Source organism: Ambystoma mexicanum, chromosome 9, assembly GCF_040938575.1.
Source record: "Ambystoma mexicanum isolate Mex_15411 chromosome 9, UKY_AmexF1_1, whole genome shotgun sequence".
Classification (NCBI taxonomy): domain Eukaryota; kingdom Metazoa; phylum Chordata; class Amphibia; order Caudata; family Ambystomatidae; genus Ambystoma; species Ambystoma mexicanum.
This window is the reverse complement of record NC_090931.1, coordinates 1203297014-1203369102: the sequence shown is the minus strand read 5'-3', so window position 1 is coordinate 1203369102 and position 72089 is coordinate 1203297014.

The following is a 72089-nucleotide window of genomic DNA, read 5'->3' as shown; positions in this document are numbered from 1 at the left end:
TATCAGATGCAACAAATTTGAACCACCTAAGCCCACTATACTAGATTCTTATGTAACCAGGAATATTCGTAAACTTTCAGCTGAAAACCTGGACCCAATTCTAAAAAACACCATTACAAATGATTGGACCATCATGGATAACCCATGCGCAATTGCAGATACTTACCATCACTGCCTAGCACCTAGTGTCACCAAAACCAGATGATCTGATAAAAAATCCTCCTTCTGGTTTAATGAGGAACTAGTCTCACTCAGTCAAATCAAACGTTCACTGGAACATCGTTATAACAAATCACTTACTCCTGAGGCAGCTGATGCCTTCAATTCGGCTAAAAAAAATCCAAAAAGCAATCATCGCTCAGAAAGCTGATGCAATCAATTATAGGATTAGCAATGCAGCCTCTGACTCTAGAGAGTTATTCTCTATCCTCAAAGAGCTGGAAATCCATATCCCTATTATCAACCCTGTTCAACCCAATAAAAAATGGTGCACTACCTTCCAAGATGCATTTGCCGATAAAATTAAACTACTACAAAAGAAAATGACTACTAAAAAACTAATGTTAGCTGGTAAATATACCACGACAAACTCAACCACTATTCCAATAGTATGCAACACTCCTACCTTCCATTTCTCACCAGTCTCACAAGAAGTATTGTTGAACACTATAACTAAACTGAAAGCGTCCAATTGCAACAAGGATAACTTCCCAGCGCACCTAGTCAATGCCAATCTTACTATGAGCAAACATATCTCGGCACTCTCTTAATCCATATGCTACACAGCCAAACTCGTTGCCCTAAGCTGTCAAATCCTCACTCCAGCAAACTGAATAACGCAAGCCAGAGCCATGATATTAACCAAGCTCGACTATTGTAACATGCTCCTACTAGGAACTTCCAACACCAATACAACGAAACTACTTCAAAATAAAGCACTGAGAGTGGCACTAGGGATAAAGAAATCAGACCACATCTTCATCATCAGGAAAGAAAACCACTTGTTGCCAATGAAAGCCAGAATCATTTTCAAAACACTTTGTGTTGTATATAAATGCATCACATCTAAAGCCCCTAGCTACCTCAATAATGCTATCAAGAAAGAAATCATCTACCAGAGCAGTCAGATCTAATAATAAAGCATTATTAGAAATTCCACACCACAAAAGTAGCAGAGCAGGAGGGAGTAGCTTCAGAGTCCTAGCCCCTACTCTCTACCACTCAGAATCAAAAACGAAGAAATCATGGCTAGCTTAACAAAATAGTTGAAAACCTGGTTGTTCAACCAATACTGATATATCAATACATCCCACCTGCTTCCAACCAACTTAGGCACACAATACATCCACAAACCTTGCAGGTTCCCCCATGAAGCTAAAATGTATTTCGTATTCTACAATTTGTTCTATTCTTTGAGCCACTGGGACAACTGTAATTTCATTGTTGTATCATTGTAACATTGTATCATTGTAATATTGTTTAATCAAATTATAAGCTGTCTGTAACCTCGCTGTGATGCCTAAGGGTCTGGGTATGTAACAAATGAAAATAAATAAATATTAATAGGTTCCTAAACCTAAGACAGATGGTTCTCAAGTATACAGGCAATTGCATACATGTTTATACTGAATAGGGACAATCAGTGCAATGTAATCTGATATCCTTTTGGTTGGAACATTGAATCATAAAAGGATGTCAGACTATACTGCACTGAGGAGCCCTAATATGTTATTGTTATTGTTATTGTTATTTTGCATTTATATAGCGCCTTATATACCATTGGTATGGTCTGAAGGCGCTGGTAGGTTGAACGCCCTTGGGAACCGAGGTTCGAGTCAGTAGAGAGGGTGAAGAGAGACAAAAGGTGCGTGTGCGCACAAAGTATGTGTGCAGCTGGTGCGTGGTTAATGTGGTAGCTGCTTCTTAGTGGTAGGTGTGGTGGTTGAGAGGTCAGGAGAATGTGTACGCTCCGGCAGAATTAATCCAGCTCGAGAGTGGCTGCGTTAGGCCTGAGGAGAAACGCATGGCTGGGGGTGTTAAACCAGCGGTGGTTACTTAGAGTGATGGGGAGTGAGCGGGAGATGTTGATATGAGAACAGTTATACCGAATGGTGTCATAGTATCCCTGTGTTCTATTTGAGTGATGGTGTAAAGAGGAGAGTAGGAGTGAGGTGTGGTATGATATATGTTCCTTCGAATGTTACCGCATATCAATGCATATTACGTACGTTCCCCACACTCAGCCATTCCCCACATTCACCCATTCCCCACATTCACCTATTCCCCACATTCAGCCATTCCACATACTCGGCCATTCCCCACACATTTGGCCATTCCCCACACATTCGGCCATTCAGCCAATTCCCCACACTCAGCCGTTCCCCACACTCAGCCGTTCCCCGCACACAGCCGTTCCCCACACACAGCCGTTCCCACACACAGCCGTTCCCGCACACAGCCGTTCCCCACACTCAGCCGTTCCCCACACTCAGCCGTTCCCCACACTCAGCCGTTCCCCCCACTCAGCCGTTCCCCCCACTCAGCCATTCCCCCCACTCAGCCATTCCCCACACTCAGCCATTCCCCACACTCAGCCATTCCCCACACTCAGCCATTCCTCACACTCAGCCATTTCCCACACTCAGCCATTTCCCACACTCAGCCATTCCCCACACTCAGCCATTCCCCACACTCAGCCATTCCCCCACACTCAGCCATTCCCCCATACTCAGCCATTCCCCCACACTCAGCCATTCCCACACTCAGCCGTTCCCCACACTCAGCCGTTCCCCACACTCAGCCGTTCCCCACACTCAGCCGTTCCCCACACTCAGCCGTTCCTCATACTCAGCCATTTCCCACACTCAGCCATTTCCCACACTCGGCCATTTCCCACACTCAGCCATTTCCCACACTCAGCCATTCTCCATACTCAGCCATTCTATGGGTGAAACATGTTTGCTGCTGTCTGCATCCTTGAGAATCTTAGGAAGAATGTCTTGAAAAATTAAATGAGCACCGAGCCCAGTGTGTATTATATAGCTATCAATTCAAGTATTCAACCCTTTCATCACAGACTTATTGTACAAATCAAAATCTATGATCTATTTTATGTTACCAAAATGCCTTTTGATTTCAGACACTGCAGGCTGGAACCCTCACATGTACCATTTGTCATCTTTCCCCTTTCTCATATGGATATTTTGAAAGAATTCTATAGGAGTGTACCAGACTATTCATCTTGGAATGATTACCTATCAAACAATAAGGTATATTATTATTCTAGTCTTTGATCATGTTTGTTGGTCAGTAAGACAACTGTATCATTCTTGTTATGACTAAAATATATTGGAAGTGATAATTATAAATTATTATTGCTCAATTGTAAAAAAAATAACCAGTTTGCAATGTTAGTACAATTAAATAATTTCCTTTATTTAAGAGCTGGCTCGAAAAAAGAGGCATAACTCCCCCTTAAGATCTCTTGTAGGGTATTATGTGCTTGAATGTAATGCTCTTCATTAAATGTTGCTAACTCAGAGCAGTTCTACACTGAAATATCAAGTCATGAATGTTACATCTGATTATTGAAAAAGAACATGCAATTTACCATGCATGTTTGCATGTAAACTACCATGCTGCATGGAGAACCTGATAAAGTGTGCAGCTTGTATTTTAATATTATGCAAGACATTTCTTTTTTAAAAACGTGTATTATAATTCATCTGTTGATCGGCTGGCACTTTGTTAGAATACCATTTTAGGTAAACATGACACAAACATGGCATTTTTCCTTTTAAATGTAATCTAGAAATAATTAACCTAGTTTTAACTCTGAAAGGGCTGTTTGTGCAAGTGTAAGTTGTCTTGAAAATAGGAATGGAAAATCCCTATTATCCATTTCATCGAAAGGATAATGGCACAGCTATGTTTACTGAGGACAAAAGCTTGTTTTCAAAATATGCAAAAATGTATTCTAAAATCAGAGTTGTTATTGTCTACAGATTGATGAATGCATTCTTAGTCAGTAACTGTGACTTTAAATAAGCCTAAACAGAAACGGACCTTTGACCCGACAGAGCAGTTAGGAGCCATGATGAATATGCATCTCTTCTATTAAGCAGCCTTTTAAAATAGTCTTTAATTTGTAAGCCGATACCTCTGTTGATACAATGGGCAAGACAAAATGTAACAGAGCTAGTTAGTGAATACATATCACAAAAGCCTATTTAAAAATGTACTGCAGAAAACAGTGTATTTAGTGAATAAGTGTGAAAACTTTGTTTTAATTATAGGTGCAGACTCATCTGTCCAATATGAAATATACAGGTAGATATGAATTGATAAGAACAGCAACAATCACATGAAAATAAAAAGTATATATTACAAAATATGATTAATACATGTATTTACATATTTTAATAACTCTGTTCTGCATGCAGTTACTAAATGATTTCAGAATATTCTTACAAATCTGAAAGTATTATTGATATTAACATCACATGTTCAGACAGAGAATTTTAACAGAAATTTAAATTCTAGTCAATTGTAGTCAAATTTGTTTTTTGACCCTCCTAAGGACAGGGCTACCTCATAGATAACCCATTCTCTTATGACACAAATAATTAAATATGCCAATAGAAGCAAGGAGGAGGGCCTTTGGGGGTGTGAGTAAGTGAAGGAAACCTATAACAGGATCTGTCCAATCCAAAATTGCAGGGTCAAAAGATCCTGCAAGGGTAGAGTTTGCTAGCTATTTAAGTTCAACCACATAGTACGGATAGTGAGGTTTGAAAAAGCAGAAAAGAAAGAGAGCGTGCAGGAGAAAAGCAGATTTAAAATTGCAACTGAATTTAGCTACATAAAAACTTCTTAATGGGTCCTTTTCCAGATGGGACTGAATGCAAATCCATTTCTTAAAACAGATCCAGATTTGTTTAGTCAGATTTTGGGAGCAGATTGGCCTACTGAAAGTTCTTCTCATGGAGAGGGCAGGAGCCCTTCTCTGATACTGCAGCCTCGCCGCAACACCAGCTACTTCCGGTGACCTGATAGCAGCTGATCACTGTTTTCGCACTTTGCACGCAACATCATGCTTACTAGGTAAGCCAGTCCTTCTGCCAGGGGGCAATTGCCTGCACAAGCCACATTCATGGATTACTGCCCCTACTGCCTGTCTCCCACCGAAACAAGGACATCATCCAAAGCGCCGCCTGTACCTAAAATGGCGGACGTGTAGATCCAAGGCAATCTATGTTGCCTAGCAACCCAAGGTGCATTTCCCGAGCACCAATAGGACGGCAGGCGGAAGACGCCGGCTGCAGCCCTTCCAGAGAAGTCCAGCAGGAAAAGGCCCTGATTTGTGCCTGTTGTGCGCATGGTGGCACGTTTAACCTCCCGAGACTCTAAGGGCACAAGGTACATCGAAACCCACCGGTGCCATCTCTTACATCACCTGGGCACCCACTATGTCCACTAAACTACTTCTTATATCTGCACAATCACTTACTTGTTAATGCATCAAACTATCCAGAACAATGCACGCTATGTATAATATTCACTAACCAACCATATATTTGCTTATATTTCCTGGCATACTATCATGCAGCCTCGCATCACTGACCCTCTTTGATTCTCTGTCGATAGCAAATTCTCCTCAAACCCTGCCTCTACATCTGCAACACATCTGCGGCGTGGTAGCTTCTGCTCACCTTACCTCTTGTCCAAGCCATTACCTATGCCTACACTGTCCACATTGCTAACTGTACCCTTGCTTACTAATTGAAAATCGCTTACTGCCCATCCATGCGCCTGGATATGGCGCTGTTGCCTTGCCTAAGCCTTATTATTGCCTGTGACAATTGTTAACTGTAGCCCTGCTTACTGATTGCAAATTGATGCTGCCATCCATACGCCTGTATATGGCGCTGTGGCCTTGCCTAGGCCTCATTACTGCCTGTGACAATTGTTAACTGTAGCCTTGCTAACTGATTGAGAATTGTATGCTGCCCATCTATACGCCATTATATGGTGCTACCTAGCACCTTGCTAGTCCTCACTTCTTTTACCAAAGCACACCATGCTGCCTAAAGTTACCAACAAGGACCTCAGCTCCCCCATTACGACCACTGTGCTTGCTTCTTTCTCACTCTCTACACATATCTTCCTATCACAACTGATACCAAACCTACCTGTGAGCCACCACCACCTCATCACACCATTCCAGCACTCCCTCCACACGCCACTATGTCCACCTTTACTATCACACAACAGCCTTAATACCCGCATACAGCAACCTCATGTTTATTGCCCTGCCCCAGCACAGCTGGAAGATTCAGACTCAGAACCCAAACTCAGCCATCAGCCTCTTGAATTCAGCTGTTTTCATACACTTACAGCAACCATAAATCTACAACTAGGCTACCGGTCCATCCAAAGGTACACCCCACACATCCAACGCCCTATCGTACCTAAATGTAAACCCTTGTACCTGAGTAGGCCACACCCTCCACTAAAGACCCAGCCACTATGCCCATTACCACAGAGACCAAAACTACACTTACACCACTTAAATCTGCCCTCCTTAATGTTTGCTCCCTCCCAGCCCATGCCTTAGAAATACATGATCCCCTAGCCAATCTTAACCTCGACCTACTAGCCACCACAGAAATGTGTTTACATGAATCATCCGACCCCACCATCACCCTTTCTCTCCCACCAGGCTATACCATCCTCAGACAAGACAGACCAACTCGCTTAGGAGGCAGAGTAGCCCTAATTTCTAAAGATACCCTCCCTCTCAGACTTATCAGTCCCCCACCGGCTAGCAACTCAGACATCCTGTCTGCCAAGCTCACTTTGTCCCCTAACAACACTATTAACATCCACGTTCTATACCGCCCCCCAGGTCTCCCCTCATACTTTCAGGGACACCTTATCCATCTACTCAGTGACAACCTAAAAAGCTCTCCCAAGATCTTACTACTTGGAGTCTTAAACCTAGGGTTCAATGACTCCAAAGACAAAGCTGCTGCTTGCCTCGCCAAGGAACTCAATGGGCCTCATTACGAGTTTGGAGGTAGCCATGCCATTTTTATTGGCATGGCTACCCCCAAACTCGGTCCGGGTCCTGAAAAATGGGAATTACCAGGCCAATCCGGCCTTTGCGGCCCGGTAATTCCCATTCGCAGCACCCGGACCCGATACTTCCTCATTCCCATTTGAGCCCCCATAGGGCTCAATGGGGCAGATGATAGCAGTGGTACCATTAATAACGGTACCACTGCTACCATCCTGGTCTGCTTGCGGATGCCGCTCTGGACATCTGGTGTGACCAGGCATCCAGAGCGGACCCGCAAGCAAACTCGTAATGTTGCGGCGAGGTAACAACGGCGCCGGTAGCACTACCGGCGCCATTGTTGCCTTAATGCAACTCTTGTAATGAGGCCCAATGACCTAGGTTTCACACAAAAAGTCTCGAGCCCAGGACTGGGTTGCAGACCCCCTTCTCCAATGATCCTAACACTTTAGCAGACACATACAAAGATATTCTCACTAAAGCCATCAACTCAATAGTGCCACCTCATATTAAAAAAGTCCCTACACACCAACTCCTGGTTCACGGAAGAACTGCAATCCCTTCGCTCCCACAAAAGGGAGGCACAAAACAATTGGCAAACTAACCCCAGTGACACTGCTAAAAATGGCTTTAATCTAATCTCCCGCCAATACAAAGCAGCCTTCACCAAAGCCAAAGCTAACTCCTTTAATGGCCGCATTTCAAATGCCAACTCACAATCTAAGGAAATCTTCTCCATTTTCAATGAGCTCATCTCTCCTCCTAACACCGCAGATGAGATCATCAAAGAGGAAGCCTGGTGTGCCTGTGTTCAATCTGCCATGCTAAACAAAATTGATCTCCTTAAAAAAAAATCCAGGTTCACTGCAAAACCCTACCTCTTCACTCAGGGCCCAAACAAACAGCATCCACTCCTTCTCCAATTAACTCCACCAAACCCCTCTTATCTTTCAGTGACATCACTGAAATAGAAGTTATCAACCTCCTCAAAAACCTAAAACCTTGCATGTGCAAAGGGGACATATGTCCACATAAGCTCATCAAGGAATGTGCCAACCTTCTCGCACCAATTCTAACAGCCTTCATTAATGCCTCCTTCAGAACAGGCATCATCCTGCAAGCCTAAAAGAGGTCTCGGTATGCCCCCTTCTAAAAAAAAAAAACACTCTAGACACTTTACAACCCAACAACTACCGACCCATAACCACTGTGCCTTTCCTCCTTAAGAATTTTGATAAAGCCGCCCATAGCCAGATCCAACACTTCCTTGAAGCGCACTCCCTCCTCGGATCCAGGCAATCTGGCTTCTGCAAAGGACACGGTACGGAAACAGCTCTGGTGGATCTAAAAAACCAGATCACCCAAATCATGGATAAAGTCAAGCCAGCCCTATTGTCATCCTAGACCTCTCAGCTGCTTTCGATCTAGATGACCACACGACTCTCACGTCACACCTTACCCATTCGGCTAACTTCTCCAATGGAGCAGCTGCCTGGATCGCCTCCTTCTTAGAGGGCAGGGAAATGTAGGTATTCTCTAACATAGCCAACACAGCCCCCACCACCATCCACTGCGGAGTCGCACAGGGCTCCTGCACAGCTGCCACATTGTACAACTTGTTCACAAAGCCCATTTTCGACAAGCTCAACACATTTGGTATTGCGTATACTAATTACGCTGACGATACTCAGGTACTCTTACCACTCACTGGATTGTATAACAAAGCACTTCACCTAATGTACTCCACCATCCAGGCCTGGATGGCGACCAATGGCCTCTGCCTTGATGGGGAGAAGACCGAAATCTTAATTTTAGGTCAAAAAGCTACACTAGCTAAACTCGACAAGCACTACTCCAACTTCAACATTGACAATACTAGTATCCCTATCTCTACATCTGTGAAGACCCTAGAGGTCTACATAGACTCCACACTATCCATGAATAGGCTGGTCACCTCCGCCTCAGCGCACACCACTAAGCTTATAAACGCCATAAAACCATACCTATCCAAACCCAACTGTCTGTCAATAGCTAGAACAACCATTGGTGCTAAAATAGACTATTGCAATGCCCTTGTAGCAGGTACATCGGACCAAAACGTACACCAACTCAAGATTACACAGAACAACGCGATATGAGCAGCATTAAGTATACCCAAAAGGGAACATATCTCCCAGGCCAGACAGGCAGCTCACTGGCTCCAGGTTAAAGAGCGCATCACTTTCAAAATCCTCACCCACAAATGCTGCACCCCCACGGCACCATCCTACCTATCAGAGACTATATCTAAATCCACTTCTACATGACCTACTAGGACTCACTACACAAACCAACTTCACACTCCACGCATCAACAGGTCCAAAGCTGGCGGGCTAGGCTTCCCCCACATTGGAACCAAATTATACATCAGAGCAGAAAACTCGCTCCTTGCTTTCCGAAGAAAACTCAAAATCTCCCTCTTCATTTAATCCCGAATGGTTTGCTCTTTCTCATGCCTGTACTGTAAACTGCACCTGTTTTAAAGCATCTGTAAGTAAGAAAACTGTCTGTAACAAGTGCCACGATACCTGCGGGCTGCTGCGCGCTCTACACATTCGAATAAATAAATAAATAATACATACAAACTTATCTGGACATGATGTTTGAGCAGGTTGGTGTCCCTACCTGTCCTTGGATTTTGGAAGACATACCAAACGTGAATACAACTACCCCACATCATCCAGACAAATGTCCCAAGAATTAATTGAATAAAAGGTAGTCAGTACAAGTAATTCGGGGAGCCCTGTTTACATTCTATGTAGCTGAAGGGGGAATATATTACAAAGCAAATGTGATATAGATGAAATTGAAACCATGGACAGTGTCTCCATCATAAGGCATTTCTCCAGCAATTTGGAATATCTGCTGGCCTTAAACATTCCAGATTGAAATACAGAGTGGCACGTCTTAGTGATTGGTGTCTGCCATATTGAATACATTAATTGAAACGTATTCCTTGAAAAACACATTTCAAAATGTATTCTCAAAGCTCCAATTTTCACTCTTGTAAAAGCTTTAGTCTGGCTAAATACAAGTATTTTTTTTATTTATTTATTTTAATACACATGCAACTGGGACGTTGTGAAAGTAAACATGATTCAAAGAAGGTTAGGCTTCACTAACACACATCCCAAAAGCAACAGAATTCCTGAATACTTTAAAATGGTTAATGGCTCATTGATTAACACAAAACACTTTTAAATGTATTATTGGACAAGCTTGGAGACAAATGTTTTTCACTGATAGTATCCAGCATTTTAGATTTGACTCAGTCCAAGAATAGGTGAGGTATATTATTTTTTTTTTCTTTTAGATTCATACCATGCACCACTGCAATTGTTCTCATGGATCTTAAAATGAAAATGAAAGCAGGGATTTACTTTTGGGTAGAGAATAAAAAGACACGAGGTTGTGCTGACCTGTTGGTGCATGTAGAACAAGGAGCAACTGGCATCTGTGCATGTGTGCTTTCTAGGTTGGTATTGATTTGTCCAGCAGAGGATTTTTCATTTCCAGATGGGAGGCCCCAAGTGTTTCACTTGCCAGGGTATTTGGTTCGTTGGTGAGGTTTGTAAGTTGATAGTTTGATTTAAGAGATGCAGAGTTTTGAAATGTTTAGAGTGAGGGAGAGGGTTTTCTCTAGTTGTTTGTCTTGGTGTGTTTTGTCAGCGTGAGGTGAGTTATCGTACCTAAAATAAGAGGTTTTTGGTGGAATTCTTAGGGATAACACAATGTGAAACACAATAGCGCATAATATGCATGGTGCAGGTTGAGTAACTTAGGGGGATTGTCCTGCTGTCTTTACCTGACCATGTACAGTGCAGAACATGAGATATAAAGCGGAAAGCTCTACTGTCTAAAGCTTGAGCATCCCACTGTGTGTGATTTAGGGAGAACGCTCTTCTGTCAATAGGCTGACAATGTATGGTTCAGGACAAGGGATTTGTGGGAATAGTTGCCTAAAGCTTGGGCATGTACTGAATGATATGTGCTATTTAGGGGGATAGCTCCACTGTCTATAGATTCTCCATGAATGGTGCAAGACTTTTGATTTAATGGTGTAACCCTGCTCTATAAAGCTTGAGCATGTGTGCTGTAGTATGTGTGCTTTAGGAGGCTAGATGTGTGGCACAAATCCTGACCAGGTAAAGTACAGTGATTGCAATTTAAGGGATATCATCTGATGACTACATAATTATCATATACAGCAAATTTTGTGAATCAATGTAATTCAAATGGTTGTATATAACACCCTTCTCCCACTATTGGTGCCCTCAATTGAGGTGGCTCTGAAAGAAAAAGGGGCAGAATCAAATTCCGGACAATGGGAAGGCAGATATGAAGATTGTGTAGGTGTGTGCAGGTCAGAAGTACCCAGTTCCTGTATGCCAGTCTACTTTCTACGGGTTTGGGTGAGAAACAATGGGGAAGATCAAGAGCTGTTATACTACAATTCTTGAGTCTGGTTAAGCACTAAATCTTTGTTGTGGTTCGGTTAATGTTGTTGTGCTAATTTCTCGGCCTTTGATGGGAATTTGTGTAGTCTAACGTGGTAGGAAATATTAGACGGGAGTTGGTTAGACAGGGAATGGGGGAGTAGGCCTCACAACACAAAACAATCTTAGAGCAACACGTTTCTTCTATTCCAACACTTGTTTCAATGGTTTCAGAGAGCACTAATGACATTTTCTTATTTCAAATTCTTTAACTGATTCACCTATTTTTGAGGCGGGGTGAGTTTCAGGCAAATTCTCGATAGATGGTTTGAATCAACATTAAAGTAAATCAACGTCAATTTATGTGTGTGAAAAAGGAGGAGAGACAAAGAGGAAGAGAGAAAGAGAGAAAAAAAAAAAATGCTCCAGCCAGGGTATGTTGGGTTTAAACAGCTTAGGAAAAAATCCTTTCACCGGAAAAGTATACGTAGAGTAATCGATATGAGTCAAGTCACACATGCCACAATTCCATATTGTAACTATCACTGTAAGTTCACTTCCTATTCAGAGCCACATCAGCAAGGTATTGAAATATGCAAATGTGCCAAAATGCAAGCCTTTTGCTTCATAAAATGACCTTTGTGTTATGTTATGATATGATATGATATGGTATTTGTAACGCGCCTATACACAAGTGTTTCAAGGCGCGACGAGGGGGGGACAAGGGGAGACAGACAACGATCCTACTAGGCCAGGTGTCATTCAGATCGCGCAAGTGCAAGGGTAGGGGGACTGGGCAAAGTGCAAGGGGAAGGGGAGAGGGGAAAGTGCAGTACATGGTTAGTAGAAAACAAATAAATAATAGGGCCAGCTGGTGGCAAGTGCAGGGTAGGTGCCGGGAGAAGGGGCTGTAGGATACAGAGACAGTCCCGTAGTGCAGGTAGGTAGTGCAGGGAAGTGTGGCTGGGCCAAGGACCGAGATCGGTGAGTGGCCCAGTTGCAGATTCAGTGCATTTTCAGTGATTGTAGCAGGGGAGAGAGGGAGAGAAAGCAGAGGCAAAGAGGGAGGTTTTGAGGTGCTTCCGGAACCGGAGATGGTTCTCCTCAAGTTTCAAGGAGGCAGGAAGGCTGTTCCAGAGGGAGGCCCCTGATGCCGAGAGAGATCTTCCCCCAGCTCGTTGCTTGGAGAAGTGGCTGAACCTGAGGTAATTGGAGGTGGATGAGCGAAGAGCTCGAGAAGGAAGATATTTAGGAAGAGGGAGTTGAAGGTATTTTGGCCCATGGCCCCAGAAGGCCTTGTGGACAATGCAGAGGGTCTTGAACTTAATCCTCGCAGCCACTGGGAGCCAGTGTAGTGATTTCAGACCCGGAGAGATACGGTCCCTGGGCTTGAGCCCAAGGACAAGTCTCGCAGTCCTGTTCTGGATGAGTTGCAAAGGGCGGAGAGTAGAGGAAGGAAGATTTAGATAGAGGCTGTTACAGTAGTCCAGCTTCGAGAGAACCAGGGCTCTGGAGACAGCGAGCTTCTGAGGGAAGGAGAGGAAAGGAAGGATACCTCTGAGGAGGTGTAGCTGGTAGTGTGACTTCTTAGAGACGTCAGATATGTGAGGAGAGAAAGAGAGTGTGGAGTCGAAGATGACCCCGAGGTTTTTTGCCTTGCAGGTTGGAGCAGGAAGTGGGCCAAGGGAGGCCAGCCAGAGAGCTGCAGGGAAGGAGGGAACGGGTGTGCCGATAAGTAGAATCTCAGTCTTACTGGCATTAAGGCAGAGGTCGTTGGCGGCACACCATTCCTGGATAGCAGAAAGACAGTCAGAGATGAGGGACGGGAAGAGGAGGCAGAGGGTAGCCTGAAAATGAGCTTGGTATCATCCGCGTAGCACTGAAAGTTGGGACAGAGAGCAGCGATGTGGTGAGCAAGAAGTGCCAGATACTGGTTGAACAGCCAGGGGGAGAGGTTAGATCGCTGGGGAACACCACAGGTAGACAAAAAGATGTCAGAGAAGAAGGAACCCAGTTGGACCTGGTAGGGTCGATTGGAGAGGAAGGAGGTCAGCCACGCCAGAGCCTGACCAGTGATACCCAGGTTATCACGGAGACGGTTGAGCACGATGGTGTGGTTGACAGTGTCAAAGGCAGAAGGGAAGTCGAGCAAAATGAGAACACAAGGGGTGTTAGAGTCAAGGTTTGAGAGCAGGTCCTCACGGATGTTCAGGCGAGCAGTTTCCGTGCTTCTGGCAGCTCTGAAGCCAGACTGATGGTCATGAAGACTACCAACAGATTCAGCATGGAGATTAAACTGGGAGATGGCCAGTTTCTCCAGGATCTTGCCCAGGAAGGGAGTGATAGAGATTGGGTGATAGTTAGCTGGGCAGGAGGGGTCGGAGGAGGGTTTCTTAAGAAGGGGGTGCACAAGGAGTGCTTGAGGGGTGATGGGAAGACTCCAGAGGCGAAGGAGTGATTGCAGAAGTCAGCCAGGGCAGGCGCCAGGGAGTCGATGCGGTCCTTGATAGTTCTGGAGGAACAGGGGTGGACCTGTTTTGACGAGACTTTCATAGATCGGACTTGTGTCGAAACCTCATCAGGGCGGTCCTACTTGATATACATTGCTTAATCAGCCCAAGACAGATATGACTCAAGACTGCAGGCAACTGCATACCTGACTTCACCCTTATTGGGGATTAATAGTGTAGCGTTTGTTTGTTTGTTTGTTTGTTTGTTTGTTTGTTTGTTTGTTTGTTTGTTTGTTTGTTTTATTATTTATATTGTGCACCAGACCCAGAGGTATTCGGGCGCGAAAGCATAAAGAAGGTTGTTAAGCTTAAGTTACATAGTGGACAGGAATAAGTACAGCTAAGGTTACAATGCTGTATGGTGAAACAACAGGCAAGGCAAATAGGTATATACAGTAAGTAACAGGAATAAGTGTGAGGCACATAAATATGATAAAAGCAGTGAGGTCTCATATATACAATAGATACTAGGAAGGATGCAGATGAGGTAGGGTCAGTGAGTGAGACTAGGGGGGTCATTACGCCCCAGGTGTTAACCATGGCGCTATTAGCGCCATGGTTGATGCCTGTATTTTACCGATTGCGCCATGGTGGATGGCGGAATTACTGCCCCATTCCAAGGTTGGCGGGGCGGTAATTCCCCATTCACCATTGGCCCTTCCCCATTCCCATTTTTGCCCCCATAGGGCTCAATGGGAATGGGGAAGGCGGTAATTACGGTACCGCAAATTGCAGTACCATAATTACCTCAAAAGTCCCTTTGCGGGTTCCTTCCTTAACGGCTGGTAAAACCAACTGTTAAGGTGGGAACCCGCAAAGGGACCTCGTAATTAGGCGGTAAGGGGTTAATGGCGCCGCCACCTTTTACGGCGCCGTTAACCCCTTACCGCCTGGGTCATAATGAGGCCCTAGATCTGAATTGTAGGTAGGGTAGATTTTCTCTTAAGGCAAGGGAGAGGGAATTCCAATATTGTGCTGCCTAACAGGGAAGCTACTCCCGTCGGATTTAGTGAGCTTAAATCTAGGTACTAATAGTAGGTTAAAGTTAGCTTTTCTTAGGGGGCGGGAAGCTGTTTGTCTAGTGAATCTGGCTGTGAGGTATTGTGGGGCTGCGTGGTTAAGGCATTTATGTGTCAAAGATGCAGTTTTAAGGAGGATTTTATCTTTTGTGGAAAGCCAATTGAAAGATCTCCTAAGGTCAGGTATATGGGCATTTTTAGGGAGACTTAAGGCATTGTTTTGAAGAGTCTGAATTTTGGATGTAGTGTATTTGTTGCTGCCTATATATACGGCCTTACAATAAATCAATTTGGATAAGATTAGGGCTCTCGCTAAAGTGATGCAGTTATTGGGTGAGAGGAAGGGCTTGGCTGCCCTGATTAGCTTGCAAGTGTAGGATGTGGCTGAGGATATAGCATTTACTTGTTTACCAAAGGTGAATGTGGAGTCTATGTAGAAGCCAAGAGTTTTAACTACCTTGTCCACAGTAATGTTATTGTTGTAAATTTTGAGGGAGGTGTAGTTTTTTAATGTTGGATGGTGTACCTAGAATGAGGAGTTCTGTTTTGTCATCATTCAGGCATAGACAGTGAGAGGCCATCCATGCCTGGATGATGAGGTAAACTCTGTTCACAAAGGCCAAATCCTTGTCATAATCTCCCGTCAACGGGATGAGGATCTGTGTATCATCAGCATAATTTGTGTAGGTGATACCTAGACCATCAAGATCATCGAAAAGGGGCTTTGTTAAGATGTTCTACAGAGTGGGGGATATGCTGGAGCCTTAGGGTACACAGCATAATATGGGCGTGGGGTCCACAGCTGCTACAGGAGAGAAGACTCACATTGTCCTGTTATCAAGGAACGACTGGATCCAAGCGACTGCCTCCTGAGAGGTCGAGGAGTAGTAGGAGTGTCGTCTTACCTTTGTCTCTCAGTGTGTCTATATGTGCCTTGAGGTCTAAGAGTGCAGTCTCAGTACCATGCTGAGGTCTGAAGCCAGACTGACAAACTCCTAAGAGGTGTTTTTGTTCCAGATGGTGCTGAATTTGTAGGTATGCCACTTTATCCAAGATTTTAAGTAGGAATGGCACTGTGGTTATGGGGTGGTAATTAGTGGGGATGAAGGGGCCGAGGGTTTGTTTTTTAAGGAGAGGGAGCACCCAGAAATGTTTCAGGTTGCTAGGTATGGTGCCTGAGGTGAATTAAACATTTATAAGTTTTGTGATGAAGGAGGAAAGTTCGCGGGTAGTGTCTTTTATGATTTGGGCTGGACATGGGTCGCCATGACAGTTGGACGGTTTGAGGGTGAGGATAACTTTCTCGACTTCTTTGGTAGATACTTTGTGAAAGTTGAAACTGGGGGTTAGTGATGTTCGTGGCAGTCTTAGAGTTAGTAACATTGATACCAGACTTAGAGGCAGTAAGTGTATCTTTCTTATTGTTAATCTTCACCTGGATCATTATCATCTTGTTGGCCAAGGCATTTTGTATACTTGTGCCCCAATTGTTAACCTTAAGACAGGAGTCAGGAGCTTGAATGGGAGATTCTATCTCCTTAAGGATGGCGAACAATTCTTTGATATTTGATTTGGCTTGGGAGATTCGGGAGTTGTAGGGGGTTTGTTTATCTAAGATAATTTTTTTTTTGTAAAGGGTTGCTAGTTTATTCATGTTATTTTTGTTGAGGTCTGAAGGGTCTGATCTCCAGATTTTTTCACTTAGACATTTCTCTTGTCTGATAGCCTTCAAATGAGGCGTAAAGCAAGGGTTTAAGTGTTGGCAGGGTTTGCTCTTCAGTGGTGCAATGACGTCTAGAGATGCAAGCATCACTTCATTGTACATTTCTACCATGGTGGCTGGGTCAGTGTGGTCTGAGATAGAGTTTAGTGTAGGAAGGATGAGGGGGATAAGATTTTCAGGAGTAATATTCCTTTTGTTTCTGGTAGGAGCGGCAGGAGCTATACTGCTAGTATTCGTGGGGTGTGTGGCTTCTAGGGTGAAGGATATTAAGTAGTGGTCGGACCAAGGCTGAGGCATTATGGAATTGATAGTGGTTGGGCAGTTGTGTTCAGCAATTCAATCAAGGGTCCTTCTTTTAATTTGCGTAGGTTCTGTAATCTTTTGGGTGACTCCTAGTTCCTCGAGAGAGTTATTAATCTGTAAAGCATTAGGGTCTAGTGGGTCACTAAATCCGAGGTTGAAGTCTCCTAGTATAAGGCATTGTGAAGAGTTTTTTAAGTTGTCACATAGTAAGTCCATGATGTCTTCCTCAAAGGAACCTAGAGGGCCTGGTGGTCGGTATATCAGATGAATGGTGATAGTTTGATTGGTGGCGATGGTGAATTTGGCCGTGATAGATTCACAGGAATTTGTATTATAGGGTGTGGAAAGTCTTAGCGTTAGGTTGTTCTTAACAATTATAGCAAGACCTCCACCTCTGGAGGTGGTTCGATCCAGTCTTATAAGAGTATGGTTGTCTGGAGTGGCTAGCATAATTGCAGGGCCTGCTGCAGGATTCAGTAATGGCCAGGAGGTCTATGTTTTCATTTTGGATTATGTCTGGTATATCTGTGGCATGGGCTACCATATAGCGGGCATTTATTAATGTGCCTTTTATTTTTTATTTTTTTTATTTATTTTTTTACTTGTGTTTAATTGTATTACAATTTTTACAAGGTCTTTCCGTCACTTCCAAACAAGTTCCCTTTAATTATTTGTTTGTTTATGTCATCCGATAGTCTTCTATTATATACTTTTCTTCTTAAAAGTTGGCAGTTTTTCTATTTGTTTCCAGTTATTTTTTTTTCTACCAACTTCAGGCTTTCCAGGAATGTTGCTGTTGCTACAGTCAAAGTTGTGGAATCTCCACACATTAGATTATTCCACCAAATTTCTTCGCTTGCAGTCAAGTGCTTTAATCTGCGTGGACGGAGGTAAGTTTGTCTGAGTTTGTCCGTTCCTGTACAGTGAAGAAGTAGGTGTCATAATGTTTCAATCTATGCACTGTTACAATAACGACAGCTATTGTTCTTCGTCTGCTTTCTGAGGAAAAGGATCTCGTTCATCTTCAATATGTTTAGACGTGCACTCAGAAAGATTGTTTGCAGTCTTTTATCTGGGAACTTTTTTAGGTAGTTTCTTACTTCGTCTATCTTTTGTGTATTAGTTGTGTGATGGGTCGAAGCTGTGTGTTCTTCCGCTTTTTCTAGCGTCTCGATCCAGTCTTGTACTTTTAGTTTTTTCTTTAGTTTTCCTGGGATATGTTCTATGTCCCATTCGGAGCATCCAATTTTTTCTGCTTGTTCCAGTAGGCTGTTGTACCAAGTTGTTATCATGAGGTTTTTTCCCCCTCTTCATTTCTTTAAAAATGATGTCCAAGATTTTTGGTCCAGGGTGTCTTAAGGTTTTTCCTAAGAGCAGTAGACTGTTTCTTTCTACCACTGATTTTAATGATTGCAAACTCAGTTCCCGTCGTATGGTTGCCATGGGAGTAGAGTTCGGCAGTCGGAACACCCTGCGCCAAAATATGCCTTCCAATTTTGTCCACAACGTCTTCGGGTGGTATGGCATAGCCTCTGCTCCATAGGTCAAGGCTGGGGTGGCTTTTGCTTTAAAGAATTTTATTTTCGGTAGAATTGAAAATTTACCAAATTTTCTTTCCAAAGACAGTGCTTGGGCTGCTAATGTTTTTGCCTTAGAGAAAAGGTGCCCTTGCATCGTTATTTCGATTCTGCTGCAAGATAGTTTCACCCCCAAGTATGTAAAACTCTTTACTGTGTCCAGTTTTTCTGAGTTTGCGAACCACTGTGATCTTTTACTAGGTCTTGATGATTTTTCCAAGATCATGATTTTGGTCTTTGAAGTATTCAGTTCCAGATCATTTTTCTTTAGGTAGGTTGTGAGACTATCTATTTGTCTCTGAAGTCCAATGGCCGTTTGGTCCAGCAGTAGGATGTCGTCACTTTCATCTCTCCTATCTGGGGAGGAAATGAACGGGTGTCGTTTTCTGTGTTCACTATATCTGCATGTATTCCTTGTACAGCGCCTGGGCCAGGGGACAACCTTGTGCCTTTTATGCCAGTTTGGGTGGGTAGAGCAGATAGCGGCTGAGCTTTATGTTGGCAGTTCGAGGGGGAGGTGGGATCTCTAAAAAGTTGACAGTTAAGCTGAAGTGGGTGTTGGCCGTTGTTGTCTTTGTAGGGTGGGATATTGGTAGTAGGCTGGGTGTCCCTTGGGCGATTAGTGGTGAGGTGGGCATTAGTTAGGGGATCACAGATTCATGGGAGTCTGGTGCAAAGTTTAAAGTTTCTCTTTTGGAGACTACAAGGTTTGGTGGCCATGCCGGCAAGCTCAAGAGGTACACTTACATGTGATATTTGGTTCTGAGACTGGGACATGTTGAGGTCTTGTAAGGTGATCAAGTAGAGGATAGTTCTGAGTAGAACAGTGTAGAGTGATGGCAAATACATAGTATGTTCATATAAGTGGCTAGAGTGCTTAGAAGGTAAAGCTAGGCAAAGCTAATCATGACAATCAGAGCAAGCTATGAAGGCAGATACCAAGTATTATATTTTCGCACAGTCTGAGAGTGTCTTTGCTGCTTGAGGCGGGAATGGGTTGGAGGTGGCTAGTTATTAAAGCAAGTTCTCACGCAATCTAGATGCAACTTTGCTGCTATAGGCAAAAATGGGTTGGCTGTGGCTAGTTGCTAAAACAGATTCACAAGCAGTCTCAATGCGACTTTGCTAATGTAGACAGGAATAGATTGGCAGTGGCAAGTTACTAAAGCAAGTTCTCACACAATCTAGATGCAACTTTGCTACTATAGGCAAAAATAGGTTGGCAATGGCTAGTTGCTAAAGCAGATTCACAAGCAGTCTAAATGCGACTTTGCTAATGTAGGCAGGAATAGATTGGCAGTGGCTAGTTACTAAAGCAAGTTCTCACAGAATCTAGATGCGACTTCGCTGCTGTAGGCAAAAAATTGATTGACAGTGGCTAGTTGCTAAAACATATTTCCATGCAAACTAAATGCGACTTTGCTACTGAGGGCAAGAATAGCGTGATATGATAGTCTTGTGATTGGAGCATTGGGACATATTTAGCAAACACCAGAAATGATATGGTGGGTTTACAATGGCTTGAAAATAATCAAAACAGTGAAAGTAAAATAAACCATTTGAATCAAGTCACACATGCCACAATATGTCACTTTGTATTTGGGCTACTTTAAATACCCACCATTTTTTTCCTGATGGGGCTATGAACTTGAGGTACCATGATAAGAATGTTACCTATGTGCAACTGAGTAAAGCACAGTATTAAAATGTAGAATAAGGACCTACATTATTTTCTGATAGAGTGTCATTCCAAGATGGACAGTCTGGTACACTCTTATTGCACTCTTTCAAAACACCTCTATGAGAAAGGGGAAGGAGACAAGTAACATAGGTGACATTTCCAGTCTGATTTGCATAGTTTCAAAGACTATTTAGGAACATATGCATGACCTGCGATCTTCACTGATATCTGTCATAGACGGCACAATAATCACTGCACATCTTTGAGGCAGTTCAACGGTTGTATTGAAATATCAATAGGGCTCTCCCCCTCTCTCTCTCTCTCTCTCTCTCTCTCTCTCTCTTTCTTTCTCTCTCTCTCTCTCTCTGTCTTTCTCTCATCTGAATGTACCTCCTCCCTTACGCTAGGTGTCTTTAGCCCGAGGTTAGTATAAAGCAGTTGTTTCACCCTCAGTTTGCTAACCCATTAAATTAACTGATATGGCAAATCTCAAGAAACATCTTCAGGGACTTCCTCGATTTCCCTACTCTAGCCAGTTGCTATTGATGTAAAGGCATACAGGCATGTTTGTCCTAAACATACTCTGCTTGACCGAGTTTTTTCCTCTCACGCTCACTTTCTATTCTCATTTTGCTTCTCTGCAACACCCCTTTTTCAAATCTATTTACCTCTATTCTGTTCGACCCCTGTCCCTTCAGATGCCTCTCATATTTTCTATGCCTAGCCTCCAACCTTTGGTTACTCCTCCCACAATCGTATTACCTGTCCCTCCTCCACGCTACTACTCCCAACCCCTCACTACTCCTCCCTTGTCCACACTACTCTTCATTCAACACTACTACTCCCTCTTAAACGCCACTCTTACTCCTCAGGCCACACTTTTAGTTCTACCTCCAAACCTCTCTAGCCACCGCTAACTCAGACCACTGTTTCACTAACACACTCAATTCAAATTCTCCCCTACTCTCCTTCTCTTAACCAAACTTGTCACCTTTTCCTGTGCACTCACAAGACTGCATCACTTTTATTCACTCACCCACTTTCAATCACCTCTACACTCCACTGCTCCTCCCTCCATCTTGTTGGTCTCCTGGTCTTCCACCTCCTGATCCCCCTTCCCCTCTCTAAATTGGTTCTCTCTCTCTGGCCAATCTGGGCTTGTCTTCTCCGTTGTGATGTGGTGAAGGAAGCAAAAGTTACAAGTAGGTGGTGTTGGAGAATCTTTTTTATGGCACAACTAAAGTACGTCCCATAGTTCTGAGGGTTTTGGTTCCCCAACCTACTCCCTGGTGGCATAGGGTGCTCATTGGTGGCTGTGCATGTTCACCACTGTAACCTGACAACACCACACAGATTCTCTCTCTGTGCCACGTAAGGTTGGGTTTGCTGCATTCCTCTCTCTCCCTGCTTGTCATGCTCTGCTGGCAGCAGAGCGCTGCAAACTGGCGGGATGTTAGCTGGTTGACAGGTGTTGGAATTTCCTCACCAGGCATGCAGTGCAAGACAATGGCTCTCACTATGATGATTCTTGTGGTTTTCTCAATCTGATGATTGGTCACTAGGAAAAACATAAAATCAATGTCAAACAGCTTGTCGAGGAGGTATGGCATGCAACAAAGGTGGACTCCTCAGATCCAGACTGGCATTTTGAGAGGGACAGGAATTGGGGCCTTCTCAACTGCCACGATCCAACTCAGGGTTAGGACTGGCTCTGGATGTCTCCCTGGTAGGCCTCCAACTGCTGGCTGAGAGGGGTTCCTGTCTCCTCTCGACAAGGCCTAAGTATTGTCCTTGTCACAAATGTCTGTGATTAAAGGGCAGTATGCTTCAATCACTTAGTTCATAATGCACTTTGGGCTAAGTGTTCATTTTATTTTTTACAACATTCATCCCAACATTAAAATGTTTCCATCATTGAACTATATATATACTGATTTGGAAGGCCTCAGTATTTGTATGTGAGGATATCGTGTTTGAAAAATCAGTCATTCCTTTAAGGTTCTAAGGAAATTCCAAAGTGAATCTTCCCATTCCGTGTGCATAATTGAACAGGGCCTCAGAGCAAGAGTGGCTCTGAACATGCCCTTTTCCCAATACACAGACATCCTAAAATAATATTTTTATAGTATTGAAATTAATTATATGTTGTAATGTTCAAAATCATGCTTTCTAATTTTGTGTTTCTATTTAGATTTAAAACAGGACTTCAAAGGACATATCTGTGAATATACTTGTTTCTGGTAAGCAGATCAGAGAACAGATAAATATGCTGAATACTGTATTGTGATTTCCTATCTTATATTGGACACTGGGTTACAATTGTTAACCAGATTCACACAGTAGACCCTAGTTATATCCCTTTCGTAATCTGAGTGCAAACATCTGACCTTTCTGTTCCTCAATGGAGTGTTCTTCAGTTGACGTTTCTTAGAGTCTTAGGCTACTTTGACGAATCTGACAATGTCATCACTGGTTCCATGGGGGGAACCTTCCCCCATGTGACCAGCGGATGGCAGCTGCTACCTGATCCTGGGTGCGGCTATATGAGAAAGGACCACATGGGGGAGGTGACAGTCAGGGGGATGACACAACCTCATTAGGTAAAATCACATTCCAACCGTTCCCTACTAGGTATGTTCCCTCTATGTCGCATGACCTAATGGCATATTTTGGTAACCCCCTTCAAGAACCTACAAGACTTTCTGATGACATTCTACAATATCCCAAAAATAGAATGACACGTACTATCATTCCCATGTATCTGAATCCTTTGGAAATACTGGGATGAGGAGGAGGAATAGAGCTTTGAAGATCACTAGAGCACAGAAGTCCACACTGCACTGTAGTTGTTGGATGGTGAAACACAATTCCAGGACATTTAAATTCCCCACAGCTGATGCAGGAGAGAGAGAGATACCTGACACAAGCAGACAGCTAGAAGAAGCTCGGGGAGAAGTTGGTGGCAGGCGAAATCCGGTGAAGGGGAAGGAGCAGGTGAACCGCTGTATGACGCTAAGAGATTACCAACACCCCGAGGGAAAGGAATGGAAGAGCTGATGCTCTGTTGTGGCAGGTGTGAGAACAAGAGGCTGCCTTCCAGGCATGGTGACTAGACAGATAGTGAAGAAGAAACCAGTCATTCTCCTGATCGGTGTGAGGAAGTGTGAAGCTGCCAAACACAGCTGGTGAGCCCAATTGGGGAAGGTGGAATGCTCGGGTGCTTTGGGAGGATTGGCATGCACCAGGGAAAGAGCTATAAGGCCGCTTGGGAGCGCAAAAATGCCCTGGAAGAGAGAGACTGTCGCAGAGAAGGGTCTCCGTCCTGTTGGATGTTGGATGCAAGGAAACATTTGCGGCCTGAGAAACTGTGCAAGTCTGGGTCCCATAAGTGTGAAAGGAATCCTAAGGAATACCCATGCCTTTGGGGTTATGAACTGAGTTATATGAGGAAGCCTTGATAGGAGAGTATACAGGCAAAGACAAGTGTGTAAAGAGAATCCAAAGGAAGACCCATGCCATTGGGATTGTGAATTGAATGAACTGTCTAAGAAAATCCTAGCAGGAGAGTATACCAGGCAAAACCAAGTCTCTGAAGCAAATTGCAAATTCCAAGAGAGTGAGTTTTCCTCTTGGCCTATATAGAACGTGGTTATTCTAGTTGAACTTTTTTTGTGGTGTAGAGAAACCTGAGGCAGGGAGCCATCGACGAGAAATGTGAACACTATCCATTTGGAACATTTTCTGTTAGAATTATCCTTTTATTTTGGAACTTAGAACATTTGTGCACTTTCAAGGGAAAACCAATACCCTTATCTCCTTAGAGTTACTTTTAGAATTTGAGGGCTAGGATACGATTTAAGATAAAGAACATTTTGCTTTCGACATCTTGATGCAGGACAGACCCTTGGTTTATTTGGTTGAGGCAGGGAAATACCTCCTAGAGCAAAGACAGTGAGGCATTTTCCAACCCCCTTTTTTTTAATACACATTTATAGCAATCAGTAAGTCCTCTTGTCTCATTTCTGGTTCATCACGCTACATTTTCTAGTGAGAAATATCTTAGCTACAGTGTGTTTACTAGGGAAAAGTTGAAGTATAAGCACTGGCTTCCACAAGAAAACTATTAAAAAATAAAAAGTTATGAAAGTTTCTTTACAAACAAGGTAGAATCTGTTTCCATATACTTATTTTTTTTAAAAATATTTTTATTGGTTTCATAACAAGAAATAAACAACGAGTACAGAAAAGCATCATTGGCGATTGGTTAAGCATATCAAGAAAACAACCCAAAACCCCACCCCACCCTCCCCCCCCCAAGACCATGGTTAGTTCACTGTTCCTCTCTAGTACGTGCCCGTATCCGGGCAACTCTCTCCACTCCGCTCCATATCATCTGCCTCAGGGTAGAGCAAGGGCACCGTCAGGGCCACCCAGCGGTGTAGATCCTTGCTGAAATCCAGTCTTTGCACATGGATAGACATTTCCCATGCCGCGGTTTCAGTTATGATCCACTTTGTGAGGTCACCCCACCATAGGGGCATATGCGGACCTCTGGGGCTTTTCCACCCCATGGCAATACGTCTTTTGGCTGTAATGTATATAAGGTCAGTGAGCTTGGATAGGGGTTTGTTCTTCATGTTTTGCCTGCATTTGCCAAGGATGCAGGGCGTAGGCTCGTCCACCTCAACTACGATGTCTGCGCCAGCCACTCTGTCCTTCACTTGTGACCAGAACTCCCTGATTACTGGGCAGCCCCAGAACATGTGAGTCATTCCCGCTCTGGGTTCACTGCATTTGGGGCATGACTGGGTTCCAGCTCCCGTGAATCTCGATATGGTTTCCGGTGTGAGGTACGCCCTATTGGTGATATACAGTTGAATGAGCTGTAAGCAGGCGTTCCTGGAGACCTTCTTATGATAGTGGGTTATGTCACCCCAATCTTTGTCTTCAAAAACGAGGCCCAGTTCAGTTTCCCACCTACTCCTACATTTGAGGTCTCCCCTGGTCGTACCCCATAACAGGGCTTCATAGATTCATGAGATTTCGTGGCCCCCCTCAGCAGAGTTCAATATTGTTTCGATGCATTAGTTCTCCTCAGTCAGGTCAGCTGCGACCGGCCATCTTCTGCACAAGGCCTGTACAACCACCCTGTGCAACAGGAACTGTCTTGCCGGGAGGCCCGTGATCTCACAGAGTTCCGAAAAAGTTAATATTTCGTGTTCTTGAATCAAGTCCCCCAGTGTGGCCACCCCGAGGGGCTCCCATTGTGTACGTGTTTCGACATGCCCGCAAGAGTGATTGACCATGAGTGCAGCGATAGGGATCTGTGGGGAGAACGGGTCATCCGACCCAACCAGTTTGCAGGCCCTTTTCCAAAGCCGGATATCGAGCTTGGATAGGTAAGGGCAGTGGCTCGTAACACCCTCCGCGGCCCACAGTATGTCTCTGAGTTACAACCGGCGGAGGGCCGGCTGAAGGAGGCGAGTGTCTGTCGTGCTTTCGTCCGCCATCCACTGCGTGACATGTCTCAGCTGGCTGGCGAGGAAGTACAGCTCAAAGTTGGGGATCTTAAGTCCGCCCCCCTCGTACGGTCTTTGGAGAGTCTCCAATGCCACCATGTGCCTGCCTCCCTGCCAAAGGAAGCCCCTGCAGAGTTTGTTGAGATCTTTGAAAAAAGAGGGGGGGATGTTGAAGGGGACGTTAGTGAAGTTATGTAATAGGCGGGGAAGGGCGACCATTTTGAGGAGTCCCGCCCTCCCAGCCATCGAAAGCGGGAGCCGGCCCCAGAACTCCATAGATTTCGTGAGAGAGTCTTTGGCCCTTACGGTATTAAGGATGTGTTCGGTGGCTGGGTTGCGGTGTATAGTTATCCCCAAGTATTTGAAGAAAGTAGCCTGCCATTCGAGATCCAGAGGGGGGAGGGACCTGCATTCATCGGTGAAGAGTGCTGCGATGGGATAAAGGCAAGACTTGCTCCTATTGATCTGGATACCGGTGAGCTTGTGGAAACAGTCCAGGGTTTTCAAGATGTAGGGAAGGATGTGCTCAGGGTCCCGTAGTTACAATAGGGTGTCGTCAGCGTACATAGAGATGAGGTGGGTCACCCCGTCTATCTTAATGCCACCCTCTCCATATTCCTGTCTCAGGTAGGCCGCCACTGGTGCAGCGGCAAGGATGTATAAAATGGGGCACAGAGGGCACCCCTGGTGGTTGCCTCTGTGTAGGGACCATTTAGCGGAATACGTTTTGTTGGTATGTACCCTCGCAGTGGGGCTGGCGTAAACCAGCTGGGTCCACTTAAGGAATACAGGGCCTATCCCCATTCTGGCCATGGTGGCATACAGCCAGTCCCACCTCACCGAATCAAAAGCTTTGGTGGCGTCAAGTGATGCCACTGCAAGTTTCTGCGGCCTTCCCTCAGTACTATAGATAACATGATGCAGCCTGCGCAGGTTCTCAGTGATGGAGCGCCCTGGGACGTATCCCGTTTGGTCCTGATGGATCAACAGAGGGATAACTCTGCGCAGTCTATTCGCCAGCAGGGCGGTGAGGATCTTACAGTCAACATTAAGCATAGAGAGGGGCCAGTAAGAACCACAATCTGCCCCGTCCCTCCCCGGTTTAAGCAAGGGTATAATCACAGCCTCGTTCATGGAGTCCGGGAGGATGCCACGCTCAAAAGCCTTTTTAAAGACCTGGGCCAATATTGGGGCAAGAGTTTCCTCATAGGTCTTGTAGAATTCCCCCGGGAGCCCATTCGAACCCGGGGTTTTCCCAGCTGGTAGCGATCTGATTACCACCCTGACCTCGTCGGGGGTGACGGGCTCATCAAGGGTCTCAGCCAATTTCAAGTCTAGTTTAGGTAGGTCAATGGCATCAAGGGCTTCCTCGTTCCTGGTATCAGAGGGGGGGCAGAGTTTCGGAGTACAGGTTACGATAGAAGTCAGTAAAGACCGAATTGATTTCTTGCTGGGTATGTACGGCCGTGCCATTGGGGGTGAGTATGTGGCAGATGGGTGGCCTGGGGGTCTCCCTTTTATAGAGCCAAGCTAAGAGTTTCCTGGGCTTGTCTCCCAGGGCATGGATTCTTTATGTGTGCTTGGCATAACTCAGTTTACCAAGGGATTCCCAATGAGTTAGGCAGGTTTGTCTGAGTTCGGCCATTTTATTTAAGTGGTCAGGGGATGGGTCAGCCCTACCTGTGAGCGTAATCAGGTCCCTTTCTGCGCGCTCAAGTGAGGATGTAAGAGATCTCTGGGCTCCCCCAACTGCTGTAATCATCTCGCCCCTCATGACCACTTTATATGCTTCCCAAGTTGTGCTCAAGTGTCTAACGCTATGCAGATTATTTTGCCAATATTCTTCAGTGCAATCTTTTATGCGTTCCTTGAATGCAGATTCAAGTAGGGGCTCAGACCTCAGCTTCCATGTGGGTATGGGGGGTGTGGGCGGAAACACCTCCCAGGTTACCAGAAGGGGAGAGTGATCCGACAGCACCCTAGGCAGGTAGCGTGCATCAACAAATATGGACTGTTGCGTTAGGCTGAGAAAGATGTAATCCAGCCTGGTGTGTACAGCGTGGGGTGGGGAGTAGAAGGAGTACTCCCGTTGCTCAGGGTGCTGGACCCTCCATAGGTCACTGAGTTGCAACTGTTGGATTAGTTTGGAAAGTATTTTTGCTGGGGGGGAGGGTTGGTTGTGTTTGTTATCAGATCTGTCAAGTAGAGGATCAAGAGTGCAGTTGTGGTCACCCCCCCATATCATAATTATGTCCGCATATGGGCTGAGTCGCGCATGAAGGGAATGGAAGAAGGCAGTCGCATCATGGTTGGGTGCGTAAGTACTGACCAAGCAAACCTCTTTGCCCTCTATGGAGCCGCACACCACCACCATCCTACCCTTGTTGTCTGTTTAAGTGCTAGTGAGTTTGAAAGGAACAGTGGGGGCAATCCAAATCAGGACCCCCCTGGCGTAGGAGGAGTAAGTCGAACCTATTAGGGTACCCCGCCAAGTTTTTGCCAGCGCTTCCAGTTTCTTGGGTATTAAGTGAGTTTCCTGCAGCATGGCGATTTCGACCTTGCATCTTTTCAGGTAAGTATGGACCCGTCGTTGTTTAACAAAGCTGTTCAGGCCCCTGACATTCCAGGTAACGACCCTTATTGTGTCAGCCATAGGCGTGGTGTGGTTTATTCTGTGTAGCGGGTGGAGCTCGGGATCTAGGAGGTGCTGCGCTGCATGTGAATTGTTCCCGTGGTCTCGATATGTCCCAGTGCATGTCCCCAACTTGTGCAAAAATGTGTTCAAAAACTCCCGTATTCCCACCCTCCCTACTTAACTGTGAAAAAAACTCCAAACATAGAACTGGCCCAGCGAGGTTACCCTCATTATGACTGTCCCGTTTCTGCTCCGTTGGACCGTGCATCGGTCTCCAGGTGCCCTACGGGCGGGTATATTTACCCAAAAAGAGGGAAAACAATCAGGGGGTGGAGTGAACAAGGACTCCGGGTCTCCGCGGGGAGGATCCATTCAGCTGTGTAACGGTTCAAGCAAATATAGTTCCCCCCCTGAATGACAGGAGGATCGTTATCTCGGTCTCCGTTTCCTTTCCTCAATATCAGGGATCTGTAATCCGTCCATCCAGTCCCTGGCCTGGGCCGGGGTGTCGAATAAGTGCGCCTTGTTGTTATGCAGTTCTGTCAAGTAGAGGATCAAGAGTGCAGTTGTGGTCACCCCCCCATATCATAATTATGTCCGCATATGGGCTGAGTCGCGCATGAAGGGAATTGAAAAAGGCAGTCGCATCATGGTTGGGTGCGTAAGTACTGACCAAGCAAACCTCTTTGCCCTCTATGGAGCCGCACACCACCACCATCCTACCCTCGTTGTCTGTTTTAGTGCTAGTGAGTTTGAAAGGAACAGTGGGGGCAATCCAAATCAGGACTCCCCTGGCGTAGGAGGAGTAAGTCGAACCTATTAGGGTACCCCGCCAAGTTTTTGCCAGGGCTTCCAGTTTCTTGGGTATTAAGTGAGTTTCCTGCAGCATGGCGATTCCGACCTTGCATCTTTTCAGGTAAGTATGGACCCGTCGTTGTTTAACAAAGCTGTTCAGGCCCCTGACATTCCAGGTAACGACCCTTATTGTGTTAGCCATAGGCGTTGTGTGGTTTATTCTGTGTAGCGGGTGGAGCTCGGGATCTAGGAGGTGCTGCGCTGCATGTGAATTGTTCCCGTGGTCTCGATATGTCCCAGTGCATGTCCCCAACTTGTGCAAAAATGTGTTCAAAAACTCCCGTATTCCCACCCTCCATACTTAATTGTGAAAAAAACTCCAAACATAGAACTGGCCCAGCGAGGTTACCCTCGTTATGACTGTCCCGTTTCTGCTCCGTTGGACCGTGCATCGGTCTCCAGGTGCCCTACGGGCGGGTATATTTACCCAAAAAGAGGGAAAACAATCAGGGGGTGGAGTGAACAAGGACTCCGGGTCTCCGCGGGGAGGATCCATTCAGCTGTGTAACGGTTCAAGCAAATATAGTTCCCCCCCTGAATGACAGGAGGATCGTTATCTCGGTCTCCGTTTCCTTTCCTCAATATCAGGGATCTGTAATCCGTCCATCCAGTCCCTGGCCTGGGCCGGGGTGTCGAATAAGTGCGCCTTGTTGTTATGCAGTACTTTAAGTCTGGAAGGATACAGGAGCATATAACGCAGCCCGGCGGCTTTCAATCTGGCCTTGGTGTGTATGAACTGCGCTCTGTTCATTTGAACCTGAAAGGTGTAATCAGGGCATATGGCGATTTTAGCAGAGTCCCGTTGGATGGGGCCGCCAGCTCGGGAAAAGGCCAGAATGACCTCACGGTGCCTGTAGTTGAGAACTTTCGCTATCACCGGCCTGGGTGTGGCCCCCGGCGGTGGTTTCTTGGCCAGGGATCTGTGGGCCCTCTCAATGGTGAAGCCCTGGGAGAGTTTGCCAGCTCCCACCTCTTGTAGCAGGAGGTTCTCTATGAAGTAGTGGGGTCAGAGCCTTCGGAACCCTCTGGCAAACCGAGAAGGCGTATATTGTTCCAGTGAGCCCTTCCTTCTGCCTCCTCGGCTCTGTCCTCCAAGTTTTCGACCCTTTGCTGAAGCTCGTCGACGTCTCGAAAAAGGTGAGTTTTGGATTCAGTGTTTTCCCGGACTTGTGTTGCAAGCGCCTCAGTCCTGCCGGCCAGGGAGCGGGCATCCTGACGCAGGAGGCCCAGGTCTGTGGCAACGGCATCTATTTTGTTTTCCATTGTTGCCTGAAAAAGCTTGACGGCTTCGAGTATCTGGGTGTTGCTAGGCGCTGAAGCCGTGGCCGCTGTGGGGTTAGATTGAGCGTCTGGGGCCACTTTGTTTACGCCCTCAGGATTCGGGGATTCACAGGCTGCGAAGGTGTCCATCGTGGTCTGGCACTGCTGCTTGGGCCTGCTGTTCCTGCCGGACATGTTGTCAACACAGGGCCTTCCCACACCGAAAATGCCGGGGGCGTAATCGAGAGGCCGCTAGGTCTCGTTCCCGTTGCAGGGCCGACAGGGCGATGTTAAGAAGCAGCGGGGTAGCAGGCCGGTTTCGGGAAACAAAAGGTATCTCGGATCAGGCAGGTGTGGTCGGCCCCCTCCGCCGTCGGCTGTGAAGTGATGGGGGCCCGAGGAGTGGGCCTTGCGGTAGCCGAAGCGTCAGTCTGCAGGCAGGGGTCAGGTGTTTTCGCCCACACCTCCACCCGGTGAAGGATCAGCAGACGGGGGGAAGGAAGACAGCGGGGGTCACAACGCCTCGAGGAGGCCAGCCCAAGTTCTTGCGTTGCCACCAGCGGCAAAGTCAGGTGCAGGGGGTAGAATAGGCCCCCCTCACCCCGCCTCGATGTAGGTGTCCGGGGTGGTCCTCCGCCAACCCCGCTTACCTCTGCGGTACCGGTCGGCCACCGCTCACACCGGGGGCCCTCTCGACTGTCCAGGGCACGCCTAAGCCCGGTCGCATACCGCGGGCAGGGCGCGGTCCGGTCAGGACGTCCGGATCGGTCCTCTCGATCGATGTGTGTAGCTGTTCGGTCCCCTCCTCCGGGTCCACTGCAAGTCGGCAGCTCAGGATCCTCTTCTCCCGCCGGCGGGCAGCTTCGCCAGTGATGGTAGTGCGCTCTGGCCTTTCAAGGGACCAGGGCGCGGGAGCCGCCATTTTGAATCCGCTCAGTGACCTTCTTCGCTCGCCGGATAGAGGTGTTAGCTGTCTCTGCTTCACTTGGGAGACGGTGCAAAAGTTGCAGAGGAGGTTCTGCGGTGGATGGTGCAACTTGTAGGGTTCCGGAGCACTTTAAAGTCACTTAAAGACAGCTTATCATGGCACATCAGCGCGGAGCTCTCAGGAGATACGTCCGCTCTACATGGCGGTTAGCCACGCCCCCCCTGTTTCCATATACATTTGCAGAAATCCAGGAAGGACATAGCAATTTCAGTTAGGAAGACTAAAAGGCTTAGGAGATGATGGTATCCCTATCGCTGACACCTATACCAGTGCCTCCTCCAAGGAAACTCTCACCAACATCCTCTTTGTTGTTCCCTCACCAGAACTATGGACCCTACATATGGTCTCTGTGCTCTCTCCTTTCTCTTCTTCTCTCATTAATGGTGTAACCTGGTGGGATGCTCTCTGGCCTCCTTCCATTCCTCTACAGTCATCATTAATGTTTATTCAAATGGTACCGTCCTGATCGAACCTTCACCTCGTTGATAGATGCTTCCCGTGCCTCATCAATTTCCTTTCTACTTTTGCTCCCCCTCTCTGCTTCCTCGTATGCTACCTTGCCCTCTCACTCCCTCTCTGCCCCCCTCAGGCTCCTTCGACACATCTGCAAGGTGTACCTCTGAGCTGTATCCCTCCCCTGAAGACCTTCAAGGATGGCAACATTCTCCATATTGCTACTTTTAACTCTCGCTCAGCTGTCAAGCTGTCAAACACTCCTCCGACATCTGCTGCCTTCTGGAAGAACTTGAACTCGATTTCCTTGGTCTCCCTGAGACATAGTTTATAGCCAGCTCAGTCACAAGCTTTGACATGCTCCTCCCTGACGGTTACAAGATCTTCTCCGTGCCCAGGTCAAACCGCTCCGGAGGGGGTGTAGCCTGATCTTCCCAGAGTGGATTCCTGCCTCTGTCATTTCTATGCAGGCCTACTCCTCTTTTGAATGCCTCGCCTGCAGGCTCTCTCTTTCCCCTAGGCATTACCTTACTGTGGCTACTATCTATCGGCCACCTGGTCAGATCTCCTCCTTCCTCTCTGAGTGGGCGGATCTCTTCTCCTCACTCCTGGCCTCGGCGACTCAACTCCTCCTTATTGGAGACTTCAACATCCACCTGGATGCCTCCTGTCCTCCCTCTGGACTCTTTTGCAACCTCTGCGACTCTCTCTCCCTCACTATTCTCCTCTCTGGCCCGACTCACTCTGCAGGGCACACTCTGGATGTTCTGATCTCCTCAGACCTTCCCCTTTCTGTCCCGCTAACCACTCCTCTCTCCTGGAGTGATCACTTTCTCCTTTCCTCCCATCTCACCCTCTCTATGCCACAGGCCAAGCCACTTCCATCACTGCCACCCACCTTCTCGGTCATCCGACCCATAAAGCGTGTATCTGTTAAGGCTTTTGCTGCCACTTTCCCACCCCTCCCACCCCCTCTGGCTGACTCTCACCCTGACACAGTCCTCTCCTCTAAGCTACATCTGATACTCTTGATATCCTTGCCCCCGTCATGAGGATCCGCCTGAAGCCCAAAGCCAAGTGCAACACCTGGTATGACTCAGACCTCGTCACCCTTAAACGCAAGCACAAACTGGCCTGCGGCCCTGCTCCAAAGGCAATACCGGCTCTCCGTCCTCTGCAAGAAGAGAGCTCATAGCCAAGCCTGCATCTAAGTGGCATCTAACAACTCAGCGAACTCTTTAAAATCTGCAAATAACTAGCCAATCCTGCCGCAGTCTCTACCTCTCCCGTCCCTATCCAGGCCCTCTGCATGGCACTGGCTTCTCACTTCATCTATAAAACTCAGGACATCCTGTCCTTACTCTCCTCCTCCCCCCTCCCTCTCTATACTCCTTGCTCTTCCTCTGGCTCTTATGCAGCCACCCCTCCTCTCGCCTTCTCTGGCTTTCCCCTGTTCTCCATAGACAAGGTTTCTAGAAAAGTCTGATCTATGAATGTCTCATCAAAACAGGTTCACCTTTGTTGCTCCAAAACCATCAAGGACCACATTGACACCCGGGCTCCTACCCTGGCTGACTTCTGCAAGCACTCCTTCGCCACTGGAGTCTTCCCATCCCCCCTGAAGCAATCCCTTGTGCACCTTCTTCTTAAGAAACCCTCTGCCGATCCCTCCTGCCCAGCTAACTATTGTCCAATCTCCATCACTCCCTTCCTGGGCAAGCTCCTGGAGAAACTGGCCATCTCCCAGCTTAATCTCCACACTGAATCTGTTGGTTGTCTTCATGACCATCAGCCTGGCTTCAGAGCTGCCAGAAGCACAGACTGTTAAGGATTTCAATCAGGCAATACACCCTGGTTTCAGCCTAGCATGCAATGCACAAATAAAATACTTATTTATTGTGTCTTTAGGTTAATTAACTTAAGACTGGGTTTTCTTTAAGTTTCACCTTAATCTTTCATATAAAATGAACACAGTTTATAGGTGGATTTTTACATTAGCAATCCTGCACTATGCACTTCATTCATAAAAAGCACATCAGACTGATCTCTTTAAATCCGATTTTCATATGCAGGACATACACATTTGATTCAGCATTATTTCTTCCCTTGAGTGCTGGGATTGTTTGCAGTCTGGCTACATGTATCCTACCTTTCTTAAAGTTTCTGTCTGCACAGCTGATTCTGTTACTTGTTGCAATTTTAGCCGCGTTTTTCCTGTGGAAATGAAAACATATGTTCCTGGGCTGCTTTTTCCTTAGATACATTTTATTCCGCTGTCAGTCAATGAGGCCGGTTCTTCTGAGCCACACTGGATGATCCTGTGCATTGAAGTACCCTTTTAATCTCAATGATTCAATGGAAATAAATGGATCTAGCACCAAAAACAGCACTTTTTAAGTTTGCAAAGCTAACATTTTAAAAGGCATTTTCGGTTTTCAGCAGAATTCTGCTGCTTTGCTCCATGTTGAATGTGGCAGAGCCCACTGGCATGCTCCTGCAGTGAGAACTCTGCTTTCACCCTCCCCCCTTGACTGTGTGTGGCAGGGTGTGCAACCTATTTTTTGGTTGTGGCCCAAAGCAATTTCAAGATTTCGGTGCGCACAGGAGTCAGCACATCCATTTTAGGCTGTTTCTTTCACCATTTGTGAAGTGATGCAGTGGAGCACATTGGAATGGGTCAAAATATCCCACAGTACACTGCTCTCCTGAACATCCATGATGACCTGCTCTCCAACCTTGACTCTGACACCCCCTGTGTCCTCATCTTGCTTGATCTCTTGTCTGCCTTTGACACTGTCAACCATGCCATCTGCTAAATTGTGTCCATGATAACCTAGGTATCACTGGTCAGGCCCTGGAGTGGCTGACCTCCTTCCTATCTGACTTAGCCTCCCAGGTCCAACTTGGGTCCTTCCTCTCTGCTATCTTTTTCTCTACCTGTGCTGTCCCTGAGGGGTCTAACCTCTCTCCCTGGATGTTCAACCAATACCTGGCACTCCTTGCCACCGCATTGCTGATCTCTGCCCCAACTTTCAGTGCTATGCGGATGACACTCAGCTCATTTTCAGGCTACCTTCGTCCACCTCTTCTCTATCCCTCATCTCTGACTATCTGTCTGCTATCCAGGAGTGGTGTGCCGCCAATTACCTATGCCTCAATGCCAGTAACACTGAGATTCTCCTCATTGGCACACCCACTCCCTCCTTTCCTGTAGCTCTTTGGCCGGCCTCTCTTGGCCCTCTTTCTGCTCCCACCTGCAAGGCTAAAAACCTTGGGGTCATCTTCGATTTCACACTCTTCTTCTCTCTTCACATCTCAGACATCTCAAAGAAGTCACACTACCAGCTGCACCTCCTTCCTGCTTCTACTCTACGCCCTCTGCAACTCATCCATAACAGGACTGCAAGACTTGTCCTTGGCCTCAAGCCCAGGGATCGTATCTCTCCAGGACTGAAATCTCTGCACTGGCTCCTAGTGGCTGCGGGGATTAAGTTCAAAACCCTCTGCATTGTCCATAAGGCCTTCTGGGGCCTGGGGCCTCAATACCTTCAACTCTCTCTTCCTGAATATATCTTCCCATTTGAGCTCTTTGCCCATCTGCCTCCAACTCCCTCAGGGTCAGTCACTTCTCCAAGCAACAAGTTGGTTGTAGATCTCTCTCTTCGGCTGGGGCCTCCCTCTGGAACAGTCTCTCTGCCTCCATGAAACTTGAGGAGAACCATCTCCGGTTCTGGAAGCACCTTAAAACCTTCCTCTTTGCTTCTGCCTTCTCTCCCCCTCTCCGCTGCTGAAGATCTGGCTGATGCTGAGACTGCACTGCTTACCATGCCACCCATCTGATCTCGGGCCCAAGCACTGCCAGTTGCACGCCTGCACTTCCTCCCTGGCAACCCTTGCACCTGGGGACTGTTTTCTGTATCCTTACAGTCGCCCCACGAGCACTTATTTCTGCAGACCCACTTTATTTCTGCACTCACCCTGCACTTGTCACCAGCTGGCTGTTCTTTTATTTATCTTATTATTTTCTTTTCCATGTACTGCACTTTCCCCTCCCCCCGCACTTTTCTTTTTCCCCCTTCCCTTGCACTTGCGCGATCTGAATGTCACCTGGCTTAGTAAGATCATTGTCTGTATTCCCTCTGTTCCCCTCCCTTGCCTCGTTGTGCCTTGAAACATTTGCGTATAGCTGCGATATAAATGCCATATCATATCATAACTGTTTATGGGGTTGCCTTAAGTTTGTGAAGTGGAAGTTCCTAATTAGTAACTAATTCATAATATGCACATTCACCTTGGTCTCAACTGTAAGCATATTTATGTGTGCCCCTGCTCACTCCCCACATCTTTGCAATGTCTTCTTTCAGGCACTTCTTCAGCGAGTGATCCATCATTTGTCATTGTTTCTACTTTCCTGTCAAATCAATGCCATGTTGGTAACCCTTCTTTTTTCATTCCCTATTTTCGCACAGGCTAGGTTTGTGTGGGACTGTGTAGTTATTGGACAATATGTAGTTGCAGTTCCAACACTTCCTTTTTTCAACTCCACCCCCATTAGTATGCATACTCTTTTTTATGTGAGGCAGGTGATATGGTGAAAAAGCACTTCTTACCATCCATACTTTTTTTGCAGTGCCCCACCACACATAGTATTGCCCCTACTTTGTACTGTAATTGAGGCAGACTCTTAGTAAGGTGAGTTTGTTTATTCCACCTGCAGACAGCACAGTTGCATCTCCCCAGTCTCCTTGGCTGCTTTCTAACTGCCTCGCTTTCTGAGACAGCAACCTTCCACATTCTAAGACAGACAGTAGGATCACACCATATTCCCCTTCCCACAACACCCATGTCCCACAAAGAACCACAACATCCCCCAGCAGTGTCTCCAAACCCAGTGTCCTAGGGGAAAATAGGGATTGGAACCAAACCTAGGAATCTAAGAGGAAACTATCTACACTTTAAAATCCTACTTGACTTGTATGCCGTAGAACATTGCACCATACACACATGTTGTTTTGCAAAATCTGTTTTAATCTCCAAGCCATCTCAGGTGAGCTCTCTTCCTAGTACTCTCACTCCTCAGACTTTGTTCATGCTCATGTCCACGGTGGTCATGCAGCTCCCCCACATCCCCTTCACTATTAACACCACCACTCCTTCCATTCTTCATTGGTACCAATCTTCCCAGGGACCACACTTGGCCATCCCTCAACAAACACTACACCATTGCACACAGCTGTAATCGCCTTGGGTGCCATATACTCATCTCCCTTTCGTTTGTGGCCCATTCTGGGATTCAAAATCGACACATACTCTCGTAAAGTCCCCTTCCTTTCCTTGAACTTCTTCTCCTATCAACGCCACCGACATGCATCCCTTGAGCGACACAAAAGGTGACACTTTGGTCACAGAATGGGGTGTGGTACAATAATCCATATCATATGTTTCAACTTTTCTCTCCATGGCACTCTGGGTCTGATAGCTAACTGTATCTCTTCATTGATAAATCTATTTGCACATTCCACCAGCCCATTCACTCTTGGCTGATACAACACCAGGGCTTAATGGCAAAACTAGCCATACACTTCCTCCTCATCTCTGAACAGAACTGAACCCGATTGTCCATTAAGATTTCCTTAGGAAAACCGTCCTTGAGAAACACAGACTCCAAATATGTTAGAATTTTGCTTGTTGTTGCTTCCATAACTCCTTTCAACTCTGCGCAATTAGAGTGCTAATCTCCTAATATAAATATGTATTTACATCCCCAACCCAATCCACAAATGGGCCCCATGGTATCAATTGCCACTTTGGTTTAGGGCTGAGATTTCACTTAAACAGAGAACAAATGGGTCTCTCTAACCACATGCTCTTATCACTAACTGCACATTCACCACATTCCATTACTCATCTCTCCATACATGCATCCATACTGGGCCACCAATAACTCTACCTCAACCTTCTGTTGGTACCACTCGCTCCCAGGTACTTGTGTACATTTGCCACCACCACATCTTCAATTACTACCTCTCACTACTTTTCACTGAATCCACATGAAGGTGTGACAGACAAACCACCACCACATTCTTTCCCCCAGATAAGTATACTACTTCGAAATCATAGGACAGTAGTTTGATCAACCACATTGAAATTCTGGATGACACATCCTTCCACTCCAAACTGAAGAACATCTGTACCAGAGGCCTATAATCACAGTTCACTATGAAATGATGCACAGACAAATAAAACTTGAAATACAGAATAGACCAAAATACTGCTAATGCCTCTCTTTCCACAACTGTGTAATTAAGGTCAGCCCCCCCTTAGTCATCTTGAACAAACGACAGCACATGTTCACCCCTTCATTTGCATGTTGAGACAAAGTCGCCCCTAATCCTAGACCACTGGCACCCACTGTCAATGTGGTGCAGAGAATTGACTGAAAGTCCCCCGATGATGGAGCACTGATCATATCTTTTGTGTGTGTCCAAGCTCTTCTACATATGGTTCCAACCACGAAACACCTTTCTTAAAAGCACTCTGAAAGGAGTTGATTTGATAGCAAAATCTCACACTCATTTGAGATAGTACTTTACCAATCCCAGTAATGAACTTAATTGCTCCTTGGTGTTGGAGGCAGGCCCCATCTGGTAGCTTCTACTAGGTAATGCTTGGGATTAATTCATTTGACAGAAACCCCGTGCCCCAGGTATTCTACCTCTTCAACACACATCTTACACTTACTTCATTGAACTGTTAGCCCTGCTGACTTGAGTCTCTCTAGTACATCCCTGAGCGCTTTATCATGCTGTTCCCTCGAAACAGCAAAAACCAACATGTCATCCTGAAACACTGCTGTGCCTGTTAGAACTTCTGTAACTTGTTTCATTACTCTTTTGAATATGGCCACTGTCGAAGCCAGACCGAATGGTATCCTACAAAATGTGAATGTTCCTTCTGGCATAATAAATTAAGTGAGGTGTTGACAATCATCTGCCAATGGCTCCTGGTTGTATGCAGTGGTAATATAAATTTCTGTGAAGAATGTTGCCTTCCCCAAAATAGTTAGTACTTCTCATATGTTAGGTAATGTATGTCGATCCAGCCAAATACCTCTGTTGTGATGCCTTAGATCCATGCATACCCTAAGTTTTCCATTGCTCATTGTTACTGGTACTACTTGTGATAACCATTCTGATCCTTCAATGTTTTGGATAATTTTTCTATTAGGCATGATATTGAGCTCTTCCATTAGGCTCTCTATCATGTGATGTGCTATTGGTATCACTCTGTCCACTACTTGGCTCACATTCCCCTTGATTTCAATACAGTAAGCAAATTCCCTCAGCTCCCCTAATTGTTCTGAAACCACTTCCGGGCACTCATTTGCCCATCTGTCCTCACCGTCTGCCACTGTATCTGGTGCCCTTGACGATGCTTGTATATCAATAGTTTTGTTTGCTCTTCCCAACCTTACAGAGAAGATCCTTTGTTAGCTACATATATCCATGCTGTGCACGTTCTTCCTTTGTACTTGATTACAGCTTTAAACTTTCCCAAAAGCTCTATTTCTATTTCACTGTAATCATGTGGCATAATATGATAATACTGAAGTTCTCTCAGATCTTTTTATAGTGTTTCCTCTTACGTTGCTTCTGATATTATATTCCATGGAGAACAGCTGTCTGCTTTCATCAGGATATTCTTTGGATCCATTTAGAAATGATCTACTTTTCTGCATTATCTCAAATATATGTCTCCTTTGGCATGTTTAATCTTCCTCATTTATTTCTTCCTCTTTAGTAGTAGCTACACTGATAGTGTAATCCTTGCACATGAAAGTGTTATCCTTGCACATGCATGCAAAAATGAATATTCCTCTTTCCCTTCAGGAACACTATGTTCTTAGCTGGGCAACATTGATTGGTAGCTATGTGTGTGTTGCTGTCACATCTGTCACATCTGTAATTCACTTCCTTTCTGACCTCTGAATTCTTCTTGCTGCTCCCCTCTCAGAGCACAGGTATTCATTTTCTTGTGCTTTTGCTTATCATTCTTTATGTAAGTACCTGGCTGTTTGTTCCAAACTTCTTGCTGTCTTGACTGCCACATCAAAGGTCTTGTCCTTGAGCAAAAGCTTCTTATGCACTTTTGTGATGTTTGTGCACCTGACTAGCTGGTTGCGTATGAGAAAGGTAGTGAGTAAACCTATTGCCAAACCTTACTTCTACATACAAACAGTGTGGGAAACAATGTCATGCAAAAAGAAAAGTGTTTAACAAATGATATGTCCGGATATTCAAGCAGTTGGCTTCCCTTCCCCATGTTTTCAGCACAGGACAAGGCGGCACACTCAAACCTAGCACACTCTCTGGATGAGGGTGCTGTTCAAAACATCAAAATCAGGGCATTCTGTGCCAAAGTCTCTTTGCCATTCAAAGTCTCTTAATTCAGAGGGTTTGATGCAACAAACAAACAAACCCCAAAGTTCCTTTCGGGAATTTGACATGCACAATTCTTGGGTGATTTTCGGTTCACCCCGGTTCCCTCTCTGCCGGGCTCAGACCCACTTTAACACAAAACCTTCTCGGGTGATTTACTGTTCACCCCGGTTCCCCCTCTGCTGGGCTCAGACCCACTTTAACACAAAGCTTTCAATTGATCTCCCTGCACCGGGCTAGGACCAACTTCATCTACTTTTTGAAGCTTTCTTTACTTAAAAAATCAAGACATTCGATTGTGCGCATTATTTTGCTCAACATGTTGTAGGACCACTTTGATTCACAATTACTCGCTCTCTTCTTCATTTGATCTCTTTCTCACTTTCACTTTGCCAATTCTCAGCTGCTGGATACCTTACAGAGACTTTCCACTGAGCACGCACGCGGTGTCGGACCACTCGGTCAAAAGTATTGTATCTTGCTTCAAAAGTTCAATCACTCATCAGCAGTTCAACTTTACTTGCATCCTTTATCACACGTGTTTTAACAATGTTCGTTCCAGCACTCGCCATACAATGTTGCCGCCTGCAACCTTGGCTTCAACACAGACTGGTCCTGCATCAATCTCCCAAGTCACAGGTTGTGTTGATTTCAATGATGCTGCTTTGCTCTTTGAAGCCAAGGACAGTGCCACAGTGGCTAGCGTTTCTCCCCTCCTTGATTATTGACAGGAGAGGGCCCCAGGTACCTCTGATATGTAATGTAGGATTCTTCTGCCTGGTTTCCTGGTTTTACACTTTCTATTCTCGAGGTTTCAGAAAAGTAACAGCTCCTGGTGGAAAAGGTCAAGGGAACTTCCCTCCTTGCGATCCCCTTCTGTTTTGCCATCATTCTTCTCTCGTTAAACTGCCATATTGGAATTACTGTTTCCTCGTGTGCATTGCCTCGCTCATAGTGAGCTCTCATGCTTTACCTTTTATCTGTGTGGGGAAGCTTAATGGAAGTCAGGTGTGTGTGATGGTCAGTAATTGCTTGACCTTGTCGGACCATTGTATTGGGACACGTCAGGTATATGGCTTGGTTGTTAGTCTGTTTTCCTTAACAGTGGGCTGTGCGTGAGAAAGTGTTCATGTTGTGAAAGGGGGGGTAGAGTTCCTAAATATCCTGCCTACTAGGATGGGGTAAATGTGTTACAAGGAAATGGATACCGGGTCTCACCATCCGGTGTCCCACTCCAACTACCCGAAGACTCCTCACCCAGGTGATCCTCCCACACTGGTACACCCCCAGGAACTGGGTCCAAAAGCGAAGGCCATGTCCTAGCCGCCTGGATGACCGATCCCCATGAATAAGAGGGCAAGACACCTTTTGGTTTCTCACAGTGACTTAAGGTCCTGAGTGCGGCAATATAGTTCTCCACTGGTTCATGATTATCCTGTAACCTTTGAAAAAGCATATGCCTCTCAAATGTGGAATTCTTCTTAGGCTCAAAGTGATTCTGTAATTATCTTAAGGCTTTGCTAAATTCACCTAGTTCCATGCGAGCTTCCTCCTCCATCTCATGCAGGCCATCATACACAATATGACCTTCTGGACCCAGGTTAAGCAGTAGTGTTTCCTCCTTCCATTTTTAAGTGTATGTGTCACCCCCAATTGCCACTACATTAGACTCTAACATCTTCTTCCACCTTTCCAACTGGATCAGTGGCATTCCAGCCAGGAATTGCGGGGGGGTTGCCATTGCTGTGTATTAACCAAATCTATTTTGGGGGCGTTTGTGGCTATTATTCGTATTTAGTATTTTTTAGTATTTTATTTATTTCTATAGCGCACCAGGCCCAGGGGCAACCGGGCGCTTAACTTAGTTACGATAAGATGAACGCATGACAAGGCAATGTGACAGAGTATTACAGGAGTATTACAGGAAGATTTACAAAATTTACAAAATATACATTCAAGCGAATATCGATAAGGCAGTGATTTACAGGATAGTTAATAAGGGATGCAGAGTAGGTCAAAGTGCAAGTAGGGCAGTAAACTGGTGTTAGCTGTCTTGGGCGGATAGCCAAGCTTTGGTAAGGTGTTTGAATTTCAGGAAGGAAGGTTCTGCTCTAAGGTCATTGGGGAGTGAGTTCCAAAGTTTGGCTGCCAGGATGGGGAAGCTGGTTCCACCTGATCTTTGGAGATTAAAACGCGGGATGACAAGGCAGTTGGCTTGGGCCGCTCTGCGAGGTCTGGTGGAATTGTGGAAAGAGAATCTGTTTGCCAGGTAGCGAGGGGCTTGGTTGTGGAGGCATTTGTGTGTGAGAGCCAGGGACTTCAAGGAGATGCGATGTGGGATAGAGAGCCAGTGCAGGTTGCGCCTGGTGTCAGATATATGCTGGCGCCTAGGAATGTTAAGGGCCGCTCTGATCGCATTGTTTTGGACAATTTGTAGCTTGTTTAAGTTGCGGAGATTAGTACCTAGATAGAGGGCATTACAGTAGTCGACCTTGGATAGTACGAGGGTCCTGGCCAAGGTTACGCAGTTGGCAGTGGTTAGGAACGGGCGACAGGCGGTGATGAGCTTGCAAGTATACGCTGCTGCAGATGAGACTGCGTTGGACTGTCTAGTCAAGGATAGGGTTGAGTCGATGTAAATCCCTAGGGTTTTCGTGTCCTTAGCAATAGGGATGGTGTTCCCATCAATGGTGAAAGACTTGAAAGCAGGGTCAAGTTTAGTGAGTTTTTGTGGTGAACCAAGAATGAGGAGCTCTGTCTTTTCATCATTTAGGCAGAGGCCGTGTTGGGCCATCCACGCTTGGATGACCTGGTAGATGGCGTTGATGGCGCGGGAGTCAGTTGTGTAGTCTCCTGTGATGGGGATTAGTATCTGTGTGTCGTCAGCGTAATTGGTATACGTGACGCCCAAATGGTCCAGAATATCGAAAAGGGGTTTGGTAAACACGTTATATAACGTGGGCGAGACACAAGACCCTTGAGGCACACCACAAGAGACCGGAGCGGGTGGTGCGGCCGCAAGTGGGGAAAACACGCGCATTGATCTATTATCCAGGAAGGATCTGATCCAAGTAGAGGCATTTTCTGAGAAATGTGCGGCTGATTTGAGGTGATGGCAGAGAATTTTGTGATTGACAAGATCAAAAGCAGCAGAGAGGTCCAGGAGAAGTAATAACGCCAGTTTGCCTTTGTCTTTGAGCTCTTCGATCTGCGTTTTTAAATCGATAAGGGCGGTCTCAGTGCCATGGCGAGGCCGGAACCCTGATTGCCTGAGTCCCAGAAGTTTATTTGATTCTAGGTATTCCTGAATTTGTAGGTAGGCCGCGCGGTCAAGGATTTTTAGTAAAAAAGGTACAGTGGTAATTGGTCTGTAGTTAGTGGGTATGCTGGGATCCAGGGTAGGTTTTTTCAGAAGCGGGATGACCCACGCATCCTTAAGATTGTCCGGTACAATCCCAGAGCTAAAGGAGGAGTTGATGAGCGTAGTGATTCCTCTCAGCTACTGTGTTTTTACTTCATTTGCCTCATTTTAACATTCAGAACATAGTCTGTGGTGTACATTTCCAGCACAGCAATGAATCCTATCAGGCACATCGAAGTCTTTAATTAGACAGAGCTTCTCATGGTATGAACACGCTCATGCTCCTTACCCATGTCCTTATCCGCACAGCACAGTGCTCCTCCTGATACCATCATGCTAATGCTCCTTGAACTGAAACATCAAACTCAGTCCAAAAAAGCCACGGGTTGCAACCCATACTTGAGCTTGTACCTGAGGCCGGATACTGATGTCAGAAGCCTTTACATGCAGGCCCCCTTCCTGTTCCACCACCCTCACTGAAACACACTTGTTGTTCACGGACCAACATACTCAATATCCCTCTTTTTGGGCAGGAGGTGCAGGTGGTAGCCGTCCTTCTCACATCTGCCTCCTAATCGTGAATTATGGTAATTGAGGTGAACTATGAGTAAGGTGAATGCTGCTCTCTAAGTTCCTGTCATGACCATGACCCCGGGCCTTGGGAATAGGGGTCCCTGAGCCTCACCACAATGTACCGAAGGGGGTCCAAGGACCCAAGTATGCCCCTCTCTGCCCTCCTGGAGCCAGTCCTGGCGCCTTTGGCCCAAGGCTCATATAACAGAAGGAGCTCCCATTGGGGAATGGATCAACATGGCTGCCCCCATTGGGTTCGGTTCGGAACTGAAACATGCGGTCTAGCATCTTGGGCGTGGTATGCACTCACCGAACCCGAGAACTAACATTTGATGTTATACCTTGAACAATATCTGGCCAACGGTTTCATCCGCCCCTCTAAGTCACCAGCAGCGTCTCCCTTATTCTTCGTGCCGAAGAAGGAAGGTGAATTGAGGACCTGCATAGATTACCACGTATTGAACCAAGTCATCGTCAAGAATCGTTACCCCTTTCCCCTGATCCCGGAATTGCTAGACCAAGGCAAAGATGCCCAAATTTATACCAAATTGGACCTTAGAGGGGCTTACCATCTTGTGCGCATTAAAAAAGGGGACGAATGGATGACAGCGTTTTTTACCAAATATGGCTTATATGAATACCAAGTAATGCCATTCGGCCTTTGTAATGCCCCTGCCGCATTTCAATATTTCATGAACGATGTCTTGAGAGAATTGATTGACGTCTGTGCATTAGTGTATATAGACGATATCCTGGTTTATTCGGCCTTAGAGCAGGAACAGGTTAAGCATGTACGCTCTGTCCTTACCAAGCTAAGTCAACATCATCTCTATGCCAAACTTGACAAATGCTCATTCCACGTTACGGAGGTGGAGTTCTTGGGGTTTATCCCCACTCCAAAAGGAATCCGAATGGATAAGCACAAGGTAAAGGCCATCCTCAATTGGCCAGCCCCAAGTTCATTCAAAGGAGTCCAGAGCATGTTAGGATTTGCAAACTTTTACCGCCGATTCATCCCAGGCTTCTCGCAAATAGAACACCCAATCACTTCATTGTTAAGAAAGTGCAACAAGACATTCCAGTGGACAGAAGAGGCTGAAAAGGCCTTTCAAGAACTTAAAGTGAAATTCACTACCGCTCCAATCCTAAGACATCCTCGCCCAGATCTTCCGTATGTAGTGGAAACGGACGCTTCCAGCATGGCTATGGTTGCAGTGCTATCGCAAAGGGATCCACACACCAGTCAAATTCTCACCTCCTGAGCTCAACTACGCCATCACTGAGAAAGAGCTCTTGGCCATAAAGGTCACCATCAAGGCCTGGTGACATTACCTGCTGGGAGCCAGACACACTATCACTGTGATAACCGACCACCGAAATCTACAATACCGAAGAGTGCGAAGGCTCAGTCCTCTCGACAGCTACGCTGGGCTCTTCTTTTTGCAGAGTACAACTATGTGATCATGTTCCAGCCTGGAGTCAGAAATGGCAAAGCCGATGCCCTTTCACGCATGGGCACTGATTAACTGGTGAACACTACCCCTGATCCTGTGGCCATCAAACCGAGTGACAGACTCTTAGGCATTACAACCACCAGAACTCAAGACGAGTTGCTGCAAGAAATCTGACGAGTAATAACTCAGGAACAACTATGTGAGTGGCTTACGAAAGGAGAACACTATATGGTTAAGGATCGACTACCGTACTACAGTGAGCGGTTATTCGTGCCCAAGAAAGAACGCCAAGAGTAGGTTATCTCAGAGTATCATAACTCTCTCATGGAATGTCACCCAGGAATTGCTAAAACCCTAGCTAAGGTGAAACAGAGTTACTGTTGGCCAACATGGCGCAGAGACGTTATTCAGTTCATCACCTCTTGTGGAGTTTGTGCTCAAAACAAATCATCAAAGCAAAGACCAGCGGGGCTCCTTCAACCATTGGACATCCCGCAGGCTCCATGGCATACCTTGTCTCTTGACTTCATCACCGACCTACCCTCTTGTCATGGTTATAACACTATTCTAGTGATCATTGACCTGTTCTCCAAGATGGCCCACTTCTTACCGTTCAAAGGGCTACCAAATGCATCCAGCCTCGCTAAGACATTACTTGAACACGTGGTACGACTCCATGGGTTTCCGTCAGTATTGATCTCGGATCGGGGTACCCAATTTGTATCCAACTTCTGGAGGAAATGTTGTTCAATGGCTCAAATAGACATTCGACTATCCACTAGCCAACATCCCCAAACGGATGTCCAAACGGAGAGGGGCAACCAGATGCTCAAACAATTCTTACGCTGCATGCTTCACCAAGTGGAAGGAAATTGGAAAGACTTATTGTGGATAGCCGAGTATGCCTATAACAACTCGCTACACAGCAGTACCGGGCAGACACCATTCTTTACTGTTTATGGCAGACATCCAAGCATGTCAGAACTGGAAATGCCAGCCACCCAGACCCTACACTCTACTATTTCGCAGGCTTTCGCAAGGGCCATTGAACATTTGCATCAAGCCAAAGTTCGCCAGAAGAAATACGCGGACCGGCATCGTGAAAAGGCCTCTGACTACCAAGTAGGGGAAAGAGTGTGGCTAGCATCCAAGCATGTGCCTCTAAAAGGAGCCCGGACAGGCCCGTTTAACATTGAGTCCATCATAAACCCAGCGGCAGTAAAACTGACTTTACCAACCAACATGCAGATCCACCCGGTGTCTCATGTATCTCTCTTGAAAGCAGTTCAGCCAGGAACTCGAGTGACCACTCCACCCAGACCGGTGATGATCCATGGAGAACCAGAATTTGATGTCAAGGGCATCCTGGACTCAAAGTATGTTCGAGCAAGACTTTACTATCTGGTGGAATGGAAAGGGTATGGTCCACAAGACAGAAAATGGGAACCCAGCGATTACATTCATGCGCAACGCCTAATACGATATTTCCATCAAGAGCTCCCCACCAAACCGGGACCGGACAGAACAACCACCTTGAGAGCGGCCTTAGGGGGGAGTGCTGTCATGACCATGACCCCTGGCCTTGGGACTCAGGGTCTCTGGGCCTCACCACAATGTCCCTACAGGGCTCCAAGGGCCCAATTATTCCCCTCTCGGCCCTTCTGGTGCCAGTTCTGGCGCCTTAGGCGCCAGGCTCATATAACAGATGGAGCTCCCATTGGGGAATGGATCAACATTGCTGCCCCCATTGGGTTCAGTTCGGAACTGAACCATGAGGTCTAGCATCTTGGGCATGGTCTGCCCCGAATGCACCTGAGATACCTGTAGGCTATTTAAGCCACGGCCGAACTACAGCACGCGCTTCGCGTTGCTCTGCACTCGCAGCGTGACGTTCACCGTGACCTGTCCGCGACCTGTCCGCAGCATTACAGGCCTGCACCTGCAAAGAAGAAGAAGATCCCATTATTCATTCTTACCTGTTCGGCAATCCAGCTCCTCGAGTGTTCCAGTCTCTTCTCCGGAGTCCGTCTTCGCCCGAAAGCAACATCCTGGGAAAAAGAGAGAAGAAGACAACATTAGCAAGAGTTTGCTTCATTTTCCAGCACCTTGCGAAGTGCAGTTGGTACTCGACGGCGGTCCGGACGCCTTCCACTCCACGTTCTTCCGACCGCACTTCATCCAGGACATCGCGGCGACCAGCAAAAAAAGAACAATACTGGTTAGCCTGATTACAAAAACGCACATAGCGCCGTTCTTTGCATATCCACTTACCAACTCGAGCACTGCCCTCACCATCAGCTTGACATCATCACCATCCTTTCTGCATCTACGAATGAAAGAGATGATTGAACAGGGCAATTACAATTACGGACACACAATACTTAAGAACCATAGACCTACTTCAAGAGAGGAGTCGCAGCAGGTCTGGACTCGAAGGCCCACCCGAGTGAAGCAACTAGGCAGCAAGGTGCCCAACCACAACGCACCCCTGCACAGAACAGCAGGACGGAGAGCGCATTTTATCTAAGCACAAGGTGAGGAAGACTCTGAGGGGTCGCTGGGGACATCTGGGAGGTGGGCCCCGAGAAAAGGAGATTGTAGGCTAAAACTGAACTCCTGTCTTCCAGAATAGACCCTTGGCAGAACGGGTACCCGAGGTAGGTGAATCCAAGTCGGAAGCTATCCAGCCAGGTCGGGTGCCGTCCCTGTGGATACAAGGTGAGCGTTACAGTTCCTCACCTTCTGAGACACCATCCTTCCACATTCTAAGCCAGACAGTGACATCACAACACTTTGCTTGGTCTATTGCCACACATGGCGTTGTTTTACATCCAGATGCAGCTCAATTGGAATGGCTGTATTGCATAAACTAGCTATGAGTGGTTTTTGAAAGTCATTATCCTGTCATAAAATGTTGGGAATTACTTTACAGAATTCTGATGAACAGGACAAAAAGTAAATGTTTCTCATTGGACATTCTTTCATAGAGTATTGTAGTGTGACACAATTGCAAAGATAGAGTATAAACAAAAAGTTAAGAAACATATCCAAGTTAAAGGTACTTTGCACCCTAGGAGAAATGTTGTGATGATGGTAGAGAAAGATTTGTGTGTGCAAAATGGTTGTAGGGATACCACAAAAATAAATGCAAAGTTATGTTTTTCATTTGACTTGCCAATGCTACTTCATGATGTTCAGTTGTCATGACGTAGAGCAGCAGATGAAGCCAAATTAGGTGTTTTGCATGTATTCTGGGAACATGTAGACACCCCATATGTGTGAAAACAGCAATGCTCATGTGTAAACAAATAGTATAAACACATATAAGGAATCAGTTTTTAAAACCTTCCCTTTTTGGAGGTTGTAGAGATGGATGCAGCGAAAGAGTTGTACGTTCAAGAACATGAACTTACTGCAGAATTAAATTAAGTTATATTTTTTGATTTGACTTCACAATGGCACTATATACTGTTCAGCCATAGGAGCGCCTTGGATGAATTCTGTGAAATTCTGGTAAATGTGTCGAATTTGCTGTGTTTTGTGACATGTGAGAAACCAAAGGGTATCTCAACCACTAGTCCTCTGTGACCTGTCATCCAGGTGGCCAGGACATGGCCATCGCTTTTGGATCCAGTTCCAGGTGGTGGACTAGTGCAGGAGGATCACCAGTGAGCCACTCCGATCCTCGCTATAGGGCAAAGTAGATGTTTCTCCAACCCCATTGAAAACTTCAACAAAGGTTTTACAAATTGTACCTTTTGTGTCAATGTCATACGTATGATACCATGCCTGCCTCATATATGTGTCAGCAGTGGAATCTGACTCAATTGATAAAAGTTGAGAACCTATGCTAGCAATTGTCATCCCACCTGATTGGGAAAACAGGATTATTGAAATCTTTGATTCTGATCGAGTATCCATCATTAAGGAGATCTTATTCTCCCAACTTCAAATCCTGGATAGTCAACAGGATTTGTTTTTCAAAACACAGGTGCTATTAAATACCCTACTGATAGCCCATTATCAAATGCAACAATGGGGCCAAATAGTCTTAAAAATAAGACCCTCCCACATTTTCATTAGACCTAGCGCAATACATCCACACTTTCCTGAACCTTTTGTTTTCGGGTACCAAATCCCCTTTATCAGAATGAAGCTCAGAAGGGTCAGACAACTTCGAAACCCTCTCTGGAGAGTTTGAGAACCTTTTCCTCGCTGAGTCAGAAAGCACAAGAGAGGGAACCCTTACCCCTCCTGAAAATATGGCCAACATTGAGGCAGTCGTGCCTCAACTGGTCACCCACTAGATTTAGGCTAAAGCAAATTTTCAAGAAAATTTGACAAAGTTCGTTGAATTACAAGCTAGACCCCTATTACCTCAAGGGATGTTACAACCCTACCAGGAAGGAGAAGATCTAGGGCATTTTCTGGGGAATTTCGAGGGGTTAGCTGAGCAGCTGGGATAGGTAGATAATTTAAAGAAATGCTACTTGGGACCTCTATTAAATGGCAAACTACAAACAAAACTAAATCAGTTACTTAATCTCACCTTGGGAGATACCTTTGTATCCATCAAAGAAGGACTCCTCAAAAGAGTAGGATAGACCAATATTTTTTATCTACAACAATTAAGATCAATCAGATTAAACCGGGTTTGAGACCCCCCTGGAAGTAGGGGAACTAATTAGAAACACTGACTCCATTAGGATCGGTAACAAAGCCCTGGAGGAACTAGTAGAAATGATAATCTTGGAACAATTTACCAACACTTTACCTACTTTAATTACAAAAAGCAATATTGCAGTTAAACCGGCCCACCGTTAGCATGGCTATTGAGACTTTTCAAAATCACTCAGATGCAATAAAAATGTCTAGTCCTTACATAAAACCGGAGATAGAAAAGATAAAGTAATCAACCTACTGCTCTCAAAACCTGACATTAGAATGAAGAGGAGGGCTCTCTTAAACCCGGCAGTGGACCCCGAAAGAAAGGTTAGAAATGAAAAAGATGAATTTAAGGATAAAGAAGAGTTAAGGAGAAAAGAGCCCAGAGGAGTTAAACCATCACACCCATCTGCTTCTCATGCAGAGAGACCGGTCATTTGGCACGGCATTGTCCCAAAAATCAAAGGGAGGAGCCTATGGAAACAGGATGGCTACAATGTGAGGTATGTTAATGTTAACGGTATTTGTACTGCACATCTGTCACTACCAGAGTGGACCAAATTTGCTCTGCTGAATCTGAAAAGGAGGGAGTTAAAAAAGGGAGGGCATGGGGGTTAGTAGGGTGTAGTGGGAATAGAAAAGTGAGAGTTGTGATGTCCTGTTGGTAGCTTCAGTTTGGTTTTCAGGTTGGTGCGAATTTCCATGTGCTGTTGTGCCGGGGTATGTGTTGCTAGTCTGTTATTGCAATGTGGTGAAGTATGTGTGGGTTGCTGTGCAGAGAAGTGGTTGTACGAGTTTCTGTATGAAAAGTGTATGCGAAAAGGTGAGGTTTTAGAGTTGGGTTAGCAGGTTTTCCTTACCGCATTGCCTTTTATAGTGGGAGAAAAGGCCTGGATTTCATTGGTATACAATGAGAAAACATACTTAGATGTGAGAATTCCTAGATAGTAGGAGAGTGGCCTAGGTTTCACAGAATGGTGTACAATGAGAAAACACCTAGATTTGAGAATTCCTAGATAGTGGGAGAAATGCCCAGATTTCACAAATGGCAGACAATGAGAAAACACAATGCCTAGATTTCATATTTGGGTTCATAGATGTTCTGTTATGTTAAAGGACATCCACACCACGCACCATCACCACCGGAGTTGTCCCCGGTGCTCTGGCGGAATGGAAAAGCAAGAGGGCACGGTGCGCCAGTAGGGCTGAGCGGGAAGAAAGCACAAGGGAGCCCCAGCTCAGCCCATACCGCTAGATGAGCTCATGTGTACACCACTGTTGGTAGATGTCACATGCTGCCGTGCGAGACTATGTGTGGCATGCTTTGCTGTTGCAGCGCATTAAAGTGTGCGTGCCCTGCTGTGCCATACAGGTATGGTTGTGCTTGGTAAGAGTTTGAGAGGTGTGTGCAGAGGGGGAACATTGTAGAAGGGTTGGTTGGTGGCATCGCTGTCTGGAAGTGGTACATGCTAATCTTCACTGTTCTGTCAGGATGTGACACTAGGTTGGCTTCACAATACAACCTAGAAGAGGTTGTTGACAAGATGGCCAAACTTGTGTAAGTGAGGTGAATGCTGACCATGGCTGATAGGTGAAGGTAGGCTGAAAGCCGGAGGGGGGAAGGAAGGCAATATTATTGTAGTTAAGGAGTTATTCAGGATGGCTAGCTAACATAGCGGCATAATGTGAAATGGGAATAATGCACAGACAATGTGCATTTGGCAACATACTGGTGATAACGTCTCATTAGAACTTTAAATTGGAGGAGAAATAAAAATGCATAATGTAAAGAACTGACAGTACATGAACTGATAAAAGTGCTTGCTGTATGAAAAGGTGCCAAACACTTAAGGAAACAGACTTAAGAGTTAAAAAGGAGAGGAGCACCACAAATTGAGTGTGCCTATGAAGATGTATAGAACGCGGATCAAGGGGCTACACGTGTGTGTAGAACCCGTGAACTAGATTAGAGAATAACCAAGTGCAGACATACAAGTGGTGAGGAAAACTCTGGCACACTTTGTAGGGATTACAAAGTAAGAGTCATTTGCCTGTTTCTATATATCAAGATACTGCAAATCAGTTATTCAAACGTGTGAGGTAACATACATTAATCTGTTCCCATATGTAATTTCAATATGTAAAGTATAATCCTATCGAGAGGGGACTATCCTCATTCCTTCTAGGTATAATTCCGAGAGAATGTATTCAACCTGAAAAAACCACGTTAGCATACATACCAATGATGGAGAAAAAAACGAAAGTGCATTTCATAATAATTCGATATATTCTCAAATTTATAAACCTTGATAAGACAATCAACAATACAGTAGTTTCACACATGTGCCCCGATGTACAGCTGTTCAAATACATAAATCATCATTCAATTACAACAGTTTAAAGTCCTCCTAATCTCAAGGCATGTTAATCAAAGGTTTCATAAGACACAAGAGAACAATATGTCTAGGTATAATGTTTAAACAATTCATCATACAAAGGAAAAAAGTTTCTCCATTGAACATGATGCCTTAAAATGAAGCAATTCAAACAAAACTTCTTATTCATACCCTGTGGGTATACAATGTGCAGTAAATGTATTCCGAAACATTTCCCTTTGTACTAGGCGAGTGTTAGGAGGTTCTCTAGCCCTCCTTCCACTCCTCCAAGACCCTCATTAATGTCTATTTGAACAGCATTATATTGGTCCAGATCCCTCAGCAAAATCTTCTCCTTTTTGATAGGCATCTCCTGAGTCTTATCAACTTCCTCCCCTCTCCTGCTACTCATACTAGTTCATTTCTGGCTCCTCTGCCACCTCTGGCCTCTGCCACCTCTCTGGGACACCCCTCCTCCTCCTCTCTGGCTATTATCCCACCATGTGCTAACACCTCTGCCAACTCTCGGGCCCCTCAACGACTTCCGCTGGGTGTACCTCAAACCTGTACCCCACCCTGGAAGACTTCCAAATGTGGCAAACTGCTCCACGTCACTACTCGCAACTCTTACTCTTGCTCCCCAGAATCAACCGACCCGTAGGTGGAGAAGCTCTGATCTTTCCGGAGTGGGTCCCTGCTTTGGTCATTCCTTAGCAGGCTTCCTCCTCCTTTTAATGCCTGGTCTGCAGTCTCTCCATCTCTCCTAGTTTCTCTCTGACTGTGGCCACCATCTACAGGCCTCCTGGCCAGGTTGCCCTTTTCTTCTCGGAGTGGGATGACCGCTCCTCCTCTCTCCTTGCCTCTACCTTCACCTTCTACTCCTCAGATACCTCAACATCCACCTGTATGCTTCCAATCCTTCCTCTGGGCTGTTTGACAACCGCTGCACCACTCACTCCCTTTCCATTGTACCCTCTGGTCCGTCACAATGCGCCGGACACACCTTGGATGTTCTCATCTCCTCAGACATCCCCCTCTCACCACTGCTCTTTTCGACTGACTACAATTTCATCTCACCTGAAACTCTCTGTCCCTCAGGCACAACCCAGCACTGCCAACTACCTTCTCGGTCATTCGGCCCATGAAGTGTCTGTCAGTGGATGCCTTTGCGTCTACTTTCTCTACTCCTCCTGCTCCTGCGTCTGACTCCCACTCTGACACAGCCCTCTCCAACCTGCATCTTTCTATCTACAATGCTCTGGACATCCTTGCCCCTGTCATGAGAATCCGTCCGAAGCCTACCTCCAAGTGCAACTCTTGGTATGACTCTGACCTCACTGCCCTAAAACACGGATGCAGGGTGGCTTAGGGGAAGTGGAGGGCTACAGCCACATCCTCTGGCAAACTGGTCTTCCACCTGCTCCAAAGGCAATACAGACTCTGTCCTGTGCAAGAAGAGTGTTCACATCCAAGCCCGCATCTCTGGGGCCTCTAACAACATAGCCAAACTCTAAAATCTGCAAGGAGCTGGCCAATCCTTCTGCAGTCTTTAACTCTCATGTTTCCTCCCAGTGCCTCTGTACAGCTCTGGCGTCTCGCTTCTGACTTCACCACTGAAAACCAGGACATCCTATCCTTGCTCTCCTCTTCCTCTCCTGTCATGATCTCTGCTTCCAAAAGGTCAGGGTTTTCCCAACTCCCTTGTCGCAGATCCATAACCCAGGTTCCGAGTGCCAACCAGTCCCAATTGGGACCTTTTGGACCCAGTCCTGGCGCCAGTGGCACCAGGCTCATAAATATGCCCAGTCCCAGCGCTGGAAGCGCCGGGCTCATAATGCTTGGGTGGACTTACCTGCAGCAGACCATGCTGCTTACTTGCCTGCCAGTTGAGCCTCTGATCCTCTTCTGTTTGGAACTACTTTTCCTGTTGGGTGGGGCAGGAGCCACTCCCTAGATTCAGAACACTGGAACTCTTCTGGAAAGCAGGAACTCTTTTCTTACCTAGGCGTGGCTGTGGAAGGAGACACCTAAGCACTACAGGAGGCTATTTAAACCACACCCGATGGATGAATCTTGCTTTGCGTTATTCTGCATCCTCTGCAGCAGAACGCTCATCGTGTCTTCTGCATCTGATCCTGGGCCTAAGGAAAAAGGCTTACCATCCTGAATCCAGTCTTCAGCAACACCTATAAAGACAAGAAAGAACAGGTTAGCATTACGGTCTTCAGTGACAGCTCTTCACTTACCTGGTCCATCGGCTGTCACCAACGCCTCGCGCTGCATTCCGGCATCTGAAAGACAAAGGCTTACCTACTCTTCGTGCGCTCCGGAGGTCTTCACACTGCATTCCGGCATCTGAAAGGCAAAAGCTTACCAACTCTTCGCACGCTCCGGAGGCCTTCGGCGCTGCATCCCGCATCTGAAAGACAAAACAAGGTGCGTTTAAAGACATTGGGGAACTTTAATACTCACGTGCCATTACTCCTTTCCACATCTAACCCAGTGGGTATTCCGGCACCCTGCAGCCGCTCCGAACTTGTACCTGCAAAATAAAAAGACAGTTAGAGCGCATCGTGAAGCAGGCAACAAGCGCTTACTTACGTGCTTCCAGGCGCTTCTATTCATCACACGGGCTCCATCTTCAACTCACTTCAGCCCGTCATCCGCCATCGCCGGAACCCTGCAAAACAAGAGACATCATTACTAAAGACTTTAAAGACATTAGAATTACTCGAAACTTACCGTTCGTGCAGTAAACGACGGACAGCAGTCCTCTGAAGTCAAGAGGCCTGCTCCCCTTATCCAGTGAAGAAACTGGTTACAGCACCCTGCCCCGAGGCAGATGGAGAGCACAGGGTTCACTTACCTAAGGTGAGAGCTTTAACCTTTGGGGTTCTACAGAAGAAGAGAAAGGGAAGAAGAGAGAGACATTCAATAACCCAGTTCCTTAATCCCATATTTTCTATCTGCAGACATCTTACCCTTCGAGTCAGACATACAGTGCACAGAGGTCCAGCCCAAAGAGCCAGCCGTGTGTTACACATCACCTTTGAAGTTACGGTATACGCCCAGTCAAGACCGGCGCCTCTACGGGAATCAGGTGAGCGTTACATCTCCCCTCTACCTCTCTCAGCCCTCTCTGCTCCTCCTTTTTTCCTCTATCTCTCTGACAACACCAGATAATCTTTCTAGACATGTCTGATCTATGACAGTGTCATCCAAACAGGTGCTCCCCTGCTCCTCCAAAACCATCAAGGACCACATTGCCACCCTCGCTCCAATGTTGGCCAATTTCTTCAATCACTCTCACCACTGGATCCTTCCCCTCTCTCCTCAAGCACTCCCTTGTACATCCCCTCCTTAAAAAGCCTTCTGATGACTCTGCCTGTCTGGCAAACTATCGCCCAATCTCTATCACTCCTTTCTTGGGCTAACTCCTGGAAAGCTGGCCATCTCCCAGCTTACTCTCCACAATGCATCTGGTGGTTGGCTCCATGACCATCAGTCTGGCTTCAGAGCAGCCAGTGGCATGGAAACTGCGCTCCTGAACACCCATGAACATCTGTTCTCTAATCTTGATTCTAGCCTTCCTTCTGTCCTCATAAATCTTGACCTGTCCTCTGCTTTTGGCATGGTCAATCACACCATCCTGATGAATCGACTCTGTGAGAACATGGGCATCACGGATCAGGCCTTGGAGTGGTTGACCTAGTTCCTGGACTGACCCTCCCAGGTCCAACTTTGGTCTTTTATCTACACCACCTCTCTCTGCATGTGGTGTTCCCCAGGGCTCTACCCTCTCACCCTGGCTCTTCAATGTCTACTTGGTCCCTTTGGCCTGCCTGATCTCGACCTTCTCCTCTAACTTTCACTGTTATGCTGACAACACTCAGCTCTCTTTCAGGCTCCTCTCAGCCTCCTCTCCACTCTCATTTCTCACTGTCTGTCCGCGATTCAGGATTGGTGTGCCTCCAAAGATCTCTGCCTTAATGCGAGTAAGACAGAGATCCTTTTGTGAGGCAAGAAACCTTGGTGTCATTTTTGATTCCACACTATCCTTCCCTCCTCTCATCACAGACCATGCCAAGAAGGCCCACTACTAATTGCACCTCCTCAGTGGTATTCTTCCTTTTCTTACTTTCCCACAGAATCTAGTTGTCTCCAGAGCCCTGGTTCTCTCTAGGCTGGACTATTGCAACAGCCTCTTTCTCGATCTGCCTTCCTTAACTCTCTGCCCTCTGACACTAATACAGAACAGGACTGCACATTTTATCCTTGGCCTCAATTTGTATTGTATTTTGTATTTTATTTATTTCTATAGTGCACCTGGCCCAGAGGCATCTGGGTGCATTTCTTAAGGTTGCAGTTACATAATATACACAGAATGAGAGCAGTACAATAAGATCAAGGATACTTACTTAGAACAAAATATACATTGAGGATAACAGTATAATGAACTCTGAAGTACTTACAGAGAAAGCTGAGAGATAAGCACGATAAATTACAAAAGGTGCATGACAGGCAATTAGGTATGCATGGTAACAGCGATGGATGTTGCTAAAAGGAATGTACAAGCATGAGGAGCAATGCAGGTGTAGAAACCAGTGTCAGCATGTGTGCATGGAGATAGAAACTTGCAAGTAATTACAGAAGTACAAGTTTGCAAGGTATTTACATCCGGCAGAGGTCCAAGGAAGCATCTGAGTAGAGTATAATAGTCGGCTGAGCGGACTAGGAGCTGTTAGAACTAGGATGGTCTTGCGAGTGGAGCCAAGCTTTGACCATACTCTTAAAGGCGTGGAATGAAGATTCAGCTCTGATGGGGTTAGGCAGTGAATTCCAAAGTTTTGTGGCAAGGACTGGGAAACTGGATCCCTCTGATTTCTGGAGCTTGTATCTGGGTATAGATAGACAATGTGCCCGAGCAGCACTTAGGAGGTTAGATGTGTTGTGGGTGAAGCGAGAAGACAGGTATCTGGGTGCTTGGGTGGCAAGACATTTATGCGTCAGTGTAAGTGTTTTCAGTGAGACTCTTTGGGATACTGAGAGCCAATGTATGCTCCGTCTTGTGTCTGAAATATGCTGATCCCTGCAAATGTTTAGTGCAGCTCTAATGGCATTGTTCTGGGTAACTTGAAGCTTGTTGAGGTTATGTTGACTAGTTCCTAAGTAGAGGGCATTGCAGTAGTCAATTTTAGACATAATCAGAGTTCTTGCCAGTGTGGTGCAGTTGACCGTGGTGAGGAAGGGGTGGCAAGCTGTAATAAGCTTACAAGTGTAAGCGGAAGCTGAGATTACAGCATTAGTTTGTCTGGATAGCGAGAGCATGGAGTCAAGGTAGATACCTTGAATGAACAAAACACAATTTTTAAGGGTGAGAGGTCCCTCTACTCCCAAATCTCAGAATGTATACATGTGACTACATATACATTGTTTCACAATGGTATATTTTAATAATCTTGAGATAGAGTACCAAGGGGTATTCTGAAGGAACAATACAAATGAGTATGATCCACGGGAAAAGAGGATCTTAATGTACAAACATACAACAGCACAAAATTATTATCGGAGCAGTTGTGCAATGAAGACAGAAATCAACAATCATTAACATAAAATAAAAAAATCACAATAACAACAGTGTTTGAACTGTACACTGTTCATGTGAAGTCGTCGACACAACAGTGGGGTATCTATCTATGAAGAAACAAATGGAGTACAGTGAGTGGGAGAGGACCTCAAAGTAAAATGATGATTCACAAAGCTCCATATGGATGCTATAAGATATACAAACAAGCTCTCCCAAGGGGAAAACTTGTATCTTACCAAGGGTTAATCCATAGCCAAGGTAAGACTGGTCCATACTGAATACAGGAACCAAACAGCCATTTTGCTGTGCTGTAGAAAACCAATGAGTGTCTGTGGACCCTGGAAGGACACATAGCACAATGTCAGAGTGCCATCCGGGTTGTAAAGCGTTGAAAAATGTCTCTTTACATAAGGTAAATGAACATTGGGGGTCCTGGGAGTCCCTCTGCCAGACATTAGTCCTGGTTGCGAGAGACTTACCCAGAGTCTTTAGCTCACTATCTTTCACAGAGAAGAAATATCCTAAACATATCAGTCTTTGTCCTGCCCTGGGGCAGTCCAGCACCGAAATGCTAGGCAATTCTCCTCTGAACAAGAGTACCAACAGCATCCCCAGACACGTGTTTCGGTCTGGTTGGACCTCATCAGTAGGGAGGAGCTGTGCCTCTCTAAGAATAGTGAGCAAGGGGTCCACGTCTGGATTCCCCTAGTAACTTAGGGTGAGACCCAAAGTTACTTGCATATGCAAATGAACAAGGGGGGTCCTGGGAGTCCCTCTGCCAGACATTCGTCCTGGTTGCGAGAGACTTACCCAGAGTGTTTAGCTCACTATCTTTCACAGAGAAGAAATATCCTAAACATATCAGTCTTTGTCCTGCCCTGGGGCAGTCCAGCACCGAAATGCTAGGCAATTCTCCTCTGAACAAGAGTACCAAAAGCATCCCCAGACACGTGTTTCGGTCTGGTTGGACCTCATCAGTAGGGAGGAGCTGTGCCTCTCTAAGAATAGTGAGCAAGGGGTCCACATCTGGATTCCCCTAGTAACTTAGGGTGAGACCCAAAGTTACTTGCATATGCAAATGAACAAGGGGGGTCCTGGGAGTCCCTCTGCCAGACATTAGTCCTGGTTGTGAGAGACTTATCCAGAGTCTTTAGCTCACTATCTTTCACAGAGAAGAAATATCCTAAACATATCAGTCTTTGTCCTGCCCTGGGGCAGTCCAGCACCGAAATGCTAGGCAATTCTCCTCTGAACAAGAGTACCAAAAGTATCCCCAGACACGTGTTTCGGTCTGGTTGGACCTCATCAGTAGGGAGGAGCTGTGCCTCTCTAAGCGTAGTAAGCAAGGGGTCCACGTCTGGATTCCCCTAGTAATTTAGGGTGAGACTCAAAGTTACTTGAATATGCAAATGAACAAGGGGGGTCCTGGGAGTCCCTCTGCCAGACATTAGTCCTGGTTGCGAGAGACTTACCCAGAGTCTTTAGCTCACTATCTTTCACAGAGTTTACATAAGGTGCAACGCTTACCTCAAGTGGTAATGAGTGTCATTTGCGTGATGCTGGAGAAATGGAATCAATCAGCATAGGTTGTCCTCCTGGTGTGTCAATGCACGACCTGTGTGCAAAACATATGATGCACAGTTACAACCTTTCTATACTTGTTTGATACATCCAGTAACGAGCCCGTGCCGGCTCAGAACATTAGCGGTGTGGATTAAAACAAGTGAACATGCTAGGGAGCTACCCAAAGCATATGCACCCGATCTAGAACTGGCATGTGCTTTAAAGCGTTGCGGAACGCCAGTAAATCAAAGGATTAATGGCCGCAATGCGGCTCTGTCAATAAACGTGCAAGATACCACCAAATGCTACGTTTGGTACTAAATCCTGTCAAGAATCATTAGCTCAGTTAGTGTTAACAAGGCAAGAAGTGCCGCTGTGTCCCTTCGCACGCTAAGTATACAGTAATGCCGTGCGGGGTAACTAGAGCCATGACTAATGGCCGCGATGCGGCGCGTGCAGAAGGCAAAAAACAACATCTCAGACTGGGTGCCGGCAAATGATTTGTGGCCCCGTGTTCACAGACCCCCCCCTGGTGGAGATACCTGCTCAGAGCGGGGCTAATGGGGTGTTGACAAATACTAATGAACACTCGGTGTTGTATGATTACAGATAGGTGCAGCAACCAAATCATTTGCCGGCACCCAGTCCGAGATGTTGTTTTTTACTTGCAGGTTAATCATTAGTACTCGCAACGAGAATCCTCACCGTTCTCATTGCCGAGGAGACGCTTGCCCGACGCTAGCAACAGCGACTCCTGTTAAAGTAAGTTCAGCCTGTTTTTGAAGCGTGTTAGTGTCACGCTCTACTAATTCAAAGATTTCTCGTGCGCAGGCATTCGTACCCTCTGCATCACTGAGGTGCCTTCTGCACGCGCCGCATCGCGGCCATTAGTCATGGCTCGAGTTACCCCGCACTTCCCCTTCATTCTCCTTTGTACTTCCCTCTCTCCCTTCCCCCTGCACTTCTTTGCTGTCACACATGCACAATCTGAATGACACAAGGTGTAGTAAGATTGTTTGTCGTGTCCCCCCACTGTCTTCCCCCCGTTGTTTTATCGCTCCTAAAAACATGTGTGAACAGGCGCATAATAAATGACATATCATACCAGCATGAGGGTAGCTTTCTGGTATGGCACTGCTGTTCAGGTGAAATCTGAACTTTGTGCTCCTGCAGGGGAGCTGGGCACTTTCCATTGCAATACAACACCCAACCTACACCAGCATGGATCTGCAAGGCTGCCCAATGCTGTTATGGCACAGCAACCACAAATGGTGTACCCCCTTCCCTCCCAAGGTGGTGGAGGGGGGTTGCCAAATATTTTTCCTCAGGCACTGCCAAGGCCGGCACGGTATGCAGGCATGGATGGGCAATTCTGCACGAACCAATGCACAGCAGTATGAATGTGCATGGGAGCACATGCAACTTTATGCAGCACTCGTGTGCTGAGAAAGGGCAAGAGCACGTGGATTCTGTCCTTCGACCATATAGCGCATGTGTGACAAGCAAACCCACATTCACGTATGCACGATGACTAACAGCATGTCATTGTTCATCCAACAGGTTCACAGGCGACAGAGGAGGAGGAGGATGCAGGACAATCTACTTCGGGCAATCACAACAACCACTACCCCTGCACCGCCAAGCAGTAGGAAGGGAATGGGCAGGATTGTGATAGCAGGGCACAGCTGCACTGCACATGCCAGGGCAAGAACAGCACCCGATAGCCACGATCATGACAGCTGCAGGTACGGCACATTCCCCCACAACCCCACAAAAACAGTCGGCCAATGCGGTTGTGATAGAGGAGCAAGATGCTGTTAGGCACACAGAAGTTACAATGCACATGCCCACCCATCTGGCCCACGGTACCCCTCGTCAACATGGTCAATGTGGCCCGGTGCCAGAGGGTGACAAAATATCTTTTACATTGTTGCAGGGTTGCCATTGAACCTTGCCTCTGCCACTCACCCCTGGATTTCTGTTCCCTGATTGGCTGGAGCTGATCTCCCCAGGTCTGGGACCCAGCTCTGTCCTTAGCGCTCAGTGCACCTTCGAGTATGGAGGTAGCCATGCCACTTTTAGCGGCATGGCTACCCCTATATTTAGTACCGGGTCCGGGTTCCAGGAATGAGGAATTATCGGGCCATTCGGACCTTGGAGGGCCCAGTAACTCCCTTTCCTGGAACCCGGTACATCCCCATTCCCATTTGAGCTCCCATAGGGCTCAAGGTGAATGAGGAGGATGCTAACAACAGGCCCGTTAATGACGGGCCCATTGTTAGCATCCTGGTCTGCTAGCGGGTCCCACTAAGGACGTATGGTTTTACCAGACGTCCTTTGAGGGACTCGCGAGCAGACCTCCTAATGAGGCGGTAGAGGGATAATAGGGCCGGCAGCTCTACCGCCGCCATATCCCTCTACCGCCTTCCTCGTAATGAGGCCCTATGTGTAACCAATATAACCATCAGTGCTACCACTTTTGCCTGTGAGAGTGCCTTCAGTGTTGCAACATTGTTAAAGAGTCCATGTTTCCTTTCATGTCTGTGTTGCTGAGAACTGTTTGTCTTCCTACCGCGGGTGAATGACCATTGTCTGGCTTGAATGCATCACATGGTTGAGGACCACGAAATTGAGCTCTCTGGTCTGCAATTTATGAGGATTTATTCTGCGTGTCTTCATATGGCTCCTTGTCTCTTAATTGATTGTTTTGAATTAATTGTTTATTTGTGTAGCGCCTATAAGAGGGAAGGGAACATGGGGAAATACAGTTACATTCTTACAGGTCCTTGAAACAAATTAGAATGTGAAAAATAGAACTATCATAATCGGCCTGGTGACATTTCTGATAGTACAAGTGTAAGAACAGTTAGAGGGAGAAAGGGAAGGGAAGAAGGCGACAAACAAGTAGTAACATTACTATGCCTGACGACAATTGTTGTAGTGCATGAGGGAAGGAGGAGGGGAAGAGTGGCTGTAAGACGGACGGCTATGATTACTATGCCTGACGACAATTGGGGTATAAGACTTTGAGAGGGGAAGGAAAAAGGGAGAGGGGAAGGATAAGGGAATAAGGGGCAACCAAGAAAATCACAGGGGGAAGGGGAGTTTGGAAGGGGAAAAGGGACCAGATAGGGTGAAGGGGGGAGAATGAGGGGTACTTTCACACACAGGGGGGCTAGGGGGCTGTAAAGGGACATCATACATGCTCACGTGGGGTTGGGGGCTGCAAGGGGACACATAAATGCTCACGGGGTGGGGGGCTGTAGGGGGACACCATACAGGCTCACAGGGGACTGGGGGCTGCAGGGGGACAACATACATGCTCACAGGGGCTGGGGGCTACAAGGGGGCAGCATACATGCTCACGGGGGCCTGGTGGGCATGAGGCGTACCGTGGTGGACAGGGGTAGACAGGGCCTTAGGTGTGGGCCTTGTGCGGAGGGCCTGCCAAGCCTGCCGGCCTTCCCATTGGCCGAGATGAACAGGGCAGCAACCAATCCCGGATCCCCAGCAGCACCATGCCTAGCACTCCGGTGTAGGCACTGAAGACAGCCATCTTGGAATGGCGGATTCAAACAAAGGAACACATATGGCAAATGACTTCGCTGAAAAAAGGAGTGTTATTTAAGCTCCCAGATGCAATAAATTACATGCTGGTACAAAGAGGCTATGCAGGCTGAGTCCAAACAACAACTTAGGTCCAATTTCAGTCCCTGCCACTCGCCGCTCATTTAAGCCCTAAAGTGAGGGGCTTACTTTTGTCAATGTCCACACTATGAGTGCAAGGGATGGTCATAGGCTGAAGAATGAGAGAGAGCTGCAACCGCTCCGGCGGCCACATCACCATGGGTAATAATAAGCAGCGCTCAGATACCTGAGGGTTCGTAGCGCTATATAAATGCCAAATTATTATTATTATTATTATTATTATTATTATTATTATTATTATTATTATTATTATTATTATTATTATTATTATTATTATCAGTGAAGGGACAGAAGAAAAGAAAGTGCAGGATGAGGGTGCCAGGAGTGGGCCTTGTGAGGAGGGCCAGCCAAGCCTGCTGGACTTCCCATTGGCCCAGATGAACAGCGCAGCAACCTATTTTAGCTTCAGGCTGTGCTGTTTGTCTCTAACCTTGGCTGCAAGCCCTGGCCTGCTGCTCTGTGCAGCCTAATTCTCCTTTTCTTCCTCTCTCGTCCTGTGGCTTGTGGCCTCATGTAACCTCATTCTGGTTATACTATGATTTCTATATATCTATACCGTGTAATGTTTCTTATAGGTAAGTAGTGTTTGTTTCTTCTAGGTGTCTTATACGATCCTGAAGTTCCATAGGGTTAGTTGCGATAAGCATCTGCAAGCTTGGTCTGCATCTCTTCTTTTGCCTTGCGTTCAGTGTTTCTACACTTGGCTAATCAGAAAAATAATACATGCTTTAGACTGTATGTATATGTTTCTGTCCGCTATCTTAAAATTTTGTAAGCATGTTTTTTGTGTTTGCACGTGTGTATCCATGTAACTTCATGCATGGGTGTGAGTTTGCTTCATAACTAACGTGACTATGTTGTGGTGTCTCTAATGACTTCAGCACAATGGCTTTCTGTTGTTAGTCAAACTGATCAATTGAGGCATTTGGATCCATGATCAGGGTAGAGTCAACTGTATCCATAAAGTTATTGGGCCTCATGCTAACCTTGCCGATCTAGAAACAATGGTGCCGGTAAGTTTACAGGCACCGTTGTTTCCGGACCGGGAAAGTACAAGTCTGGTGGGTGGGTGCCTTCCTGCCGGGCAGGTCTGAGTTGCCACGTGGACCGGCACCCACCCACAGACTTTCACAGAAGCACTGGCAGCGTTATTACTGGTGCCGCTGTTTCTGTGGTCACCATTCCCACAGAGTCCGATGGGACTCTATGGGGAATGGGGAAGTACTATTTACTGCGCCTGACTTTCCGGAACACTAGGGTTGTAATCCCCCGGTGTTACCGGCAAGCCACACACTGGTAACTGTTTATGGGTCCAGCTGCTACCTGCCAGTTTTACCGGCACGTTTACCACCGGACCCATAATGAGGCCCACTGACTGGATAAGCTTCTAATGGCTGTCTAAGAGAATATCTGTTTGCATATGTGGATGTCACTAGCCCTCCCAGGGGCTGTCCAAACAGTGAGTTGCTTTGTGCATTCTTGACTCTTCCCGCTGTCATGTTCATGGGGGTGAGGCAGTCCATTCCAGGGACGCTCGTTTCTTTCCCCCCTCTGGTCGACTTGTCAACCAAACCACCATACTTAGTCACTTTTGCTTTTGGTAGCCATATCTTTGTTACTCCTCCAAGAGTTCTGTAGTAATTTGCATGCTCATCGAAACTCCATGTCATGTAACTGCAGTCTCTTTCCAGGTTGCACCATACCCAATAAGCCCAGTATTTGTTGTTGTCAAAGGGATCGTCGAATGTCATCATCTCAGTGGGGAACAGTGGGCACTCCCTTACCTGTGCCCTTAGGTTATTCCTCTCTTCCACTATCTTGTCCTTTTCTTCTTCAATTTGTACATCTACTAACACGTTCCTCCCTATCATTTTCTCAGTCGTTTTGCGACATTGTGTAATGCAGAGCTTAATCACACAGTCCTACTAATACTAGTATTAGTACTCCTAGTAATTATTTTAGTCCATCCGCCATCCATGTTAGCTTCCATGACCGTACATATGACAGCCAGCTCTGGTCTTTTCCTGTTCCCTTGGCTTCCTCCTCCATTTTGGTGTGCATTTTCAATAATCTTGTTACTGCTTCTGTCAGTGTGCCATTTTCTTCATCATTTGCGGGCACAAATGTGCAACAGGAACTCTCGATTTTGGGGCAAACTCCTCCTTCCATTGCTGGGAAAAGGTCTAGAACATATCTGTTCTGGAGAGCCATCAACCTTTCTGCTCGGAGCTCTTCTTTTATCTTGTTGAGGCCATTTACTGCTGAGTTTATTGTCTGCATCAGTTCCCATCTCATTATTGCAACCATTTCACGTTTGTGTATGTTTGCACAGCTGGCACTACTGACGCGAAAAACATTTCTGTCCTACTGAACAGCCGTTGTTCAGGTGGCACATCGTCCAGTGATGCTTCTGATGCTGATGAGAAATAGTTGTCTCTTTTTACTCTACTCACTTCCACTGACCTTTTCTTTATTTTCATATTGTCCATTTTCAGGCAATAACCTGTCTTGATGTCCTTCTGCGGTATTACTAGTGCTAGCATATTGATGTGTACCAACAAACAAACTCCTCACCAGTTGAGTGGCAGCTTCCCGTACACCTTAGATCTGCATGCCCAATTGTGATCCATTAGTACTGCTGTCCCAGTCTTCATTTCTGGATGTTTTTCTGTGTATCTGCACTCTAGAGGCACTTATTGCATAGGGGATTAGTGAGCAGACATATCAGCTCTCCCCAGTGGGTTCTTTACCTACTTTGGTCATGTGCTTGTACCACATGTAGTTAGATATTTGAACAGTATCAGTGAGATAGAATTCTACCCCCCCTATGTCTGCATCCGCACTGCGTGTGCCTCCGTTTAGTGTACTTACAATGCTTACTGGTCCACCTTACATGGTCATTCCACCTGCTAGAGTTGGGGTTGTGTTAGTAGAGGATACAACAGCATTTCTAGCAAGATAAGATACTCTCCAAAAGACGAGGGCGAAAATACCACATGCAAATAAGATACAAGACACAATAATCATTCTTTTATAATGTTCTCCATCACTTACACTCTTTTTGGATCCTTGTATTGTTGAATATATCAGTTGCCCAACTGAAATGCACAAAACAAGTGTTATTGGGTTAGTATTGTTTTAATTCAGGGCCCGGAAACAGAATAGTCTGCCATAGCAAGAAGGAATAGCTGTTCCCACACAGATTTTATTCTGGCTTCACGTAATACTGAGAGAACAGATTTCCGCTTTCCATGTGTTGAAATACTTGGGACGAATAGACTATTAAGACCTGGAAATACACGTTAGGGTGGCGTCTTCTGGTACTGTTGGACCTCCTAACAAATTGGAAAAATTTGCATTAGAAAGTTTCAGGATGAGGATCACGGGGAATCATGGAACAAATACAATAAAAACAGTTGCACTTTCACAATGAATGTGTGGGGAAAGGAAAATAACAATCAGACACTGTTCCCTCACTCTAGATATGTAGAAAGTCCTTGCCCTATCTCTTCTGCATGTGAGCGAGTAACCATTGAATGTCTGCTGCTGGGTTGTGCTGATTTCAAATTGTTGATTTGCTCTTCTGTTTGTGGGTTGTTGGCCCTGTCAATATTGGTGCTAGGAGAGGCCATCACTTTGTAGGGCTTGATGTCCCAGAGGTGGTTCCAAGTATTTTTCCGACAAGTTTGACGGCTCGCTCAGGGATTAGTTCAACAATGTGCGGTTCTGTGAAATGCGGTGCATCCCACTTTCTATAAAGATTCCATAAGAGGACTTGGTCCCCCGGATACAACAGTGGATGCTTAACTAAGTCCTTGTTGGCTTCGGTGCTGTCACTTTCCTCTCCTGCTTTAGGCCTCTCCCACTGTCTCTGCAGTTGACGAGAAAGTAAAGAGGAACTAGCAATCAGGGAAGTGGCATACGTGTACATTTCCTGACCTAATTCATCAGACACGCTCTCTGCATCTTTGAATGCCCTAGCTGGAGGAGCCCGGGCAAGTTGCATGCACTGTCCTGTTACCAGCCCTTGTGGGGTTATGTGGTGGTCTGACCTGGGCTTATTGGGCAAAGCAAGCAAGGCTAAGGGAAGGCAATGCAGCCATTTCTCAGAGCCTATTTAATTTTGGCTATATTTTTATTAAACAAGCTGTTGAGGCGCTCACACATCCCATTTGCTTGCGGTAATAGGCACAAAATAATTTGTTTTGGATTCCTATCAAAGTTGTGATGTGTTGGAACATCTCATTGGTGAAGTGAGGGCCATTGTCAGACCACAGGACCTCACACATGCCCCATTGTGGGAATATCTCCTGGACCAAGAATTTCACCGCTCTAAGGGCCTCAGGATGGGAACAAGGACTGACCTTGATCCAACATGAAAATTGGACATACAACCCCTATTGTGTAGCAGTAACCTTGGAAAACTTGGATCATGTCGACATAGTGGACGTGCAGGTGTTGGAATGGACAGAGGTATGGCTCCTCTCACTACCCTCAATGTATGCCCTGTAGTAAATTGTTTACACACTAGACAATTAGTCATAAATTCTGCCACGTTTTCCATCAAGTTAGGACAGAACCATGTTTCTCCAATATGAGCAGCAAGCCCCTCCTTCCCTGTAGTGGTCGGACAGTGTAATTGTGTCAATACAATGTGCAATAATGAAAATGGCATTACCACTTTCCTGTGTTATTTTGCTGCCATAAGGCATCTGTCAGAGACACTATACATCCCTCTTAATACATAATTCCTTTTCTTCTCTGGGTGCAGCTCCCTGCAGCTTCATAATCTGTGTCACTGGTAATTTGTTGTACCCTTCCTTTAGTATCATTGCTCCCATGTAATGCGCATGTGGGACAATGCTTTAATTTCTAAAACATCCCCAAAGTAGGCAGCGTGTTTTGCTTCTGCATCTGCTGCTTTGTTGCCCCTGGAGATGGGATCCTCACCTCTCATGTGTGCTTGGCACTTTGCTACTGCTATTCACTGTGGGAGGTCTATTGCCTCTATCAATTTTCCCAATCGGGGTGCGTGTGGCACAGGTGATGCATTTGCACTCCTGAAGCCCCTCCTCAGCTAACGTGACAGCCCAGAATGCACTGTGGATGTTATGTGGGCTGAATCTGAATAAACTGTCACTTTCTTCTCCCTGCTGTGTTCTAGTGCCAATATCAAGGCAACTAATTCTGCTGCTTGTGCTGAATAGTGTGATGGCAGATGTGCGCTTGTTACCATCTCGCTCATCCCGTCCGCTGTCAATCTCACAACTGCTGTCCCAGTATGTCCTTCCCCAGTTGTTTGGTCAATCATTGATGATCAGTCAATGTAAAGCACGTCTCCCCCTCAAGTGCGTTCTACTGTACCTTGCGAGTATCACTGAATTCTTCTATGTTTGCACTGCAGTTGTGTGCATAGTCACCTTCCTGTAAAATGTGTAAAATGTTGGTGATGAAAGTTGGGTTGACAAGTCTGCATCTCACTATCTGGAGAGCTGGGTTTGACAGTAGTACCTTGTACCCCAAAGCTCTTTGTGTTGTCAATGTACTTTTCGGTCTTTCCAGTATTGCAAAGAGAGCATGTTCCATATAAAGAGTGGTGCCGCATCCTATGGTAATACTTGCTGTCTTGTCCACTGCAAATTCTGCTGCAGCCAATGCCTGTTTGCATGCATAGTGTCCTTTCATTACTGGGTCCAATTTCTCACTGTATTATGCTAGAGGCTTGTGCCCCATGCTTGTCTTTTGTGTCAGTATTGTGGTCATAATCACTCCATCAGAGTGTGAGAACAGGAACAATGCTCTTTGAGAATCTGGGATCCCTAACACTGGAGCTGTGCCTATTGCTTCTTTCAGCTCCTCAAATGCCTCAGTCATTTCTGTTGTCAAATGTAATGTCTTCTCCCCTATTTGTATTTCCTTTAGTGTGTTCAATAAGTGCCCAGTGTAAGTGCTGTAGTCCAATACCCATGCCCTACAATAGTTACATAGTCCTAGGAACTGCTGCATTTGTCTCACAGTTGTGGGTTTTGCTGTCCTGCGTATTGCTTCTGCCCTTTCTGGTGTTACTCTTCTGCCGTCTTGGGATATCAGTTGTTCAATGTACAACATTTCTGCCTGGCAATATTGTAATTTGGCTTTGCCTACCTTATACCCGTTTTCTGCTAGTATTGTCAACATTTGTACTGAATCATATCTATACTGATCCTCGGTCTTGCTGCAATTCAATATGTCATCTACGTACTGTATAACCTTATCTCCATCTGTAGATTGCCTAAGTCCATTTGGACTACCCAATTAAATATGGAAGGTGATTCACAGCTCCCTTGACGAAGTCTTATATGTTTCCACTCTTATTTCTATATAGAAATGAAGTTAAGTCCTGTTAGTCTGGGAGTAATGGTATAGAGAAGAATGCATTTTTCAAATCTATGACAGTAAAGTAGGCAGCTTCCGTGAGGATGCTACACAAAATTGTCACTGGGATCGGAACTAAAGGAAACTCTGCTTCTACAATGTGGTTAAGAGGGCGCAAGTCATGTATAAAATGCCATGACCCCCATCGCCTTTTTGACAGGGTAAATAGACATATTGCATGGTGATTCTGATGGTACTAGGATGCTATGCTTCACTAGTGCTTCAAATGTCTCATAGATTCCCTCGTCTGCCTCCCTCGAAAGTGGGTACTGCCTAACACTTGGTAATATGTCTCCTGCCTTTAGCATGATTTTCATTGCTCCTATCCCTTTCAGAAGCCCCACATGATAGGCACTTGTGGTCCATAAGATGCTGGGGACCTTTGCCAAGTCTTCCTCAAGAAATGTCAGTGGCGCTTTCAGCACCATCACTATTCTCTGGGTACCTCTCTGTAATTAATTCTCATCCAATATGTGATGCTCATTTCGAAAACCAACTCGTGATCTGTTGTCTTTGAATAGTTCTTCGTCTGTAACTGTGGTCAACCTGTATCCTTCTGCCACGGCGATCAATGCTCACCATGGTCACTATGTGTTGTCTGTCCCATGTACCGCTATCCAGTCGTCCCCCAATAATTCTGCCTCTAATTCTAGTGGCACTATTGTTCCCTCCTTCTCATCTAATGTTATTTCTGGCCTGAATAAGTACTCATCTTTAAGGTGCCACAATTTCCTCATAATCCGTGGGACCCATGGTATTATTATTTTGGTCCCATACAAAAAAGTTCTTAGACCTCTGGCACCCCCCCCCCCGTATGTACCATCTGTCCACAGTAGGCTTGAATAATCTTCCTCAGGTTTAGAATGTGCATCCCTGGTGTGGAATGATCCCCTTGTCTGTGAATGAAATGGTCATGTTAAGTTTGCTCATGATATCTCTCCCCAGTATGTTTACGGGTGTCTGTCGAGAATATAGTGGGGTAATGATAAATTGCGTACCCCTATGGAAAGTGCAATATCTTCTGTAAAAGGAACCACTTCTGTCATCCCAGAGAACCCTTGAGCATTCATGGCATCACCTGACATACTATATTTCCCCTCCTAGATGCAGGATCCAGTCGCCCCTGTATCTACAAGAAAGGAAAACATTTTGTCACCTATTGTCACCCCTATACGTGGTTCTTCTGCCGGGTTGGGTGTAATCAATAGGATGGAACACATCAAGTCCATCTGTGGGCTGTCCTATTGAGGGTATAGAGCCATTCCATTTCCCAAGAGGGGGTTACCCCCACTACAATGAACCCACTTAGTTTCCTTATGGGAGTTGCTGTCTTGGAGTCTGTGTGTGCCACTGTCCTGTCATTGGGTTTTGTGCTATTCTGCATCTGCAGTATCTGCTGTGCCTTGCATGATTGCTGTGTGTTACCCTGCATCTGCGGTGCATGCAAATACTGCTGCATAGGCGCTTGCCTGTGTGGTGTCTGTGTTATGGGCTGGTGTGTTTCTGGGTATGCGTTCAGTGACTGTCATTGTTGCTGTGTCTGGTCCTGGGCATAGAACTCATTCTGTTTCCCTGGATATGTTGGCTGGTATTGGATTCCTCCATTTGTTAGCATCCTTTCTCTGCTTCTACATACTATTGAGATATGTTCTATATGCCCACAGACTCAGCACTGGGGTGGTTCTCTTACCTGCTTCTGATATCCTCCAGGGAATGCTTCTGGGCACTGCTGCATTTGTTGTCCATATCCCCAATACCATCCCAGGAAACCTCATTGGCTCTGTTTCATTTGTTGTCCATACATGCGTCCCCTTGGTGGCCCCCCTCTTCCTCAAAACCCATGCTGGGCACGCCCCACCCCATGAACGCCCCTCC